The sequence below is a fragment of the Ornithorhynchus anatinus genome, chromosome 4 (assembly GCF_004115215.2).
Source record: "Ornithorhynchus anatinus isolate Pmale09 chromosome 4, mOrnAna1.pri.v4, whole genome shotgun sequence".
Taxonomy (NCBI): domain Eukaryota; kingdom Metazoa; phylum Chordata; class Mammalia; order Monotremata; family Ornithorhynchidae; genus Ornithorhynchus; species Ornithorhynchus anatinus.
The window spans coordinates 121,915,424-121,987,512 of record NC_041731.1 but is presented as its reverse complement, the minus strand read 5'-3'; the positions used below and the strand labels follow the sequence as shown (position 1 = coordinate 121,987,512).

Below are 72,089 nucleotides of genomic sequence, written 5' to 3'. Positions count from 1 at the left end.
AGAGTCGAGGGCGGAGACTCAAGTTTACTGCGTGGAAGGAGGCAGTGGTAAACCACTTCTCGATTTTTACCAAGAAAACTATGGATCCACTACCAGAAAGATTGCAGTTGGAGATTAGGGTGTTCTGGGAGAGATGCGTCCATGACGTTACTATAGGTTGGAGACAACTCGACAGCATAAGACAAGACCCCAGTGCTTAGAACAGTGTCTGACACTAACGAAAACCATAACCGTCCCCTCTAAAAATTGAAAAAATATTAAGAAAAAACCAAACCCTGGTTGATTTGCTGAGATTCCCTTTTCTAATGCCTGTGCTGCTCAAAGTCCTTGGAGTGACCATGGACCATTTTTGTTCAGTACAAAGGAAGGTTTGTTGCCTGAAGGGAGTCTAGGATGTAGTTTCAGTATCTCTGTTAATTAGGGGGAAGGAGAGGGAAAGAAAGGAAAAAGGGGAAGGGAACTCGAAAAGCTTGCAGTAACAGCTCAATAAATTTCAACAAAAGATCAGAAACCTGGATGAGAGGTGGAGTGGGAGGCATAAGAACAGTGCTCCAGAGTTTAGAACAGGGCTTTGCACATAGTAAGCACTTAACGAATGCCATCATTATTATTATAAAGGGCCTATTTGAGGAATAGACTATAAAAGAGCCCTCAGTGTTGCTCCTGGAGAGTTTCCAGTACTCTACCGGTCTTGGTTACGGGAGGGAGAGTCAAGCAGAGGTCTGTCCATTCCATTCCTAGCTTGGCCAGTGGCTAGCAAGTGGCTAGCAAGTCAAAATTCACCCATGCTGGGCAGCAGCAACACTGGAGAGAGTCGAGGGCAGAGCCTCGAGTCGACTGCGCAGAAGGCGGCAATGGTAAACCACTTCTGGATTTTGACCAAGAAAACTGTGGATCCACTACCAGAAGGATTACAGATGGAGAACGGGGCATTCTGGGAGATAGATGTCTGTGGTGTCGCTAAGGGTCGAAAACGACTCGACGGCAAAAGACAGGACAAAAGAGCACTGGTAGCTGAGCATCTAATCCGTCAATCAGTAGTGTTTATTCAATCCATCAATCTTGTTTATAGAGTGCTTATTACCACTGGATAATTATTTTAAGTCCTTGAGAGAGTATAATAAAACAGCATTGGTAGACATGTTCCCTGCCCATAACGAACTTCCAGTCTAGAGGGGAGTGTTCACTTGTCCAGTGCTTTCTATGTTCAGAGTAATAGTACGGTAGAATTAGAGACCGGGTCTTATGTGCCCTCCTGTTTGCCCACCTGGGGCTAATATAATGATTCAGGTTTTGAGACAGAGGAGCCCACCCACTCCGGAGCTGCTGCTGCTTTTATATTTGTTAAGCACTTACTATGTGTCGGACACTATTATAAGTGCTGGGGCAATAGTAATAGGATTTATTAAACACTATTAAGAGCTGTATACTAAGTGCTGGGAGAGAATACACAGAGGGGATTAGATGATCAAACAATCCTATTTATTGAGCACATACTGTGTGCAGAACACTGTGCTAAGAGCTTGGGAGAGTACAATATGGATATGTACTTATTCAATAGTATTTATTGAGCACTTACTATGTGCAGAGCACTGTACTAAGTGCTTGGAATGTACAATTTGGCGATAGATAGAGACAATCCCTGCCCAATGATGGGCTCACAGTCTAATTGGGGGAGACAGATGGCAGAGCAAAACAGAACGAAACAAAAACGAGACAGCATTATCACGATAAATAGAATCGGGGATGTACACGCCATTAACAAAATAAATAGGTTAATAAATAATATATACAAATGAGCACAGTGAGGGAAGGGGAGTGGAGGAGGGGGAAGAGCAGAGGGTGGGGTGGGGAGTGGAGGGGAAGCAGAGGGAAAGGGGGATCAGCTGAGGGGAGGTGAAGGGGGAAAGGGGAGGAGCAGAAGGCGGAGGGAGAGAAGAGGGAAAAGGGGGAGCTCAGTCTGGGAAGGCCTCTTGGAGGAGGTGAGCTCTCAGTAGGGCTTCGAAGAGGGGAAGAGAGTTAGTTTGGTGGAGGTGAGGAGGGAGGGCATTCCCGGACAGTGGTAGGACATGGGCCAGGGGTCGATGGAGGGATAGGCGTGAATGGGGGACAGTGAGGAGGTGAGCGACAGAGGAGTGGAATGTGGGCAGTAGAAAGAGAGAAGGGAGGTGAGGTAGGAGCGGGCAAGGGGATGGAGAGCTCTGAAGCCCAGAGTGAGGAGTTTTTGTTTCTTGTGGAGGTCGATAGGAAACCACTAGAAGTTTTTAAGGAGGTGAGTGACATGCCCAGAGCGTTTCTGTAGGAAGATGATCTGGGCAGCGGAATGAAGAATAGACTGGAGCGGGAAGAGACAGGAGGAAGGGAGATCAGAGAGAAGGCTGACACAGTAATCCAGCCGGGATATTATGAGAGCTTGTACCAGCACAATAGCCGTTTGGATGGAGAGGAAAGGGCAGATCTTGGTGATATTGTAAAGGTGAGACCAACAAGCATTGGTGATGGATTGGAGGTGTGGGGTGAATGAGAGAGCTGAGTCATGGATGACACCAAGGTTGTGGGCTTGAGAGACGGGAAGGATGGTCTTGCTTTCCACAGTGACAGGGAAGTCAGGGAGAGGACAGGGTTTGGGAGGGAAGATAAGGAGCTCAGTTTGGGACATGTTGAGTTTTAAGTGGCGGGCAAACATCCAGGTGGAGACGTCCTGGAGGCAGGAGGAGATACGAGCCTGGAGGGAGGGGGAGAGGACTGGGGAGGAGATGGAGATTTGGGTGTCATCTGCATAGACAGTTGAAGCCATGGGAGCAAATGAGTTCTCCAAGGGAGTGAGTATAGATAGAGAACTATCCGTGAGGAACCCCTACAGTTAGTGCATGGGAGGGGGAGGAGAAGCCTGTGAAGGAGACTGAGAGTGAACCGCCAGAAAAATAAGAGAAGAACCAGGAGGGGACAGAGTCCATGAAGCCAAGGTGAGATAAGGTGTGGAGGAGAAGGGGATGGTCGACAGTTTCAAAGGCAGCTGAGAGGTCGAGGAGGATTAGGATAGTGTAGGAGTCATTGGATTTGGCAAAGAAGGAGGTCATGGGTGACCTTTGAGAGAGCAGTCTTGTTGGAGTGGAGGGGATGGAAGTCAGATTGGAGGGGCTTCAGGAGAGAGTTGGAGTTGAGGAATTCAAGGCAGTGAGTGTAGACGACTCGTTCTAGGAGTTTGGAAAGGAAGGGTAGGAGGGAGATAGGGTGATAACTGGAAGGGGAAGTGGGGTCAAGAGAGGGTTTTTTTTAGTATGGAAGAGACATGAGCATGTTTGAAGGCAGAGGGGAAGAAGCCATTGGAGAGTGAGCGGTTAAAGATAGAAGTTAAGGTGGGGAGGAGGGAAGGGGCGATGGTTTTATAAGGTGAGCGGGAATGGGGTCCGAAGGACAAGTGGAGGGGGTGGCACTTATGAGAAGGAAGGAGACCTCCTCTGAGGATACTGCAGGGAAGGAATGGAAAGTAAGGAGGGGGGAGGGGGGCGGGAAGGAGAAGGGAGAGGTGTCACTTTGGGGAGCTCAGACCTGATTGTGTTCATTTTCGTGATGAAGTAGGTGGCCAGATTGTTGATGAGGGATGAGAGAGCTGGGTGGATGCTGCCCCCCAAATCACATATCTGAAGGCCAATTGGATGGCAATATCTTTTACCCTTTGGGGAGAAAGGACACACAATCTTAGATTATGACGCCCCCCCCCCCCCCGCCCCCCTGGCCAAGGGACAGGGGCCATGTTTCTACAAAAACATTTAGTCCATGTTTCCCATTCCTCAAGAACCTCCGGTGGTTGCCCATCCACCTCCGCATCAAACAGAAACTCCTTATCGCCTGCTTTAAATCAGCATGGCCCAGTTGCAAGAGCCCAGGCTTGGGAGTCAGGGGACGTGGGTTCTAATCCCGGCTCCGCCACTTGTCTTCTGTGTGACTTTGGGCAAGTCACTTCACTTCTCTGTGCCTCAGTTACCTCATCTGGAAAATGGGGATTAAGACTACGAGCCCCACATGGGACATCCTGATTACCTTGTATCTACCCCAGTGCTTAGAACAGTGCCTGGCACCTAGGAAGTGCTTAACAAATACCATAATTACTATATTATTATTTTTAAAGCACTCAATCACCTTGTCCCCTCCTACTTTCCCTCACTGGTTTTCTACTACAACCCACCCCCAACATTTCATTCCTCTAATGCCAACCTACTCAATGTACCTTGATCTCATCTATCTTGCCACTGACCTCTTACCCATGTTCTGCCTTTGACCTGGAATGTCCTCCCTCTTCATATCTGACAGATAACTCTCCCTACCTTCAAAGCCTTATTGAAGGTACATCTCCTCCAAGAAGCCTTCCCAGGCTATGGCCCATTTCCTCTTCTCCTATTCCCTTCTGTGTCACGCTGGCACTGGATTGGCACCCCTGTTTCGCTCCTCCCTCAGCCCCAAAGCACTTACGTACACATCCGTAATTAATTTATTTATATTAGTGTGTGCCTCTAGGCACACTACAGAAGAGGTAACTGAGATACAGAAGAGTGAAATGACTTGACCGAAGTCACCCGGCAGACAAGTGACAAAGGTGGAATTAGAACTCATGACCTTCTGGCTCCCAGGCCTGTGCTCTATCCACTAATTATAATAATGTTGGTATTTAAGCGCTTACTATGTGAAAAGCACTTTTCTAAATGCTGAGGGGATACAAGGTAATCAGGTTGTCCCACATGGGGCTCACAGTCTTCATCTCCATTTTATTCATTCATTCATTCAATAGTATTTATTGAGCGCTTACTATGTGCAGAGCACTGTACTAAGCGCTTGGGATGAACAAGTCGGCAACAGATAGAGACAGTCCCTGCCATTTGACGGGCTTACAGTCTAATCGGGGGAGACGGACAGACGAGAACAATGGCACTAAACAGCGTCAAGGGGAAGAACATCTCGTAAAAACAATGACAACTAAATAGAATCAAGGCGATGTACAATTCATTAACAAAATAAATAGGGTAATGAAAATATATACAGTTGAGTGGACGAGTACACTGCTGTGGGGATGGGAAGGGAGAGGTGGAGGAGCAGAGGGAAAAGGGGAAAAAGGGGGTTTAGCTGTGGAGAGGTAAAGGGGGGGTGGCAGAGGGAGTAGAGGGAGAAGAGGAGCTCAGTCTGGGAAGACCTCTTGGAGGAGGTGAGTTTTAAGTAGGGTTTTGAAGAGGGGAAGAGAATCAGTTTGGTGGAGGTGAGGAGGGAGGGCGTTCCGGGACCGCGGGAGGACGTGGCCCGGGGGTCGACGGCGGGATAGGCGAGACCAAGGGACGGTGAGGCGGTGGGCGGCAGAGGAGCGGAGCATGCGGGGTGGGCGGTAGAAAGAGAGAAGGGAGGAGAGGTAGGAAGGGGCAAGGTGATGGAGAGCCTCGAAGCCTAGAGTGAGGAGTTTTTGTTTGGAGCGGAGGTTGATAGGCAACCACTGGAGTTGTTTAAGAAAGGGGGTGACATGCCCAGATCGTTTCTGCAGGAAGATGAGCCGGGCAGCGGAGTGAAGAATAGACCGGAGCGGGGCGAGAGAGGAGGAAGGGAGGTCAGAGAGAAGGCTGACACAGTAGTCTAGCCGGGATATAATGAGAGCCTGTAACAGTAAGGTAGCCGTTTGGGTGGAGAGGAAAGGGCGGATCTTGGCGATATTGTAGAGGTGAAACCGGCAGGTCTTGTTTTACAGATGAGGTAACTGAGGTACAGAGATGTTAAGTGACTTGCCCGAAGTCACACAGCTGGCAAGCAGCGGATCCGGGATTAGAACCCATGACCTCTGATTCCCAAGACCAGGGTCTTTCCACTGAGTCATGCTGCTTCTCTATAGCCACGCTGCTTCTCTATACCCAATAAATGAGCTCAAGCGCTCAACAAATACGACATAGGATGTGATTAATCGATAATCTTATTAGAAGCAGTAGTGGCAGGTGTCTTGGAGTTGTCCTTCCCTTGCTGCTGATTGGCTGATATAGCGAGTGACATGTTCCCTTGCAAACAATAATAACATTTCTACAACCTTTCTACATCTATGTTCAGGACATCTCACCCACTCCTCAAAAATCTCCAGTGGATGCTCTGCTCTTCATATAAAACAAAAACTTCTCACCAATGGCTTTAAAACACTCCGTCACCTTGCCCCCTCCTACCTCACTTTATAATCTTCTTCTACAACCCAGCCCACACACTTTGCTCCTCTAGTGCTAACCTTCTCATTGTATCCCAATCTCCCTTGTCTCACCGACGAACCCTGGCCCAAGTCCTGCCTCTGGCCTGCAACACCATCCCTCCTAAAATCCGGCATACAATTTCTTTCCCCTTCTTCAAAGCCTTATTGAGGGCACATCTCCTCCAAAACCATTCCCAGACTGAACCCCACTTTTCCTCATCTCCCACTCCCTTCTGCATCACCCTGACTTGCTCCCTTTGCTCTTCTCCCTCCTGCCCACCCCCCCAGACCTCACAATACTTATGTATATATTTGTAATTTTTGAAATTTGTATTGACTGTCTCCCCTCCTCTAGACTGTGAGCTCGTTGTGGGCAGGGAATGTCACTGTTTATTATTGTATTGTAATTTCCCAAGCATTTAGAATGCACTTAATAAATATGATTGAATGAATGAATAATAATAAGGATAATAATAGAGGTATTTGTTAAGGTCTTCCTAGTCAGTTCAATTGCTTTTATTGAGCGCTTATTGTGTGCAGAGCACTGCACTAAATGCTTGCTATTCACTTCAATTAAATTCAATCACATTTATTGAGTGCTTGCTGTATGGGGCGGGGACTGTGTCCACTCCAATGTGCATGTATCAACCCCAGCACTTAGAACAGTGACTGGCACATAGTAAGCACTTAACAAAAACCACAGTCATTATTCTTTGTGTCCCAACCAGGGTTCAGATTCTAAATGGTAGGGAGAAAAGGTATTGAATCCTCATTTTACAGATGAGGAAACTGTGGCACAGAGAAGTTAAGTGACTTGCCCAGGGTCACGCAGCAGACAAGTGGTGGAGCTGGGATTAAAATCCACATCCTCCGACTAACAGGCTCTTGCTTTTTCTATCTTGCCACGTTACTGCTCTTGGGAGACTATGGCCCAAGGGGCTGGAGGAATTAAACTGTAAATATTCAGATGCTTCTCCTTAGGAAGTTTCTGTTCTCCAGAACGACATTTGATCATTTAATAATAGGGAGGCCATTTTGTTAGCAAATGGAAATGACAGCTAACAGTGAAGCAGAGATTTAATGTAGGCAAGGCTGTAAAAATTGTACATAAATTGGTTTTTCCCTCATTTATGACTATCATGCAATGAAAACTCTATCAATCATATCAAAGTGCACAGCAATAAACACAAATCTCTGTTAAAACAGATTGTCCTCAGGCTCATAATGAGGCTTACTTTTGTCTGAGAAAGCTGCATTCACATTTGATGATCCTAATTAACCAAGAAACAGAAAGATAGACTATAACCAAACTCTCACACAAATCCATTTTACACAGAGGCTTCGAGTCACAGATTCATTTCCTTGTGTCCTCTTTAATGTTTTCTTTCTTTTTAAAAAAAGCAAAACATAAAAATAAACTAGAAAAAAAAGACCAAAGTATTTTTCTTATAGTAGCTTCAGAAGACCCTTCTGGTGGAGATCAAAACTAATTCTATATGAGCAAAAAACCTCACAAGCAGGCATAAATCCAGGCTGTGGGGACTTGTCCAGCTATTTGTGAAACTGGGTACATTTCCAGCTGCAAATGAGCCTCACTTAAGTTCTGAGAGAAATAAGCAGAGGGTCTACAACAAATTTAATGATCTGCCTCCTGTCTATAACTTTCTGGTCTAGTTTCACAGCGTGGCTCACTGGAAAAAGCACGGGCTTTGGAGTCAGAGGTCATGGGTTCAAACCCCAGCTCTGCCACTTGCCAGCTGTGTGACTTTGGGCAAGTCACTTAACTTCTCGGTGCCTCAGTTCCCTCATCTGTAAAATGGGGATTAAGACTGTGAGCCCCACGTGGGACAACCTGATTCCCCTGTGTCTACCCCAGCGCTTAGAACAGTGCTCGGCACATAATAAGCGCTTAACAAATACCAACATTATTAGTTTCATGGGAATTTGGGTTTGTCAGGGAACTTTGAGTGTTGCCTTTGAGCAGATGTTTTCATTTGCTTACATTAATGCCCCGGGAGCAAGCTCAGCACAGTAGCACAGGAGGGAGTAGTTGGAAGGTTTAGGTGGAAATTGCATGAGGTCCTGTAGAATTGAAAGCAGCATGCCCTAGCGGATAGAGCAGGGGCCTGGGAGTCAGAAGGACTTGGGTTCTAATTCTGACTCTGCCACTTGTCCGCTGTGTGACCTTGGGCCAGTCATTGATCCGGGCCTCAGTTCCCTCATCTGTAAATGGGGATTAATACTGTGAGTCCAATGTGGGACATGAACTGTGTCCAACCTGATTAGCTTGTTCCTACCCCAGCGCTCAGTACAGTGTTTGACACATATTAAGTGCTTAACAAATACCACTGAAAAATACAGCTAATGGAGGAGAGTCTTGAGTTGGAATGGGCACAGGAGGAAGGGTTTCCTACCCTTTGGAGTAGCCCTGCTGCCCTGGATAAGATGGCATAAGCACTTAGTACGGAGCTCTGCACACAGTAAGTGCTCAATAAATATGATTGGTTGATTGATCAGGAGAAAGACGCTGTGCTATGTAAGAGGCCAATTCAACTACAGAGTCTCAATATTATTATTATTAACATTCTATTACATTTTTAAAGCACTTCCTTTTCTATGTGTCAACCCTCCCTGGGTCACACCTGGAGAGTTTCCAGTCCTCTATCAGTCTCGACTACAAGAGGGAGAGTCAATCAGAGGCCTGTCCATTCCATTACTAGGTTGGTCAGTGGCTAGTGAGTGGAAGGCCATCTGCTACAAGTCAAATCTCACCTGTGCTGGGCAGCAGCGGTATGGGAGAGAGTCGAGGGAGGAGATTCAAGTTGAGTGGAAAGAGGCAATGGTAAACCAATTCTGGATTTTTACCAAGGAAACTCTATGGATAAACTACCAGAATGATTGCAGGAGGAAGTGGGGGGTTCTGGGAGAGATGTGTCCATGGTGTCTTTATGGGTCGGAGATGACTCGGCAGCATAAGACAAGCCTATGTGTCAAGGACTGTTCTAAGTACTGGGGTAGATAGGAGTTAGGTCATAAACAGTCCCTGTGTCACAAGGGGGACCCAGGCTAAGTAGGAGGGGAAACAGGCATTGAATCTCCATTTTGCAGATGAGGAAACTGAGGCCCAGAGAAGTTAAGTGTATTGTTCAAGTTCATACAGCAGGAAAGTGGCAGAGCCAGGATTAGAACCCAGGTGTTCTGACCCCTGAGGCCTGTGTTCTTTCCACTCATTGCTCCTCCATGGGGCTAATGGTGTTTGGGCAAGAGTAAGGGAGTTGTGTTATAAAGTCCTAGGCAGGGACAATTAAGCACTCAATCACATTTATAATAATAATAATAGTATTTGTTAAGCACTTACTATTTAAGCACTGGGGTAGATACAGGTTGTCCCACGTAGGGCTCAGTCTTCATTCTCATTTTCCAGATGAGGTAACTGAGGCACAGAAAAGTTAAATGACTTGCCCAAGTTTACACAGCAGGCAAGTGGTGGAGTGGGGATTAGAACCCACATCCTCTGACTCCCAAGCACCTGCTCTTGCCACTGGGGCTTATAGTACTATGCAGTTGGGAGAGTACAGTACAACAGAGTTGGTAGACACATACCCTGCCCATCATGAGCTCAAAACCTCAAGGACGAACTTAAAGTCCGGAGGACTTCCACCTGAAGGACCTTGGACAGAACAGTCCAAGAGCATGAAAGCAAGCTCTCCCCTCACCCCAGGCTGCAGTCTCTGGTTGGATTGTTTGGCCGTGACCAAATTCACAATCGGAATTTTACCAGCAGAAAAGAGGGCTGACCTTGCCATGCCAATTGTAACAAAGTCCTGATAGGGACTTCGATCCATGCAATCCTGCTCAGCGGTGTTTGCGTTGATTTTATTCCAGCTCCTGAATGTCCAGGGGAAAAAGTCTTCTTCCCAGCCTGTCCCTACACTGCCCCATGTCACTGGAGAAATTTGCTGTAGTTTACACTAGAGGGGTTTTTTGCTCACTCTATGAAGACTAGAAATAGCACAAGTAAATTACTGAATGCCAGTAATATGGACTTTGTTTAGCAATTCTGCAGTTGTTCAACAGCAGCTGTCTCTCTCCAGCGGCTTCACCTCTCTGTCCGTCTCGCTCTGTCTCTCTTTTTCTCTGCTTGATCACCTTATCTGCCCTGACTTTGCTTTGAATCTGTAAGCAGCTTGCATCTCCTTCAGAGCTATATGCATAATGTGTATGCAGATGTACCACTCAACGGCTGCCAAAACCATACTGTGCCCTTCTCATCATCTTGCCCAAACCACCTGCTGCCAGATCTTTCCATCCTCTCTCCATCGCCTGCAGCATGTGCCGTACCCATTCGGCAGCAGCAGAAGTGCTCAGGCTTTTTCAAAGCTTTGGCCAGAGGTAAGGCACCGAACGGACTTCTTCTGGCGATGACTTTAAAAGGCCATTTTGCTGTGAGAGGCATATACATGTTGCTAACTCTGTGTTTTTTCCTCCATCGGTCATCAGCGTGCAGATCATTCTACTAAACGCTTGGGAAAGTACAACACATTCATTCGATCGTATTTAAAAGAGACACATTCCCTGCCTACAGTGAACGTGCAGTCTAGAGGGGGAGATCAACATGAATATAAATAGATAAATTATAGATGCGTGCTTAAGTACTGTAGGGCTGGGGAGAGTGGTGAATAAAGGGAGTGAGTCAGGGTGATGCAGAGGGAGCAAGCATGGAGAGGGATAGGAAATGAGGGCATATTCAGGGAAGGCCTCTTGGAGGAGATGTGTCTTCAGTGAGGCTTTGAAAGTGGAGAGAGTAATTGTCTGTCGGATATGTAAAGAGGGAGCATTCCAGGCCAGAGGTAGGACGTGGGCGAGAGCTTTGTGGTGAGAAAAACATGATGGAGGTACAGTGAGCAGGTTAGCATAAGAGAAACAAAGTGTCTGGGCTGGGTTGTATTAGGAAAATAGCGAGTTGAGGTAGGAAGGGGCAAGGTGATTGAATATTTTAAAGCCAACGGTCTGGAGATTGGTGGGCAACTATGGGAGGTTCTTGGGGGGGGGGGAAGACTGAACGATTTTGTAGAAAAATTGATTGATTAGTAGAATGCCCTGGAGGAATTAGGAGTCTCTGGATTTAATATGATGCAGTATCAAAAGAAATGACTGTGCCCACAGTCAGTGAGTCAGTCGTATTTATTGAACATTTATTGTGTCCCAAACTAAGCGCTCGGGCGAGTACAATATAATGATAAACAGAAACGTTCCCTGACCGCAGTGACCTTGCAGCTTAGAGCCTGGTCTAGGTGTAAGCACTGCAACATGAGTTTTCTGGAACTCAGGGTCAGGGCTACCGTCAAATGAGGTAGCTGCTTCAGGATGCACTATCGGTAATAATAATAGTAATCATTAGAAATAGTTCTACCAATTGTGGTATTCGTTAGTTGCTTACTATGTGCTGGTACTAAGCTCTGGAAGGGATCCAAGCAAATTGTGTTGGACACAGTCCCTGTCACACGGGGGCTCACAGTCTTAATCCCTATTTTACACAGGAGGTAACTGAGTCACGGAGAAGTGAAGTGACTCACCCAAGGTCACACAGAAGACAAATGGTGGAGCCGGAATTAGAACGCATGTCCTTCTGACTCCTAGGTCTGTGCCCTATCCACTAGGCCATGCTGTGTGGAGGGGGTGCTGTGGAGTGGCAGGGGTTGGAAATTAGAAAGTACCCCACCTCCCCCTGCCTGAGTAGAAAGCAGCATTTATGTTAATGGGAACCCAGGAGATCGGGTGCTATGATTCTGGAGCAATGTGGGGGACTGAGATTCCCTCCTGAAGCAACACTCTGTGCTTGAAGATTTAGGTGGGCTTCAGTAAGAAGTCACTGTGTTACACTGCAAGCTCACCCACTGTTGTGTAGCAAAGTCAGACGGAGCAGGAGGAGGAGGAGAATTTTTCCCCACCTTAAGCATGTCCAGTGTCTGATGCCAGCTCTGTGCAAGATTCTTCAGGAACACAACGCTATCACTGCAGAAGAGCTGACTACATGAGTGTATTTTCTTTCCTTAATGAGGTTTGGGGAAGAGGTATGGTTTAAATAGCAAGGTGGATTCTTCCAGCTGAAAGGTGTTGCAAAATCCCTGGTTGTAGAGTTCAGAACTTGCTGTGACCAGCGTGTTTCTGGTGAAATGGAATTCCATGATGGCTTCCCGGAAGATCAGATGATGGTGCCCTTTCCTGAAGACCAGGTTCCGGTCCTCCCCTATAGCTTTGCTTTTCACTGAACCATTATCCACGGCAGTGATAAAGCCCTTTAAGAGATGAAGCCCTCCCTTTCCCTCTGCTCCTCCTCCCCTCCCCATTGCCCCTTGTCCCTCCCTCCCTCTGCTCTACTCCCTTCCCCTCCCCACAGCACTTGCGTATATTTGTACATATTTATTGCTCTATTCATTTTATTAATGATGTACATTCATCTATGGTTCTATTTATCTATTTTGATGGTAGTGATGCTGGTCCACTTGTTTTGTTTTGTTGTCTGTCTCCGCCTTCTAGACTGTGAGCCCGTTGTTGGGTAGCGATTGTCTCTATCTGTTGCCGAACTGTACTTCCCAAGTGCTTAGTACAGGGCTCTGCACACAGTAAGCGCTCAATAAATATGATTGAATGAATGAATGAAGGAGCTAAGGCCCCAGAGTGCACAGATCAGCTCCCTTGAGATGGAAGATACGGAGCTCTGGCGTTGGTGGAGAACTAACGCATGATCTCCTGGAGGCAGAATGATCTAACCAAGGCTTCACTGACACTGTCCTCTACTGGTCCTCCTCCTATCTCTCAGTAATTCTCAATCTCTTTCACGGAATCCTCCTCTGCCTACCATCCCTGACTGTGGGAGTTCAGACCCCCTCCTATTTTATCTTGCTGAATTCCTACCTCAACCCAGCATGCTCAATTCACTCCTCTTACACCAACCTATTCAGTTACCGTGATCTCATCTATCTCACCGCTGACCTCTACCTCATGTCAGTCGATCAATCAGTTAGTGGTATTTTTTGAGCACTTAATATGGGCAGAGCACCGACTATGCACTTGGGAGAGTACAGTGCAACAGAATTAGTGGTTACGTTCCCTCCCTCTAAGGGCTACAGGGAGAGAAAGACATCGATATGAATAAGTAATTTATAAAATATAATATGAAGATATATACGTTATTTAAAGATAATTTCACGGTGTTCTGCCTCTGGCCTGGAACTCCCTCCTTCTTCGTATCTACCAGACCATCACTCTCCCCTCCTTCAAAGGCTTATTAAAATTCCCTCTCTTCCAAGAGGCCTTCCTTGGCTAAGCCCTCTTTTCCCCTCCACCCTCTCCCTTCTCTGTCACTCTTACACTTGGATCTGTACCCTTTAATCACCCCACCCTCAGCCCCACAGAACTTATGTACATACCCAGAATTTATTTTAATATCTGTCTCCCCTTTAGACTGTAAGCTCCTTTGGGCAGGGATTATGTCGACTAATTCTATGATATTGTACTTTCCCAAGTGCTTAATGCAGTGCTCTGCACACAGCAAGTGCTCAGGAAATATGACTGATGGATTTATTAATTTAAAGTGGGAAAGGGGGGCATGCTGATGGTAGCTAGAGGGAGGGAGAATGGGCAGAAATGGCATATGGGTGGTAGACATCTTCCTTCCTGGCAGGCCCCAGAGACTCTTTAATCCAGAAAATTTCCATCTTTCTCAGACCATCAAGCTGAATGGAAGAAAATAATGATCCTAAATAATGATTGTGGTATTTATTAAGTGCTTACCTTTTGACCAGTACTGTACTATAGAAGCAGCGTGGCTAGAGAAGCAGCGTGGCTCAGTGGAAAGAACCCGGGCTTGGAAGCCAGAGGTCATGGGTTCGAATCCCGGCACTGCCACCTGTCAGCTGTGTGACTGTGGGCAAGTCACTTTACTTCTCAATGCCTCAGTTACCTCATCTGTAAAATGGGGATGAAGATGTGCGCCCCATGTGGGACAACCTGATTACCCTGTATCTACCCCAGCGCTTAGAACAGTGCTCTGCACATAGTAAGTGCTTAACAAATACCAACATTATTATTATTATTATTACTAAGCAATGGGGTAAATACAAGTTAATCAGATCATACTTAGCCCTTATTTCACACAGGACTCCCATTTTCAGTAGCAGGGAGAAAGGCACTGAATCCCTATTTTGTAGCTGAGGAAACTGAGGCACAGAATATTTAAGTTAGTTGCCCAATGTCACACAGCTAGGAGTGGTGGACCCCGGAATAGAATCCATGTTTCCTGACTCCCCAGGTCTTCCCACTAGACCATGCTGCTTCTCATTTTCACTGGCTTGAGAAATCTGGAAAACGAGAACAGGCCTCTCTTCTCAGGCTTTCTTGCCTCTCTTACTGGCAATTTGCAGGTCAGACAATCCAGCCCCGCCAAGCCAGCGGAGAAGCCGCAGCCAAGATCTCAGATAAAGCAGATCCCGGAGACACTCATGAGAAAGCTGATTATAACTCCCATTTAGCTCCTCACTCTCCAGGATGATTTATGCGCCCCTGTTCTCTACTCTAACCTCGGTATTGAAACTTTTTGGAAACTCCTTGGCTTGGCCATTGGAAACTTTGTCGCCTCACAGAATAAATATCCCACATTTTAGAAGGGCAATCAATATGTGCATTAGAGCGGGAATGGCATTTCTCTTGTCTGCTTTTAAAGCAGTTGTTTAACTTTGATTTCCCTAAGGAGAAAAGTTGGGCTCTCTAGTACATCTCGTCGGTCCTGGAACGAGCCGGTTTCTGCATGCCCCTACGTAGTTGTAGCAGGAAGGCCATTTTTATGCTTCGCTCTCATGCTGCTCTAATTCGGTTCCCTTATTCAGTGGGTGAAATTGTCTCCAGCAAATTTATGCCTAAAATAACGACCTCTTGTTCTATAGTTTCTAGTACTTGGGAGGATAGCTGTATCGTCGTCCTATCTACCACTGGGATGGCTAATTTCCACTTCATTTCACAGCTCAGTGTATTGAATTTGCTTTCTAGGTGCCATTAGAATATGAAATAGGAATAAGATTAGGGCTAAATATAAAATGACTGGAGCCAAATGTTTTCCAGCCTTCAAAAGAGTTCAGTTCATCATTTTTTTTTCCCATCCACGTGACCAGGAGAAGCTGCATGGCCAAGTGGAAAGAGCACAGACCTGGGAATCAGGAGTCCTGGGTTCTAATTCCACTTTGCCACTTGTCTGCTGAATGACCTTGGGAAAATCACTTAAGGCCTCTGTGCCCCAGTTTCCTCATCTGTAACAAGGAGGTAAGATCAATCTGTCAATCAATGGTATTTACTGAATGCTTACTCTGAACAGAACACTGTATTAAGCACTTAGAAGATCACATTAAGACAGAGTTAGAAGATAACCTGTTCTCCTGCCCCTTTAAGCTGTGAACACCACAAGCAAGCAACAAGGAAGAGCCTCCTCCTACCTCACTATGCTACTGTCCTACAACCCAGTCTGCACAGTTGGCTTCTCTAGTGCTATCCTTTTCAATCTGCCTCGATCTCGCCTATCTCGCCGCCGACCCCTAGACCACGTCCTGCCTCTGGCCTGGGAGCGTCCTCCCTCCTCTAACCCGACAATTACTGTGCTCCTCTTCAAAGCCTTATTGAAGGCACATCTTCTCCAAGAGACCTTCCCAGACAAGGCCCCTGGGCCTTTCCTCCTCTCCCCCTCTTCTGTCATCCTGACTTGCTGTCTTTGCTCTTCTCCCTGCCCAGCCCCACCACACTTCTGTGCATATCTTTAATTAATTTATTTGTACTGATGTCTTTCTCCCCTCTCTAGACTGTAAGCGCTCCGTGGGCATGGTAGGTGTCTGTTTACTGTTTTATTGTACTCTCCCAAGTGCTTAGTACAGGACCCTTCTCACAGTAAACATTCACTAAATACGACTGAATGAATGAATGAACTGTTTGACCTTCTTATCTAGAAATATGCCTGTGTTTGGCTTAGTGTTTGGCACATACAAACTACTTATTAGAGAAGCAGCATGGCTCAGTGGAAAGAGCACGGACTTTGGAGTCAGAGGTCATGGGTTCGAATCCTGGCTCGACCACTTGTCAGCTGTGTGACTTTGGGCAAGTCACTTAACTTCTCGGTGCCTCAGTTACCTCATCTGTAAAATGGGGATTAAGACTGTGAGCCCCACGTGGGACAACCTGATTCACTTATGTCTACCCCAGCGCTTAGAACAGTGCTCGGCACATAGTAAGTGCTTAACAAATACCAACATTATTATTATTATTATGGCTGTAGCTATTTATTACTGGAATAATGGAAGCGGGAGAGCTGGGAGAGAAGCTGATTAAAACAGGGGAAGTGGGTAGGGATGGGACAGAAGAGGAGCCAGAGAGTGGGTGCTAAGCGGTGCTAGGCAAAAGGGTGACAGAGTGGGCCACTCGATGCCCGAGGGAGTGGAAACTGTGATGTCCGCAATGGCTGAGGTGAGGCTGGATGCTGGCAGAATCTATTGTTGGGCCGGGATTGTCTCTATCTGTTGCCAAACTGTGCTTTCCAAGCACTTAGTAGAGTGCTCTGCACACAGTTACGTGCTGAATAAATACGATTGAATGAATGAATGAATCTCCTCTTGGTGGTTCTGCTCCTGGTGGGCTCCCTTGTGGGACCACGGAACATAGAACAGAATTGCATCAGGTGGTGCCTGCCCTTTCTTTAGACTGTAAGTTTGTAATGCGCAGGGAATGTGCCTGTTTATTGCTATATTGTATTCTTCCAAGAGTACAGTGCTCTGCACACAGTAAGCACTCAGTAAATACGATTGACTGACCGAATGACTTCCAACCTCACCGACCTCTCACCCATGTCTTCTCTCTGGCCTGGAATGCTTTCCCGCTTCATATTCAACAGACAGCTACTCTCTTCCCCCTTCAAAGCCTAGTTGAACACTCATCTCCTCAGAAGTCATTCCCTGGATAATCCCTCCTTTCCTGTATTCCCACTACCTCCTGCATCACCTTGACTTGCTCCCTTTATTCATCCCCCCAACTCCCAGCCCCATAGCACTTGAGTCCTTATCTGTAATTCATTTATTTCTATTAATGTCTGTTTCACCCTCTAGACTGTAAGCTCACTGTGGGGAGGAATATGCCTGTTATATTGTTATTTTGTACTCTCTCCAGAGCTTACTTAGTACAGTGCTCTGCACACAGTAAACACTTAATAAATATGACTGTCTGATTGTCCCTGAGGCTGCCTGGATCTCAATCCCTGCCATCCAGACCGTTTTCTGGGTCCTCAAACTCTCAGGTATTCTCTTCTGTACCTCTAAGACCTATGCTCTGTCCACAGTCCCTCCATCACTGCAGGAATTTTTTTTATGTATTTGTTAAGTGCTCACTATGTGCCAGGCATTGTGCTAACCACTGGAATAGATACAAACTAATCAGGTTGGACACAGTCCCTTCCCAAATGAGGCTCACAATATTAATCCCTATTTCACAGATGAGGTAACTGAGGCACAGAGAAGTGAGGTGACTTGCCCCAGGTTACACAGAAGACAAGTGGTGGAGCTGAGATTAGAACCCAGACCCTTCTGACTCCCCGGCCCTTGTTCCTTCTCTGTTATAATCTACTCTTTCAACATTCTTAGTTCATTCTTGCAAAATTCAGTTTGGCTGAAGCTTTAGAAAGAAATGTGAAATAATGTATCAAGTAGTTACCTGAAATGAACCAAACTTGAACCCCAAACCTCTGGGGATTCACCCATCAAACCACATTTCATCTTCCAGCTGGTAAGGTTTTGTTCAGTCAGCTCCAAGCATTGAAGTGATTCACCATATTTTATTTTTCAATCAGGCACAGCACTTTTAAATATTGCTTTGCTGGGCTCAATATCAGTGCAAAGAGTTACATTTACATTTTCCAACAGTTTATCAGCTTGGAGTGCAATGAGTTTCCCTATGTATATGAATGTTAATTAAAGGCTTGGTTTTATTTAAGTTTTACAAAGTCCTAGTTTTCTTATCATGAATAACTTCAGGAGTTTCTTACAAGTTGTCCTTTCCATCTCAGATTCAACCTTCCACCTGCGAACATTGGGAAGCAGCAGCATGGCCTAGTGGAAAGAGTCTGGGCCTGGGAGTCAAAGGACACCGGTCTACTGTGTGACCTTGGGCAAGTCACTTAACTTCTCTGTGCCTCGATTCCCTCATCTGTAAAATGAGGATTATGACTGTGAGCCCTAAGTGGGACAGGGACTGTGTCCAACCCAGTTATCTCCTATCTACCCCAACGCTTAGAACAGTGCCCACCACACAGAAAGAGCTTAACTAATACCATCATCATCATTATTATTATTATTAATTTCTGCCTCTGCCACTTGTCTGCGGTGTGACGACAGGCATGTCACTTAACTTCTCTGAGCCTCAATTTTCTCATCTGTAAAACTGGGATTAAATTCTATTTCATCCTATGTAGACTGTGAGCCCCATGTGAACAGTAATGATAATAATGATAATAATAGTAATAATACTGAACCTTTGGGGGTCTGAGGCCTCTTGTATGAAACAGGAAAGAGGAAATGGAAAACTGGATGGATCAGATGTTTGGATAATAGTGTTTAGACCTTTTCCCATATGGGCCACAGGTTTGATCTGGTCCTAGGTAGATAGAGAATGAATGGTTATTCTCTTGACAGCTCTAGACAGTTAAGGTTGTCAAAGTTCATATTTTTTCATCCCACCACCCACCCACACAACTGTCATTAGTGAAGTTTTCATTGGACACAGGTGAGGCCCCAACATGACTAAATAATGATAATAATATATATGATTTAATAAGAATATATAACAATAGGATAATCCCCCTTTAGACCATTCATTCAATCATATTTATTGAGTGCTTACTGTGTGCAGACTATGAACTCGTTGTAGGCAGGGAACTTGTCTATTAACTCTGTTGTACTCTCTCAAGCACTTACTGCAGTGCTCTAAACATAACATGTTCTCAATAAATACCATTGATTGACACTGGTGGTTTGAGTTAATGTGCCAAACACTGTACTAAGTACTAGGTTAGATACAAGGTAATCAAACACTGTGCCTCTCCTACATGGAGCTCACAGGCTGAGAAGGAAGAACAGGAATTGAATCCGCATTTTACAGGTGAGGAAATTGAGGCACAGAGAAAGACACAGAGCAGGCAAGTGTTGAAACCGGGATTAGGACTGAGATTTTCTGATGCCCAGGATCTTTCCATTAGGCCAAGTTGCTTCCTAAAATGATGTCTCCAAAGAAATATGATCTGGACAAAGAAAGTGTCACAGCTGATTGACTTGCTTGGCCTGAATTGCACTTCAATCATAGGGTGGAGTGTGGTGGGAGAAATTGAATTGTGCCCAGAATCACAGAGTTGGATGGGTCCTCCGGATATCCCTAGAGTTCATTTTAGTAACATAAAATGGGGAGACCCACAGTACAGAAAGAATACAGTGAAATTGGAGCCACAAATGATGTAGCATTCCGGGTGAGGGTTAGGAAGCAAAGGTGGCGAAATGATCCCTCTGGCAATTAAGAAAGGAGCCGTGCTTTTCAATGGGAAGTCCTGAAAGGATCATGAGACCAAAGGACAAAGACAAAAACCACAGCAGGCTTCATCAGCAGAAAGATTGTAAGCTGCTTTAGATCATGAGCTACCAACCCTATTATACTGTAATCTCCCAAGTACTTAGTGCTGTGTTCTGCACACGGTAATAATAATATTAGTAATGGTAATTCTAAAGTGCCTGCTTTCTGCCAGGCACAGTACTGAGAGCTTGGGGTGTATACAAGATAATTGAGTAGGGCACAGTCCCTGTCCTGCATGAGGCTCACAGTCTTAATCCGTATTTTAGAGATGAAGTAAAAGACACAGAGAAGTAAAGTGATTTGTCCAAGGTCACATGGCAGAAAAGTGGAGGTGCTGAGATTAAAACCCATGACCTGGTGGGTCTGAGATTAGAACCCATGACCTTCTGATTCCCAGGTCCGTGCTCTGTCCATTATGCCATGCTGTGGATATTGTCAATTGATTGATTGATGACGGGGAGTTTTTATGTGGATCATCAGTCCTTCACCCCACTTTGCATTCACTTTCACAACTCTAGGTCCACTGTTCCATTGGTGATTCCATTTTGAAACACGAAGGACGATTGGATATGTCATATATGTTTTTATTTTTACCAGCTCCCGGGGGGAATAAAAAAATAACAATCACAATAATAATAATAAGAGTAGTATACTTGTTAAGAACTTACTATGTGCCGAGCACTGGGGTAGATACAAGTTAGTCAGGTTGGACACAGTCCCTGTCCCACATGGGGCTCACACTCTTAATCCCCATTTTACAGATGTGGTAATTGAGGCCCAGAAAATGTAGTGACTTGCCCAAGATCACACAATGGAAATGTGGCAGAACCTAGTCTAGATGTATTCAACTTCATTGTCATCATCATTTTCATTAAGCATATAGGTAATGCACTTCTAAGTGTACAGAACACTCTCTATGGGCTGGGGAAAAGATGTTGGAAAAAGTAGTACCAAAGTCAAATAACTTACAGTTATTAGACTGGAAACAGTATATATAAAAATTGAGAGAGGCATAGAAAAGGGGAGAAAAATATGGAGAAAGCAGTCTAAAGGGCAAACAACAAACCACCCTACCCCAAATCCCCTTCTGGCCTATCAGTGCCAGCTGTCCAGTTTTTCCCAATGTATCAGTCAGTTGTATTTATTGAGTGCTTACTATGTGCAGAGCATTATACTAAGTGTTTGAGAGAGTACAATACAACAGAATGAGCAGCCAAGTTATCTTACAATCTAGATTCATTCATTCATTCAATAGTATTTATTGAGCGCTTACTATGTGTAGAGCACTGTACTAAGTGCTTGGAATTTAGATGGGGCCTGAACTTTGGAAGAGCTTTTTCTTCCTGTCTTCCAGCTTGGGTTGGAGGGGAAAGACTTCTTCCCATCTTGGCAGTGGGAGGGAGGAGGAAGGGAGGGAAGAGAGAGAAAAGGAAGCAAAGTGTCACCTATAAGGTCCTTTCCCACAATTTCTGGGAACTTTCCTGCATACAAGGATTGTGGGTGGGAAGTTGTGGAATGACCTTTAAGGCTATACTTTTCTGTCAGTCTCGCCTAGCACTCATGGATCTAGCTGTTTACTTTCATCAAGGAATAACATTTACTGAGTGCTTACTCTGTGCAGAACCCTGCACTAAGTACACTGAACATTACAGTAACATCAATAGCCATGATCCCTGCCATCAAGGAGCTTCCAGTCTGGCAGAGAAGACAAACACTGACATAAATTGCAATGAGGGCGGTGGTTTAACTTTCTCTGTTTTGTTTATTATTGAACTGCTTTCTTTTGATTTTTATCATTTCTCTCTGTGTTCCCGACCCTTATTCATTCATTTATTCATTCAATTATATTTACTGAGTGCTTACTGTGTGAAGAGCACTGTCCTAAGCACTTGGAAAGTACAAGTCAGCAATAAAGAGACAATCCTGCCACACAGCTTTACAGTCTAGAATGGGAGAGACAGGCATTTAAACAAGTAAATAGACATCAATATAAATAAATGAAATTATACATATATACATGAGTACTGTGGGGAGAGGAGTGGGGGAAAGGGCAAAGGGAGTGCGTTGAGATGATACGAAGGGAGGGGTAGCTGAGGAAAGGGGGCCTTACTATGGGATGGCCTGTTGGAGGACGTGAGCCTTTTCAGTAGGGCTTAGAAGGAGGGAAATGTGATTGGTGTATTCGAGGAGGGAAGGCATTTCAGGCCAGAGGTAGGCTTGGGCCAGGAGTCGAAGATGGGACAGGTGAGATCGAGGCACAGTGAGAAGGTTAGTGCCAGAGGAGTGGAGTGTGAGGGCTGGGATGTCGAAGGAGAGAAGGGGGATGAGATAGGAAGGGGCAAGGTGATGGACAGTTCTGAAGCCAATAGTGAGGAGTTTTTGTTTGATAAGGAGGTTGATAGGCAAACACTGGAGACTTTTGAGGAGGGGGGTGATATACCCTGAATGTTTCTATAGAAAGATAATCCGGGCAGCTGAGTGAAGTTTGGACTGAAGAGGGGAAAGGCAGGAGGTTGGAAGGTCAGAAAGGAGGCTGATGCAGTAATCCAGTGGGACAGGATGAGAGATTGTAAAAAAAGAAAAAATTTGGTATTTGTTAAGCGCTTACTATGTGCAGAGCACTGTTCTAAGCGCTGGGGTATACAAGGTAATCAGATTGTCCCACATGAGGCTCACAGTCTTAATCCCCATTTTACAGATGAGGTAACTGAGGTACAGAGAAGTTAAGTGACTTGCCCACAGTCATACAACTGACAGTGGCAGAGCTGGGATTCGAACCCATGACCTCTGACTCCCAAGCCCGGGCTCTTTCCATTGAGCCACGCTAACTTGGTAACAGTTTGGACGGAGAGGAAGGGCGGATCTTGCGATGTTGTGAAGGTGAGACCTGCGGGTTTGGTGACAGATTAGCTTTGTGGAGTGAGTGAGAGAGCGGAGTCAGTGATGACACCAAGGTCGCGGGCTTGTGAGATGGGAAGATGGTTGTGCTGTCCGCAGTGATGGGAAAGTCAGGGAGAGGCCAGGGTTGGAGAGGGAAGATAAGGAGCTCTGTCTTGGACATGATGAGTTTTTAGATGGTGGGAGGACATTAAGACTGTAAGCCCGTCAATGGGCAGGGACTGTCTCTGTTGCCGATTTGTACATTCCAAGCGCTTAGTACAGTGCCCTGCACATAGTAAGCGCTCAATAAATACTATTGAATGAAGTAGAGATGTTCTGAAGGCAGGAGGAGATGTGAGCCTGGAGAGAGGAAGGAGAACAGGAGAGGAGATATAGATTTGGGTGTCATCTGCATAGAGATGATAGTTGGAACGATGGGAGTGAATGCTGAGTGTAGATGGAGAGTAGAAGGGGACCAAGAAGTGAACCTTGAGGGATACCTATAGTTAGAGGATGGGAGGGAGAGGAGGAGCCATGAGGGAGACTGAGAATGAATGGCCAGAGAGATAGGAGGAGAATTTGAAGATGGAGTCAGCGAAGCAAAGGTTGGATAATGTGTTGAGGAGAAGGGAATGGTCCACAGTGTCAAAGGCAGCTGAGAGGTCGAGAAGGAATAGGATGGAGTAGGAGCCATTGGATTTGGCTGGAAGGAGGTCATTAGTGACCTATGGGAGGGCATTTTCAGTGAAGTGGAGGGGGTGGAAGCCAGATTGGAGGGAGCGAGTTGGAAGAGAGGAATTGGAGACAGCCGAATGTAGACGACTCGCTGGAGGAGTTTGGAAACGAAAGGTAAGAGGGAGATGGAGCAATACCTGGATAGGGCTGTGGGGTCAAGGAGGGGTTTTTTAGAATGAGGGAGACATGGACATTTTCTAAGGCAGTGAGAAAGTGAGCTGTGAAGAAGGTATTTAAGGAGGGAAGGGGTGAGAGTTTTTATAAGGTGTGAAGGAATGGGGACCGATGCGCATGTGCAGGAGTGGCACTTCAATGTAGGCAGGAGATCTCCTCTGAGATACTGCTGGAAAGGATGGGAAAGCTGTAAAGGGGGCCCTGAGAGGAGGGGGATGGAGGAGGGGGAGGGGTGATTTGGGGGAGCTCAGACTTGATGGTATTAATTTTCTTAATGAAGTAGGTGGCCAGATCGCTGGGGGTGAGGGATGAATGGGGAGGCCTGAGGAAGGAGTTAAATGTCCAGAACAGCTGACAGGGGTGATGGGCATGGGTGTCAATGAGGGAAGAGTTTTGCCAAGTAGAGGAGAGGGCAGAGTTAAAGCAAGAGAGGACAAAGTGCACAAGGTTGACTTGTTCAGATTTCTGCCAGCAGCTTTCAGCAGCTCGAGCATAAGAGCCAAGGAGGCAGACAGTGGCGGTGATTCAGGGCTGTGTGTTAATGGTGTGAGAGAGATGAAGGGATAGGGGAGTGAGTTGAGTTGAGTAGAGAGGGTGGAGTTGAGAGCGTCTATTTTGTCATCAAGAGTGGGTAGGATGGGTTTGGAGACTATGAGGGGTGTGATGCGCTAAGAGATAGATGAATAGAGTCGAGAGAGCAGAGGTCTCTGTGGGGAAAAAGTACAGATTTACGGGGAGGAGGAGTGTGGGAAAGGAGGCAAGTGAGAAGGCTGTGGTCAGAGAGAGGGATTCCAGAGTTGGTGAGGGTAGAGATTGTGCAAGTGGTTAGAGATGATAAGATCGAGTGTGTGTCCAAGTGGGTGGGGAGGTGGGGTGGAGCAGAAGGTTGGTGGAGTTGAGGAGTGATAGAGTGATTCTCCTTTTATATATTTGGCAATTTAACTCCCCCATCAGATTGTGCATTCCTAGAAGGCAGGAACTGTGCCTTTCACTGGAACGGTTTGATTCCCCAAGCCCCACACACAGTAGGAGCTCAATCCATGCTGCTGCTGCTGCTGAAGATGAGGGGGATTTATAAGACTATCATTCTGAGTGGTTCCAAAGCAGCCCCACCTGGAAGGAGAGTCATGGCTAGTAAGGACCTTAGTTTTTTTTTTTCACTCCTTCCATTGGTTGATTCACCCTTTCCATTCTGGGAGATCTTTTCCTCTCTAGTTTCCACTAATAGTTTTGTTTTTTTCTGCTTTCTAGGTTGAGTATTTTGGGCAAAGCGTGCTGTGTGAAATGAGCGCAGCTCAGCTCATGTCAGCAAAATTCCTCCATAAAGTAATTTACAACAGAGAGGCATGTGAAGCCTACAGCTGAAACATATTTTATTTTATTTGTTTGTACTGCTGTCTGTCTCTCCCACCCCCAAATGTAAGCTCACTGTGGACAGAGAATGAGACTGTTTATTATTGTATTGTACTCTCCCAAGAAAAAAAACCCCAAGGCTAGAACAGAGATCAGAAAACTTCGGAAGACAGTTTAGAATCAGTGTGGGGTTTTGTTGTCAGTTCATTCAATAGTATTTGAGAGCTTACTAATGTGCAGAGCACTGTACTTCTAAGCGCTTAGTACAGTTCTCTGCACATAAGCGCTCAATAAATACTACTGAATGAATGAATATACAATTCAGCAACAGAGACAATCCCTGCCCAATAACGGGCTCACAGTTTGTTGTTATAATTAGTATTTGTTAAGCGCTTACTGTGTTCTAGGCATTGTACTAATCTCTGGGTTAGATACAAGATAATTAGGTTGTGCATAGTTCATGCCCCATATGGGGTTGACACTATTTATCCCCATTTGACAGATGAGGGGACTTAGTCCCAGAGAAATGAAATGACTTGCCCAAGGTCACACAGCAGACAAGTGGTGGAACTGGGATTGGGACCCAAGTCCTTCTCACTTTCAGGCACGTGCTCTATCCACTAGGCCACGTTGCTTGTGCATTTAAGAGAGTGAAGTAAGTTAGATGATTTAAGACAATCTAGGAATTTGGAGGCAGTCCGTCATATTTATTAAGCACTGAATGTGTGCAGAGCACTGTGCTAAGCACTTGGGAGCGTACAATACAACAGACACGTTCCCTGTCCACAACGAGTTTACTGTCTAGAGGAGCCTCTGCTAAATCCATCTCCAGCCAGGTCAAACTGGCCCATCCTACATCCAGTTAAACTATTTGCAGAATACAATTTTCACGGTTATCTCCAGAATGATGTGACTGCCAAACTATGGCTAGATATTGTTTCCCCAGTAACCACTGGCTCATTAGATCTAATCGTTGGCGAGAATTGAATAAACATGCTGCTGAGATAGACAATGAAGCAAATTGTAATCTTTGTCTGCTCACTGTTTTGAGATTAATGAAGCCCATATTTGATAGATCTTGACCTGAAAAGTTCTAAACCTCAGTGCTCATTGTTCTTTTTGGTCAGTATATAACTGAGATAAACATTGGCTAATTTGTTCTCCCCAAAACAGCCTAATTTGAGACCTAACCATGTTGACTGGACAAATTAGTTGTTGGCATTTGACATAATGTTAATGATAATAACTGTGGTATTTAAGTGCGTACTGTGTGCTAGGGACTGTACTAAGTACTGGTCTAGACACAAGGTAATCGTGTTGGACACAGTCTCTGTCCCACATAGGCTCACAATCTTAATCCCCATTTTACAGATGAGTAACAGAGGCACAGAGAAGTTAAGTAACTTACCTGAGGTCACACAGCCGGTAGGTGGCAGAGCCAGGATTAGAACTCAGGTCCTTCCGACTCCCAGGCCTGTGCTCTATCCACTAGGCCATACTGCTTCCCTAAAGGCAATAATGGGGTCTGTAAACCTCGTACTTGAATGAACTAGGGCTGAGGAAGAAGGACAAGAAATTTAGTAAGAATGTGAATTACATTAACAGGATCAGTCTAGCAACCACCAAGGAGCACCGGAAACACCCATCATGCAAAGGCATAGAGAGGTTTTGGATTGGTGACAGCTTGCACTGATCGATTATTTATTAGTGGGCAGTGTTTGCGGTCCGTCGGTGTAGATGCTGATCTTTACACTTGCTTGGGGAAAATCGTCAATCAATAGTATTTATTACCAATCAGTCAGTGGTATTTATTGAGCACCTACTGTGTGGAGAGAACTGTGCTAAGCCCTTGAAATGGTATAGTTCTACAGAGTTGAAAGAACAATCCCTGCCCATAAGGAGCTTGCCAGTGTACAGGGGGAAGACAGACACTAAAATAAATTATAGATAGGGGAGATGGCAGAGTATAAGGATAGAAAATAGGACCTTTGGGGATTAGGGATGGGGTAAGATCGAGTACTTAAGAGAACAGAACCAAGTTCCACAGGGTTATTCAGGAGGGAGGGCACATAGAGAAAATGAGGCTTTAGTCAGGGAAGGTCTCTTGGGGAGATGTGATTTTAGGAGGCATTGAAGGTGGAGAGAGTGAGGTAAAGGGAGTTCCAAAACTGAGGGAGGATGTGGAAAAGGGATTGAAAACAAGATAGGCGAGATCCGGGAACAGCGAGTAGGTTGGCATGAGAGTATCAGAGTATATGGGTTGAGTGTAGTAGATCAGTGAGGTGCGGTAGGAAGGGAAGAGCTGATCGAATACCTTAAAGCGGAAGGTAAGGAGTCTCTGTTCAATGTGAAGGTGGCATGGACAACTACTGGAGGTTTTTGAGGACGGGGAGATGTGGACTGAATTTCTTTTTGAGCAAAATAATCTGGGCCAACTAAGTGTGAACTGGATTTCTTTTTTGAGGAAAATAATTCTGGGCAACAGAGTAAAGTATGGACTGGAGAGGGGAGAGACTGGAGGCAGGGAGGTCCAGAGATAAGGCTAAAGCAGTAGTGAAGGCAGGATATGATTTATTGAGCCCTTACTCTATTGCAGAGCTTTGTACTTAAGTGATTGGGAGAGCATAGCAGAATTTGGAAAAATGACAAGGAGCTTACAATTTGTCCAGGTTGGACTGACACTAAAATCAATTACAGGCAGAGGAAGCAACAGAGGGGGTGAATACCAAGGTGTTTAGGAGATATCAATTCTGGGCATAGGGCAATGTATTCATTCATTCATTCACTTCAATTGCATTTATTGACCACTTCCACTTGTACTGTTTGCAGAGCACTGTCCTAAGCACTTGGGACAGTTCAACATAAGCATAAACAGACACATTCCCTGCCCCATGAGTTATGGACTAGAAGGATAGCCTGGCCCTACCACGAGGCTCACAGTTTAAGTAGGAGGCAGAGAAGGCATTGAATTCCCTTTTTACAGATGAAGAACTCGAAGTATAGAGAAATTAACTGACTTGGCCAAGGTCACACCGTGGCGAAAGCCGGAATTAGAACTAAAGTCCTCTGTTTACCCATGCCTGTGCTCTTTCCAATAGGCTCTGCTTCTGCTCTGAAAAAGGAATCCCTGGACCCTCCATCTTCCACCCCATCCTGATATCCCACTATCCTTATTAATAATAATACTAATAATTATGGTACTTAAGTGCTTATTATGTGCAAAGCACTGTTCTAAGTGATGGATAGATATAAGTTACTCAGGGTGTACAGAGGCCCCTGTTCCCATATAGCATTCACAGTCTTCATCCCCATTTTACAGATGAGGTCACTGAGGCCCAGAGAAGTTAAGTAAACTTGCCAAGGCCACACAGCAGTTAAGTGGTGGAATTGGGATTAGAACCCATGACCTTCTGACTCTTAAAACCGTGCTCTATCCTCTAAGCCATGCTGTTTCTCTGCTGCTTCTTCTCACGCCTTCTCCGTCCCTGGTATGAGAACTTATCAAAACCTAGGTGGCAGGGAGATGCATAAGTGTCATAGAAGGTGGTGGCTGCCGTTGGTTGGTTTGGGGGAGGGGGAATAAAAGGACTGAAGGAGCACTAATTGGTGGAGGCTGGGGGTGGATGCTTCTGGGACTTGAATATGATCACTCGATGATCAGGAGTTTCAGCTGGCTGAGAAGAGTTGTATAACCACTGGTGGATTTTGAGGCAAGGGGAGTCATGAACAAAACAGTGCAAATTATCGATCAATCTACCATATTTATGAGCATTTACTGTTCAGAGAACTGTACTAAGCACTTGGGAGAGTAGAGTATATAAAGAGTTGGTAGACACATGCCCTGCCCACGGTGAATTTACACTCTAGAGGGGCAGGACAGAAAATAAAAGAATTATGGATATGTGCATAAGTGTGGTGGGTTGCAGGTGGGGTGAATAAAGGGTATAAATCAAGTATAAGGGTGATACATAAGGGAAGGGAGTAGGGGGAAATGAGGGCTTAATGAGGGAAGGGCTTGAAAAGGATAAATGGTATTTATTATTTACTGTGTGCAGAGCACTGTACTAAGCACTAGTGCAAAAGCCTGTGGCAAAGACCACAACAGACCTCCAGGGAACCAAATGAATGCCACTGGGGTAGGTCACCTTACTGGTTGTGTGCAGTGCAGTGTACAAGACTGTGTTGTTCGAGTATCTTTGCCATAAGGCCTTGCTCTGTTTACTGCATTGTTTCTCATGGTGGGTAAACCTGCTGCTGTTTTTTCCTCTTGGTTTCATGATCTTCCCACACCATTTCCTCCAGCACAAACACTCTGGCATCTCCTATTCATCACTGGCCCTTGGTGAGTGAGGAAAGGTTTAGAGCGAAAGCTCGTGGTGCGCAGGGAACGTGTCTACCAACTCTGTTAATAATAATAATAATAATGTTGGTATTTGTTAAGCGCTTACTATGTGCAGAGCACTGTTCTAAGCGCTGGGGTAAACACAGGGGAATCAGGTTGTCCCACGTGGGGCTCACAGTCTTAATCCCCATTTTACAGACGAGGGAACTGAGGCACGAGAAGTTAAGTGACTTGCCCACAGTCACACAGCTGACAAGTGGCAGAGCTGGGATTCGAACTCATGAGCCCTGACTCCAAAGCCCGTGCTCTTTCCACTGCGCCACATCTCCCAAGTGCTTAGTACTTGTCTGCTGTGTGACCTTGAGCAAGTAACTTTACTTCTCTGTGCCTCAGTTCCCTCATCGTGAGAATGGGGATTGAGACTGTGAGTCTCACATGGGGACAGGGATTGTGTCCAACTTGATTTGCTTGTATCCATTCCCGGTGCTTAGTACAGTGCCTGGCACATAGTAAGCGCTTAAGCATTTTGTTTTGTTTTGGAGACTGAGCCCTGTTGTTGGATAGGGATTGTCTCTATCTGTTGACAAATTGTACTTTCCAAGTGCTTGGTACAGTGCTCTGCACACAGTAAGTGCTCAATAAATACAATAGATTGAATGAATAAATGAATGAATACAGTGCTCAGTGAATATTATTGGTGGACTGACTGCTCAGTTATCAAGATTCTGGAAGTTTGGTAGATCCTCCATCTGCAAGGGAGTTGAAACACCATTACAACATTTTTTACTTGGAGGAAAAAAAAAATTCATAGCACCTGAGAGTGTGTCTTGAATGCTCTGTCACATCTAATGGGTTGTGACAGAGGAATTTTAAAGACATTACATGGGGAATTGAAACAGTTTTATTAATCATGAGACAACTTAGTCTGCATTTTAGAACTGGAGTTAGGAGAACGATCTTCCTCTCGATCCAGCACGCCCCTTCCTGAGTGACTTTTGACCTCTTTGTAGCCTGTAAAATGGTTTTAGTTCACTCAGCTCTTCTGTAATGCTTGTTGTTACTTTATGTTCTGGATAGAATACTGCTAAGGGAGATAAGGAATGCCCTTCCAAATATATAACTGGGTAGAATGAGATATGAGGTTGGAAAATACAGTTGTACTTGCACTTAGCACTTGCTTTGCACATAGTAAGTACTCAGTAAATACCATTGAGGATAATGTATAATAACTGTGGTAAGGGCTTACTATGTGACAAGCACTGTACTAAACACTGGAGTGGATGCAAGATAGGAGAAACAGTGTGGCCTTGTGGAAGAGCACAGACCTGGGAGTCAGAGGAACCGAGTCCTCATCCAGGCTCCTCCACTTGTCTGCCGTGTGACTCTGGGCAAGTCACTTAACTTCTTGTCACACAGCGGGCAAGTGGCAGAGCCAGGATGAGAACCAAGGCCTCTGAATCCTAGGCTTGGACTCTTTCCAATAGTCCATGCTGCTTCTCATGGCTTGATTGTGTGGCACAAATCAAGTCATAAGCATGTTACAGGAAAACTGAGTGCATCTCTGGCCTATCTCAGAGGACAGAGACTATTACCTTTCACATAGGCAGAGGACAGAGGCTATTACCTGCCACGGGGGAAGAGGCTGAGACTTTTTTCTTGGAGAGCTTCGTACAACCCAGTGGGCCTGGAAGATCTTCAGTGAATGAAATTTGGCCGTGATAATTGTGAGGATTAATGTGGAAGCACTTTTGCTTTGCATTTCTTGTGGCAAAGGGTGCTTTATAAATTCATTAATTCATTTAATAGTATTTATTGAGCATTTACTATGTGCAGAGCACTGTACTAAGCATTTGGAATGTACAGTTCAAACAAGTGTTTTATTTTTCACAAAGGCGAATGTCCTTTCACGTTCTAAATGAACGTGCACTTTAAACTAGGGAAAGGCAAAGCAACATATTATAGAACGATCAATCTTTTTGTTGTTATCCTGGTTCTTTTTGGCTCAAAACCCATTTATTGAATTTCTTTAGTTTCATCTAAAGGTAAAATAAATTGCCTCTGATATTGAAAGTGAAAATATCTTATTTGGGGTAAGATTAAGATTTTATGATTTAAGAAGGCCTTGCCCTCTGAAAATGCAAGCTTCTAATCATCCAGATGACAAACTGCTAGAGGCAGCCTAGCCTCATGGTAGAGCATGGGTCTGGGAGTCAGAGGCCTGGGTTCTAATCCTCGCTCTGCCACTTGCTTGCCGTGTAACCTCGGAAAGTACTTCACTTCCCTGGGACCTCAGTTTTTTTATAAACCGAGGATTCAATACCAGTTCTTCCCTTTTATACTGAGAGCCCTTTGTAATGACAGGACACATGGAGGCATGTGTCTCATCTGATTATTTTATATGTACCCTAATGAGAGTAATAATAATAATAATATATGTTAAGCACTTAGTGTGTGCCAAGTACTGTTCTAATTGCTGGGATAGATACAAGGTAATCAGGTGGTCCCATATGGGGCTCACTGTCTAAATCCCCATTTTAGAGATGAGGTAACTGAGGCACAGAGAAGTTAAATGACTTGCCCACCATCACACAACAGACAAGTGGCGAGCCAGGATTAGTACCCACATCCTCTGACTCCCACAGCCGGGTGCTTGCCATTAGGCCACGCTGCTTCTCTAATGCATAGCACACAGGAAGTGTACATATGTGTACAGTGCTTAGTAAATAGGAAGTGCTGAAACAGATATAGTTATTATAATTATTATTACTATTATTATTATTAATACAGTTGGCCAGTCAATCATCTTCTGCTTGGCTCCTAGCCGGCAGCAGCACAAACCCTTCCAGGATTGCTACATCAGGCCCTGGAAGAAAGGGGAGGATTGGAATTCAGTTACCCAGAGTGGCAGCAGGTTGGCAATTTGGCTTTACATTCTTGGGATCTCCTCCCAAATTGTACTTTCCATGCGCTTAGTACAGTGGTCTGCACACAGTAAGCCCTCAATAAATTCGATTGGATGAATAAATAATCATCTCTCTTGAGGCAGGCAGTCGTTCCATTGGTGTTCCTTCTCATCACTCCAGTCACCTTAAACCCTCATTTCCTCTTCTCCCATTCCCATCTATGTCACCCTTCCACTTGGATTTGCACCCTCTATTCACCCCTCCCTCAGCCCCACAGCAATTATGTACGTCTAGAACATACAGATTTACATTAATGCCTGTTTCCCCCTCTAGATTGTAAACTCCTTGTGGGCAGGGAAGGTGTCTACCCGCTCTGTTATATCGAACTCTCCCAAGCGAAGTTCTTCACACAGTAAGGGCTCAATAAATACAACAACTGATTGAAGATCCAGGTTTGGGTGGGAGGAGGGAGGCAAAAGGAATAAGGCCCGTGAGTGTGATGAGGGTGACTCTTTCAGAGACTACTGAAATGGAGAGAAGAGGCCAAGGCTCCGGCAGCTGCAACGGCTTCTGCAACCGGGAGGAGGAAGAGGTCAAGACTAGGTAGATGCTTCCGCCACCTCCTCTCTTTCTTTCCTGCCACCTCCATCCCTGCCATGGCTGGGGTAGCCCTTTCCAGGGCTATCTTGGAATTAGCATTCCTGGCTGCCCCCAGAAGTATGTTTCCCAGCAGCCCTGGATTCTCCCATTTTTCACAGCTCCAGTAGCAGCTGGGTAGGCAGAGTCACCAGAAGAACACTGCTTCTAATTTTCAGCAGTGGAAGCAACCTTATACTGCCCTGGATGGGATCACCAACCCACTCTGCCACTTGTCAGCTGTGTGACTTTGGGTAAGTCACTTAACTTCTCTGTGCCTCAGTTACTTCATCTGCAAAATGGGGATTAAGACTGTAAGCCCCATCATCATTATTATTACTTAGACTGTGAGCCATATGTGGAACCGTGTCCGACCTGATTGTCTTATATCTACCCTAGCATTTAGTACCCCGTTAAGCATTTAACAAATAACACAGTTATTATTTTCTTCTCTTTCCTTGCCTCTTTGCCCCTTTTCCCCTCTCCCCTTCATTCTTTTCTCCCTGTTTGTCCTTCTCCCTTTTCCTCTCTCTTTCCCTTTTCTTCCCTTTCCCCCACTCTGTAGGATCACTCCCTGGTGGTCACAAGTTCCAGGTGACCATATTTCTACTCCCCTTAGGTTGGGTCTTTTAAATAAACTTTGTAAATTCATTCATTCAATAGTATTTTATGAGCGCTTACTATGTGCAGAGCACTGTACTAAGAGCTTGAATGAACAAGTCGGCATCAGATAGAGACAGTCCCTGCCGTTGACGGGCTTACGGTCTAATGGCGGGAACGGACAGACGAGAACGATGGCGATAAATAGAGTCGAGGGGAAGAACATCTCGTAAAAAACAATGGCAACTAAACAGAATCGAGGCGATGTACATTTCATTAACAAAAATAAATAGGGTAACGGAAATATATACAGTGGAGCGGACGAGTACAGTGCTGAGGGGATGGGAAGGGGAGAGGGGAGGAGCAGAGGGAAAGGGGAAAAGAGGGTTTAGCTGCGGAGAGGTGAAGGGGGGTGGCAGAGGGAGTAGAGGGAGAAGAGGAGCTCAGTCTGGGAAGGCCTCTTGGGAGGGAGGTGAGTTTTAAGTAGGTTTTGAAGAGGGGAAGAGAATCAGTTTGGCGGAGGTGAGGAGGGAGGGGCGTTCCGGGACCGGGGAGGATGTTGGCCCAGGGGTCGACGGCGGGATAGGCGAGACCGAGGATGGTGAGGAGCGTGGGCGGCAGAGGAGCGGAGCGTGCGGGGTGGGCCGGTAGAAAGAGAGAAGGGAGGAGAGTAGGAAGGGGCAAGGTGACGGACAGCCTCGAAGCCTAGAGTGAGAGTTTTTGTTTGGAGCGGAGGTCGATAGGCAACCCTGGGAGTTGTTTAAGAAGGGGAGTGACATGCCCAGATCGTTTTCTGCAGGAAGATGAGCTGGCAGCCAGAGTGAAGAATAGACCGGAGCGGGGGCGAGAGAGGAGGATGGGAGGTCAGAGAGAAGGCTGACACAGTAGTCTAGCCGGGATATAACGAGAGCCCGTAGCCATCAAGGTAGCCCGTTTGGGTGCGAGAGGAAAGGGCGGATCTTGGCGATATTGTAGAGGTGAAACCGGCAGGTCTTTTTAACGGTTTGTGGGGTGAACGAGAGAGACGAGTCAAGGAGTGCATGGGACTCAAAAAACCTTTCCTTTTTACCTGCATTACAGCATTGCCTAGAGAATTGAATGCGGATATGCTACTGCCTGAAGGTGGCAAGCCTAAATTACTTTATTAAATGCTTTGGGGAATAGGCCTCCTGAAACCTTCTCTCTCCAATTTTTTAATGGTATTTGTTGAGCGCTTACTATATGTCAGGCCCTGTTCTTAGCACTGGGGTAGGTACAAGCTAATCATTTTGAATACAGTTCATGTTCCACATGAGGCTCCCATTTGACAGATGAGGTAGCTGAGGGACAGAGAGGTGAAATGTCTTGCCCAAGTCTCACACCAGATGAGTTGTGGAGCTGGAATTACAACTCACATCCTTATGACTCCTAGGCCCCTGATCTATCCACTAGGCCAAGCTGCTTTTATTCAGAGAGCTGCCATAGGCGGTGATAAGAGATGACAGATCTTGCCTCACTTTCCAAGCAGCATTAACAGGACATTTAGATGCTAATTTTTGTATTACTTTCCCTGCCTGGGAGGGGAAGAGAAGGAGAGTGGGTTGGAAAGTGGAGGGTGACAGGGATGAAGGAAAAATGGGAAAGGTGGTGGAATAAAGACAAGAAAAAACAATGCATGTGTGTATGTGGGGGTGGTTAAAAGGGACAGAGGGAAAAGGAGTGAAAGGAAGACAGAGAGTGAAGGAGGAGTGAAAGTGAGGTCAAACAGGGAAAACAGTAAAAGGGAGAGAAAAATAAAGAGGGCAGAACTTATTTTCTACAAGAGGAAGTAAAAAAAAAGATCCATCTGGAACGAGACCCCCAAAAGTGGCTTGAAATAAATCTTTTGGAGGAAAATAAAGTTGTTCAGACTAAGAGAAAGGGGCCAAGATGTTTAATACAGGTAAAATGATCCTGCCAGTTAGAAGTAGCGGGGGAAGCAGTGTGCTACAGTGGATAGAGCATTGGCCTGGGAGTCAGAAGATCATGGGTTCTAATAATGCCAGTTATCTGCTGTGTGACCTTGGGCAAGTCACTTCATTCATTCAATAGTACTTATTGAGGGCTTACTATGTGCAGAGCACTGTACTATGCGCTTGGAATGTACAAATAGGTAACAGATAGAGACAGTCCCTGCCCTTTGATGGGTTTACATTGGGGGAGAACTTATCTGGGCCTCAGTGACCTCATCTGTAAAATGGGGATTAAGACTGTGAGCCCAGTGTGGGACAGGGACTGCAACCACCAGTTTGTTTTTATCTACTCCAGCCCTTAGTACATGGCACATAGTAAGGACTTAACAAATACCACAGTTATAAGCAGTTGTATCTGCATTACCCAGAGAAGCGGCTACATCAACAGCAAAAGCTCACACTGAGATAGGGCTACAGTGGATGTTTGTAATTTCTCCCCACCACAAGAGCCCCAAGCACTTCATCACCTCATTAAACTGCTAGCCATCCCAGGGAGATAAGCTGCTCAAGGAAGTGATCCCATTGTTCCTGGAATCCCGAAAGCCAGCCAAAGACAGTGTCCCCAAAGAGGTCATTTGTGGCTTTTTTGACTTCATTTCTAATCTGGGTACTCTAAAATCCTTCTTTATGAAGTGTGGAGGAAGTGTTAAGCCTCAACTGGAAGCTCTGGGTGACTGCAGGTATCCAATAGAGAGGTAAGGCCCTGGGGGAAATAACTGGCATTTGTAAGCACTTACTGGTATGCCAAGCTCTATGCTAAATTGTTGTTGTCTTATACTGTCGAGTCGTGTCTGACCATAGCGACGTATTAGACATCTCTCTCAGAATGTCCCACTTCCATCTGCAATCGTTCTGGTAGCATATCCACAGGAGGTAGATAGAACATAATCACATGGGGCTCACATTCTATGTAGGGCGAAGCACAGATATTGAATCAACATTTCCAGAGGAAGGAACTGAGGTATAGAGAAATGAAGTGACTTGCCCACGGTGCACACGCAGGTAAGTGGCAGAGCAGGGATTAGAATCCAGGTCCTCTGACTCCCCAGGCCCGTGCTCTTTCTTCTATTTCTGTGCTGGAGAAATCAGGCCAGAAACTCAATCTCAGAAAAAGAAACAGTGTTTGGGGGGAGATGCTTAACAAGTTTCCTCCCTCAGTGTCCGGGCTGACATTTGGATTATCTGTTGAGCTGACTTTAGTCCTCCTCCACCAGAGGAGAAAAGTAGGAGGCAGTCGAAAGAGAGCAGAAGGAAACAAATATCCCAACTGGGGGCCGGGGGCTAATTTAGCTGCAGTGAAGCAAAGCTTGCCAGTGGTTCGCTTTTGTCCCTGTGTGTTGCTCCTGAGCCTTTCCCCCAGAACATTCTTGCACTTGGGGATTCGTGATGTTTATTCCGCCTAGGTGGCCTACAGAAGGGAACGCTCCCCCAAAATGGAGAAAGAATGCTGCCAAATGAGACTTGCTGATTGCACACAATCTGCTCCCCAGCAGAACATCTGTATGCAGAGGGAAATAAAACTTTGTGGCAAGTGTAAGGGGCGTTTGGTCATCCTTCTTCTATTCTACCTGAGGGCAAAAATAGAAATGGATTGACTAACCGCACTTGCGGAAATTCTTTTTTTTTTCTATTCTTCTTAATTGTATGTCTCACACATAAAAAAAAACACAAAACCCTTCAAAAAAAATAACAAGGTTGAGCTGGGAGATGAGTATTCACATGAAATATGAGTTTCTGTGGAGAAATCCAATTTATTTTTCTAGGATTCTGACATTAGTCACCCGGAGAGTGATGACCTTTGTGGCGGTGGAGAGCAAGGTGAGGGTGGTAGCCCGGGGCGAGGAAGGACTGTGATCTTTCTGCTCTTTCACTGAGGTGAAAGTTACTTTTTAAGGGAGTTTCTCCTAAAGCCCTCTTCTGATATTTAGGCTGGAAGGATATCCCTTTCTCTTCTCTTCCTGCCTCAGTACAAACTTCATCTTGTTGACTCTGAACTGACTAACCCTGTTCCTTCAGCAATTCTAATGTGCAATTGTATGATTGATTTCCCAATAGTTTCTCTCAGAACTGTACAGCTCTTCTTTTATCAGTCAAACCACACCTTTTTCTCTAAACCCCAGGCACATATGTCCCTCTGAGTTGCTGTCAGTCATGATTTGGACAGCAAAAAGGCCAGAGGAAAGAATAGAGGAGCAACTCAGATCTCAAATTGTTATAAACTGTTCAGAACATGGTCTCTTCTTCACATGCTCCTTCAAGCATGGATGTTCACTCCTGATTCCATGGTGTCTTGGGCCATTCCTGGTGTTTTGAATTACCTACTCTTTCTACTAGGCATTCCATTTAAAAAGATTTACTTAAATACCCACCCACTTCTATGAGGCCTACTCCAACTGACTGAAAGAGAGAGGTAAAATTACCACCGGCCATCATACATTCAGCCTGCCACATATCGGCTGACTCCGATGAGGGACAGACCAAGCAGGGAGGTACTGACCTATACTTGTGATCCATGATGGGATGTGGTCAATTTTATCATCATTCTAAAGTAAAAGCTGTGAGTGCTTGGCAGGATCACTGTCAGGATGATGTTATTGGGGGAGCAGTTTTGAGGAATGTAAGGGATAGAAGAGTGGGTGACAAGGATTGGACAGGTTGGGATTGTCTTGCCTTATGCTATGCTGTCAAAAGTCATTTCTGACCCATAGCGACTCCAGGACACATCTCTCCCAGAATGCCCCACCTCCAACTGCCATTGTTCTGGTAGTGCATCCATAGAATTTCTTTGGTGAAAATACAGAAGTGGTTTACCGCTGCCCTGATTCCACGCAGTAAGCCGTGAATCTCTGCACTTGACGGTGGTCTCATGCTGCTGCTACCCAGCACGGGTGAATTTTGACTTGTAGCCAGATTGGCCTGACACTCACTAGCGCCTGCCCAAGCTAGAATGGAATGGGTAGGCCTCTGTTTGACTCTCCCTCTCTAGTCGAAACTGGTAGAGTCTGGAAACTCCAGATATGAACCTGAGAGGAGGTTGGGATTGTAGAAACTGGAATATAACTTACAGTTTCTTACCTAAGGGCATTAAGGGCACTGTTTGAATAAACAAAACCCACTTGACTCCTGTCCTCTAGGAAAATGAAAAAATCTAGGGCTTACAACACCCCACTTGTCTGCTGTGGTGATGTTGGGTAGGTTACTTCATTTTTCTGGGCCTCAGTTGCCTCATCTGTAAATGGGGATTGAGACTGTAAGCCCCATGTGTGACAGGGATGTGATAACCCAATTTTCTGGTATCCCCTCCAGCGCTTAGTACAGTGCCTGGCACACAGTAATACTTAATACCACAATTATCATTATAAACTTACCCATTACTGGTGAATTGGAGAGTCTCAAAAAGAGAGATGGTACTCCATGAAGGAAAAACTCATGTACTGTACTCTCCCAAGCCCCTAGTTTCAGTGCTCTGCACACAGTAAACACACACTCAAGCAATCAATCAATGGTATTCATTGAGTGATTAGTGTGTACCAAGCACATAGCAGCACGGCATAGTGGATAAAGAGTGGATTTAGGAGTCAGATGATCATGGGTTGCAATACCGGTTCTGCCACTTTTCTGCGATGTGACTTGACCTTGGGCAAGTCACTTAACTTCTCTGTGCCTCAGTTACCTCATCTGTAAAATGGGGATTGAGACTGTGGCCCTACAAGGGACAGGGATTGTGTCCAGCTGATTTGCTCATATCCAGCTCTTACTACAGTGCCTGGCACATAGTAAGCCTTTAACAAATACCATAAATTATTATTGATTATTGAGTACTTGGGGAAGAACAATACAATAGAGATGGTAGACACAAATGAGCCCACAAAGAGCTTACAGTTTAGAAAGGAAGGCAGGCATCAAAATAGATAACAGGTGGAGGAAATAATAGAATATGAGGATATTAACGGAAGTGTTGTGAGGCTAGAATGAGTATCCCTGTGCTTAAGGTGCACACAACTAAGTACATAGCCAACAGTGAGGGAATTGTGGATAGAGCAAATGATGGCTTAGTTAGGGAAGAACTCTGGGAGATGTGATTCTTAGGAGAGTTTTAAAGGTCAGCAGAGTGGAGGACAGTCAGTCAGTCAGTCAATCAATCAATGGTATTTGAGTGATTATTAGGTGCAGATCACTGTACTAAGTACTGAGGGAAGCAGCGTGGTGCAGTGGAAAGAGCACGGGCTTTGGAGTCAGGGCTCATGAGTTCGAATCCCAGCTCTGCCACTTGTCGGCTGTGTGACTGTGGGCAAGTCACTTAACTTCTCTGTGCCTCAGTTCCCTCATCTGTAAAATGGGGATTAAGACTGTGAGCCCCACGTGGGACAACCTGATTCCCGTCGTCAGTCAATCATCAATGGTATTTGAGTGATTATTAGGTGCAGATCACTGTACTAAGTACTGAGGAGACTACCAAGCAGCAGAGTTGTGGCTACTGCCAAAAGGAGCTTACAATCTAAAGGAGGACACAGACATCAAATGAATTATAGATACATACACGTAACTTCCATGGGACTGAGTGTAGACTGAATATCAAGTACTTTAAAGGTGCATATTCAAGTGCCTAGACAACACAGAAGGAAGAGGGAGTGGGGAAATGAGGGCTCAGTCTTGGAGGAGATGTGATTTTAATAAGCCTTTGAAGTTGGGGAAAGTGGTGGACTGTCAGATACTGAGGAGAAGAGTGTTCCAGTCTATAGAGCGTGGGCAAGTGGTCGGTGGTGAGATAAATAAGATCGAGGTACACTGAGTAGGTTGGCATTAGAGGAGCCAAGTGTCCAGACTGGGTTGTAGGAGGAAAGCAGAGAGGTAAGGTAGGAGGACAGCTGATTGAGTGCTTTAAAATCAGTGGTAAATAGTGGTGAGGTGTGGAGGTGGGAGGGCAACCACTGGGGGATCTTGAGGAGTGGGGGGAGAGAGACTGAATGGATTTTTAGAAAAGTGATCCATGCAGCAGAGGTAAAGTCATGGACAGGAGAGTGAAAGAGACAGGAGGCAGGGAGGTCAGTGAAGAAGCTGAGGAGGTAGTCAAATTAGGATATGGTAGACTGGGATCTCCATTGGAAATGAGATCAACCATGTGAGGCAACATGGCCTAATGGAAGGAGCATGGGCCAAAGAGTCAGAGGACCTGGTTATAATTCCATCTCTACCCTTTCCTGCTGTATGATCTTGGGAAGTCACTTTACTTTCTGGGCCCCAAGTTTCTCATGTGTAAATGGGGGATTAAAAGTCTATTTTTTCCTCCCTCTTAGACTTTGATGCCCACGCAGACAAGGACCTGTGCTCGATCTGATTGCCTGTGTATCCAGCCCATCATTTAGAACAGTGCTTGGTGCATACTAAACCTTAAATACCACAGTCCATTATTATCTGGAAGATAATTTTAGCCAATTCGCTTTGCCATTCAATCCATTTTATAGCTTAAAGTAATGAACTACCAACACACATATCATTTGGGAATGCCCACATGCAGGAATGGGGGAGAAAGGGCCAGAGAACAGTTAGGATGCAGCAGAATTCAATTCCTAATCCGCCTGCCTTGTTTTAGGGGGAGTATTATATAGGAGAGAATTTGTTCTTAAAAGATGTCACACATTCATCTAAATGGCCTGTGCTTTTTGATCATAAAGCAGAACTCCATTTCAGAAAAAAACTGCGGTTGACATTTACACATCCCAGTTCTAGACAGTGTTCATGCACTGCTATCCTATTTGGACAAACCTCTCTGAGTAGCTGAATAACATAAAAAAAAATTCTTTGTAGCATTGTGCTAGGCTGCCTTATTCAAGGCAGCTCAATTCAACGGGAGATGCCTCTTGTATAATTTTGAGGGTGTGAGGGTCGTATATATTTTGACAGTGAATATTTTTCAAGCAGCTACCCGCAGCCATCAAAATATCTTCTGCCGACTCGCCTCCCAGAATCAGAGTAAGGAAAGTGACAGTCTGATTAGTTATGAGGAAAAGGGGGATGGATGAGGCAGCATGGTCTATTCGGCTAGGCCCAGGGTCTTGGGAGTCAGCAGATCATGGGGTCTAAATATGCCTGCACCACTTGTCTGCTGTTATGACCTTGGGCATGTCCATTTCATTCTCTGTGCCTCAGTTATCTCATCTGTACAAATGGGGATTAAGACAGTGAGCCCCATGCGGAACAGGGGACTATGTCCAACCCCATTTGTGTGTATCCAACCCAGTGCTTAGTTCAGTGCCTGGCACATATTAAGCACTTAATCATTATTATCATCATTATTAAACCTTTGTTGAACTCTCACCTCTTCTTCCTTTCTTTTCCCATCCTATCACTGACTCTATGAGGGGAAAATGACTTGACTTTAAGAGCCATTTTAGGCCTAAAATTCCTGGGGGTGATCTGGCCCTGGCTGATACACTTCCTGTTTTCAGAGACCCCGAAAGGAGCCTGGAACCTGTAGCATCAATCCATCAATCAATGGCATTTACTGAGCACTTGCCATGTGCCGCAGTTGCAGTAGTAATTTGTTAAGCACTTACTATGTGCCAAGCACTGTTCTAAGTGCTGGGAGAGAAAAAGCTAATCAGGTTGTCCGTATGGCTCACAGTCTTCATCCCCATTTTACAGATAGGGGAACTGAGGCACAGAGAAGTGAGATGACTTGCCCAAGGTCACACAGCTAAGTAGTGGAGCCAGGAGTAGAACCATGACCTCTGACTCCCAAGCCTGGGCTCTTTCCACTGAGCCACACTGCTTTCCCTGACTACTAAGAGTAGTCAGTCAAATCAATCAATCATAATTTATTGAAGCACTTACTGTGTGCAGGGAACTGTACTAAGTGCTTGGGAGAATACAGTGCAACAGTTATGTTCCCTGCTCATTCATTCATTCAGGGGTATTTATTAAGCACTTACTGATTTATTAAACACTTACTGAGTGAAGAGCATTGTACTAAGTGTTTGGGAAAGTACAATACAGCAATAAATAGTGATATTTCCTGCCCACGACGAGCTAACGAGCTCACAGTCTAGAGGGGGAGATAGACATTAATATAAATAAATTAGTAGAAATGAATAATATACCAATTAATTAATTCATGTTAACCAATATAAATAAAAATAAGTAGCCGTAATAGCCATAGTGAATGTAGCAGTGGTAAAAGTAGCCATAGAAATATTTATCAAGCATTCAGCGCCGTACATAATTCTAGGCATTTGGGAAATATAGAATATCATAGTGGCACGTTTCAGGTCAACAGGGAGCTTATTTCTAATGGGGGAGACAAACACAAAAATATCTGCAACTAGAGAGGTCCAAATAAATAAAAAACAGAAATAATAATAATGATAATGTTGGTATTTGTTAAGCGCTTACTATGTGCCAAGCACTGTTCTAAGTGCTGGGGTAGATACAAGGTCATCAGGTTGTCCCTCATGGGGCGCTCAGTCTTAATCCCCATTTTACAGATGAGGCAACTGAGGCCCAGAGAAGGGAGTGACTTGCCCAAAGTCACCACAGCTGACGAAGTGGCGGAGCCGGGATTAGAACCTACGACCTCTGACTCCCAAGCCCGTCTCTTTCCACTAAACCAAAATGTATACATGAGAGCTAAATAGGGCATCATTACGTTCATAAATCCTAGTTTGTATATGCCTGTACCCAGGTTCCTAAGATGCCATGAGGCCTGGAGACTCTGATTCACTTTTGCCCTCTTCCCCCCCAATATGGCAACCCAAAGACAGTCAGGGGTCAGCCGCCCTGGTCACCACATCATTATCATTGATGATACACAGTCTCCATTCTCCTGGCTCATTCTCTTCAAAATAGCTGGTGACGGGGAGAGCAAAGCTCACAATTACCCACAGCTATAAATAAATCTCCCCCACCAGGATCTCACCTAGAGAGTTTCCAGTACTCTACCCGTCTCGGCTACAAGAGGGAGATTCAAGCAGATTCATTCTTAGCTTGGGCAGTGGCTAGCGATTGGCAGGCCAATCTGCTACAAGTCAAAACTCAATCGTGCTGGGCAGCAGCAACATGGGAGAGAGTCGAGGGTGGAGACTCAAGCTTACTGCAAGGAAGAAGGCAATGGTAAGCCACTTTGGGATTTTTACCAAGAAAATTCTATGGATACACTCCCAGAATGATTGCAGATGGAGGGTGGGGTGTTCTGAGAGAGATGTGTCCATGGAGTCGCTATGGGTCAGAGACAACTTGACAACATAAGACAAGACAAGACCAGTCTCGGCTATGGGAGGGAGAATCAAGCAGAGGCCTACCCATTCCACTCCTAGTTTGGCCAGTGGCAGGTGAGTGGAAGGCAATCTGCTGCAAGTCAAAACTCAGCTGTGCCGGGCAGCGGCAGCACGGGAGAGAGGTAGGGAGGAGAGTCAGGTTTACTGCGCAGAAAACGGCAATGGCAAACCACATTCATAATTTTACCAAGAAAACTCTATGGATACACTACCAGAATGATTGCAGATGGAGGCGGAGCCTTCTGGGAAAGTGTCATTCTTGGGAGTCAGAGGTCATGGGTTCTAATCCCAGCTCTGCCACCTGTCTGCTTTGTGACTTGAGGCAAGTCACTTGACTTCTCGGTGCCTCAGTTACCTCGTCTGTAAAAGGGGGCTTAAGACTGAGCCTCAAGTGGGACAACCTGATTACCCTGAATCTACCCCAGCGCTTAGAACAGTGCTCTGCACATAGTAAGCGCTTAACAAATACCAACATTATTATTATTACTCAATCCTATTTATTGAGTGCTTACTGTGTGCAGAACACTGTACTAAGCACTCAGAAAGTCCAATTCAGCAATTCAGAGAGAGATGTGTCCATGGAATCGCTCTGGGTCAGAGACAACTCATCAGCATGACAAGGAATATAGGAATCAACAAAACTCCCCATTTAGACATTGTGATATCGTTCCGTAACTGAATTCATGTCCTTATCCTAAAAGACTGCTAACCTGAAGATAACGCTGCCAAAACTGCGACATTTCCCAGTTAACCCCACAAAGCCCTCTTCTTCTTTCTCCGACAAAAATTATTTTGGCCCAAGACTTTCCATGCTTTTTCTTAACCTTCCACTTTTCACTGTAACCTTGTAAAACTACACTGAGAACTTCATACGAAAGAGAAAACTTTCAAGAATATCAAGAGTCGGAAATTTAAAATAGATCTTTTTGAAAAACACATGATGACAAAAAAAAGCACCTTTGAAATGAGAAACCTCTTTCCAAGACTTGATCTAGATAGAGGAAATCAAACTGAAACCTTGGCTGACATTTTAATTACGTTCACTCTAGTTGTTAAAAGGGAAAATTCACTTTATACAAGAAAACCTGATACCATCTTTCAGTAAATTTCATTTCTTTGACCACAAAATAAGCGGGCAGAAATGCTTTATACTCCCTGTACTTGTACTTTATAATTCTGGGGTTGACAGAGATTGGTGACTAATATTTTTGACCAAATTAAACATGGTTCATCCTAGGAATATTAGGTAGACGCGGGGGGGTCCAAGTATCTAATCCATGGCATGGCAAGACTCCTTTTGGCAAGCACTCCGATTGGTCCCCGAGAACAGTTGATTGACAGACAGTGATGAAAGACTGTTTTCGGCCCACCCAAGTTTCAACAGTAGCAATGACATTTATTAAGAGCCTCCTGAATGCTAATCGGTGAACTAGGAACTTGAAAAATATATAAAAGAAGTGAAAGACATGATGCCATCCCCAAGGAATTGGCCATTTAAGGGATCTGAGCCAACAGCAGGGAGAGGAAATAGGAGGGATTAGGTAGCAGAGTCTGAGGCTCCCTTCGATCGGGGTTCTCCAGGGATTCTGGGGGAGCTTGAAGGTAAAACCACTCTATGTGTCTCCTTGCAGGATGGTGAGTCTGCCTGGTTCACCCATAACAAGCACTGGTAATAATTAGGATTGACTTGTTTATGGCTAAAGCAAACTTTTAGATGAGAAGCTTCCCTCGAGACTATAAGCTCGTTGTGGGCAGGGAACGTGTCTAACAACTCTGTTACTGTGTTGTACTGGGAAGCCGCATGGTGTAGTGGATAGACCACACGTCTGGTAGTCAGAAGGTTGTGGCTTCTAATCCGGCTCCACTACTTGTCTGCTGTGTGACCGTGGGCAAGTAACTTCCTTGGGGCTCAGTTACCTCATCTGTGAAATGGGGATTAAGACTGCAAGCTCCATGTGGGACAGGGACTGTCCAACCCAATTTGCTTGTATCCATCCCAGCACTTAGTACAGTGCCAGGCACACAGTAAGCACTTAACAAATATCAGAATTATTATTATTACTCTCTCAAATGCTTAGTATAGTCTTCTGACCACAATAAATATTCAATAAATACCAGTGATTAGAAAAGCTCAAGAAGATGATATTGGCTCATTGTGCACATCAGAGAGCATTCACTAGCAACGAAAGCTTCTCTCATTCAGGAATCTTCTGAAAGCTGTTAGTCGGGGGTTGAATATTGGGAAGCAGACGACCTAGTGGAAAGAGTCATGGGTTGGGATTAAGGAGACCTGGGTTCTAGTCTCAGCACGGCCACCTACCTGCTGTGTGCCCTAGAGCAAGTCACTTTGCTTCTCTGGGGCTCAGTTTATTCATCTGTAAAAAGGGGATAAATCAATCAGTGATATTTACTGAGTACTTACTGTATGCAGGGCGCTGTATTAAAGGTTTGGGAGAATACAGTATAAAACAGTTGGTACTCTGGTCTTCTTCCTCCTTAGACTGTGAAGCACAAGTGGAGCAGAGACTCTTTCTGATCTGACTGTATTCTACCTCAGTGCTTGGCACATAGTATTTAACAAATACCACAGTTATTGTACAAGCCAATTAAATAGCCAAAATCCTTGCCCTTTATAAACTTATAATTTAAGAGAGATTATCTCAGTGCTGGAAGAAATGTAGTGGGATATACAGCCAAAGAAAAATCATACATCAAGCTTTGCAATGAAGCCCCTGCAATAGCTAGACTCAAAATTGAATAAATTGGATATTGGAAGGAGAAGGAAGAATTACAGAATCCTCCCTTCCCTTCCACTTAGGGAAGGCTTTGTAGTGGAAGTGAGATTTTAGAAGGTCTTTGAAGTCGGAGATGAAGGCATATTGCCAAAGCGAGAAGAATACTTCCAACTTCTGAAAAATAGCACATGTGAGAGAATATGGGTTTCTTTAAACAGAACCCATGAAGCAGGTAATGCAAAAAAAAGTCTGGAAGCAATGGTTGTGAAAACACATATATGTTTCTGGGGAATTTGAGAACAATTCAATAATTTATCTTTGTTGCCTCTGAGAGAACATAACAATTATTTAATATTGGAGAACTGACATTAATTTCTACATCTCTCTGGCGGGTCTACTCATTAAAATGAGTGATTGCTAGGTTACATAGCAAACTCCAAAAATAAAGTGTTAATTCATGCAAATTACTATGACAAATACTCATCCAGACCATCAAACTGCAGCTGGGTGTGGTTATAACCATATCTAAGATCTCCCTTGCTGTTTCCAGAAAGTAAGCAGAAATGAGAAATGGCTGACTGGAAATAGCTTAGATTCTGCCCACTGCAAGTAATTACTATTAGCACCTATTATTTTGTATTTCTCCTTGTACAAATTTTGCAACAATTGAGGCGTATATTGCATTATTGCCTGTCCTGGCATCCTCCTAAAATATTACAACTCTGCAGGATTTTATTTTAAGAGACAGCATCCCTGGCACTTCTGGAGTCATTAAGTAGTGTCTTGAGCTCTTGAGAGGTAGATGAAATCCAGTAAACATTGGGGAGTTGTTCTTGAAGCTTCTGTAGTGGTCAATATGAGCCCAGCATAATATTCAGGAAGACCTGAATACCACCAGTTATAAAGATGTGATTAGGCTTCCTGGAGTTTTGAAAAACTGGCACTTTTCAATGACTTTGTTCTGGGCCCGTTTCCAGATTGTGATCAATTAATCAATTAGTCAATTGTATTTATTGAGGGCTATGTACAGAGCACTGTGCTAAGTGCTTAGGAGAGTACAGTACAACAGAATGAGCAGACCCGTTCCCAGCTCATAATTAGCTTATAGTCTAGAGGGGGGATAGACATTAATATGAATAAATAATTTATAATACATAATTTGAACATATGTACCTAAGTGCTGTGGTGTTTGGGGTGGACTGAATATCAAGTTTTCAAAGGTCACAGATTCAAGTGCATAGATGAAGCAGAAGGGAAAGCAAGCAGGGGATAAAAGGGCTTAATCTGGGGAAAGCCTCTTGGAGGAGGTATGCCCTGAATAGTGCTTTGAAGGCGGGGAGTGTGGTGGTCTGGTGTATATGGAGGGGGAGGGACTCCCAGGCTAGGGGAAGGATATGGGATATGGGTTGGCAGTGAGATAGGTGAGATCTGAGCGCAGTGAGTAAGCTGGTGCTAGAGGAGTGGAGTGTGTGGGCTGGCCTGGAATAGGAGATCAGTGACGTGAGATAGGATGGGGAGCTGATGGAGCACTTTAAAGCCAGTGGTAAGGAGTTTCTGTTTGATGTGGAGGTGGAGGGGCAGCCATTGGAGGTTCTTGAGGGGTGGGAGACATAAATTCAATGTTGTTGTTGATAAAGAATTGTGCAGCACAGAGTGAAGTATGAATTAGAGTGGATAGAGACAGGAAAGTGGGAGGTCACTGAGGAGGAAGATGAAGGATGGATGGATCAGCATGATAACAGTTTGGATGGAGAGGAAAGGGTGGATTTTAGCAATGTTGTGAAGGTAAATATCAACATTATTATTATTATTATTATGAGAAGGTGGTGAAAGCATTTTATGTCTGTTCATTAATAATCACATCAAAAAAGAGGGATGCAGGAGAGCAAACCCTAGGCTAGGAAAAGTTAAGCAGAGAATTAAATCATGGTGATCTCATCAACTAATCAATCAATGGTATTTGTTGACTGAATACTGTGTGCAGAGCACTGTGTACTAAGCACTTGGGAGAGTACAGTATAGCAGAGTTTTAGATACATTATCTGCCCACAAGGAGCTCACAGACTAGAGGAGGAGCCAGACATTCTAATAAATTACAGAAATGTGCATCAGTGTTGTGGGCCTGATGGTTGGGTGAATATCAAGTCCTCAAAGGGTCTAGATCCAAGTTATAATAATAATAATGTTGGTATTTGTTAAGCGCTTACTATGTGCAGAGCACTGTTCTAAGCACTGGGGTAGACACAGGGGAATCAGGTTGTCCCACGTGGGGCTCACAGTCTTCATCCCCATTTTACAGATGAGGGAACTGAGGCACAGAAAAGTGAAGTGACTTGCCCAAGGTCACACAGCAGACAAGTGGCAGAGTTGGGATTTGAACTCATGACCTCTGACTCCAAAGTCCGGGCTCTTTCCACCAAGCCACGCTATTTCCCCTCCTCCCGCCCCCTTTTTGAGTGCATAGGCAACTCAAAAAGGGGGAGGGAGGAGGGGAAATAAAGGCTTAGTCGGAGAAGGTAGAAATAGTGCAGAAGAAGAAGATATAGTATGTTAAAAAGAAAATCTCAAATTCCAAAGGCATTTTAAGGGATGGACTTGTGATCTCATCAAAATTGCACACAACTGGGAACCAGGAGCCTAAGCCTCTGGTCTTGGCTTAGTCAACTGCCTGTAATGTGACCTTGGACAGGTCTCATAACCTCTGTGCAAGTTTGCCCTTCCGAAAAATGGGGTTAAAATACTGGTCTCCCTCCCTTTTAGACTGTCAGTCCCAGTCAATCAATCATTTGGGAGTAGGAGAACAGGTGGAACAGATACTTGTTCAGTCTGATTAACTGATATCCACCCCAGTGCTTAGTACAGTGCCAACATATAGAGAAGAAGAAGAAAGAAGAAGAAGAAGAAGAAGAAAGAAGAAAAAGAAGAGAAAGAAGAAGAAAGTGAGAAGAAAGAGAAAGAAGAAGAAGAAAGAAGAAAGAGAAGAAGAAGAAGAAGAAAAGAAGAAAGAAGAAAGGAAGAAGAAGAGAAAGAAAGAAGAAGAAGAGAGAAGAAGAAGAAGAAGAAGGAAGAAAGGAAGAAAGAAGAAGAAGAAAGAAGAAGAAAGAAAGAAGAAAGGAAGAAAAGAAGAAGGAAGAAGCAGAAGAGAAGGAAGAAGAAAGAAGAAGAAAGAAGAAAAAGAGAAGAAGGAAGAAAGAAGAAAGAAAGAAAGGAAGAAGAAAGGAAGAAGAGATGAGAAGAAGAAAGGAAAAGGAAGAAGAAAGGAAGAAGAAGAAGAAGAAGAAGAAGAAGAAGAAGAAAGGAAGAAAGAAAGAAAGAAAGAAGAAGAAAGAAAGAAGAAGAAAGGAAGAAGAAGGAAGAAAGAAGAGGAAGAAATTAAGAAGGAAGGGAAAGAAAGAGGCAAGGAAAGAAGCGAAGGAAGCAGAAGAAGGAAGAAGAAGAAGGAAAAGCAAAGAAAAAAAGAAAAGAAAGTCAGGGAAGAAAGGAAGAAGAAGGAAGAAAGGAAGAAGGAAAAGAAGAAAGGAACGGAAGGAAAAGAAGGAAGAAAAGAAGAGAAGAAGAAAGAAGAAAAGAAGAAAGAAAAGAAAGAAGAAGAGAAAGAAAAGGAAGAAGGAAAAGGAAGAACAGGAAAGAAAGGAAGAAAAGGAAAAGAAGAAGAAAGGAAGAAGAAAGAAGAAGAAGAAGAAGAAGGAAGAGAAGAAGAAAAAGAAGAAGAAGAAAAGAAGAAAAGAAGAAAGAGAAGAAGAAGGAGAAGAGAAGAAAAGAGAAGAAGAGAAGAAAGGAAAGAAGGAAGAAAGAAGAAGAAGAAGAGAAAGGAAGAAGAAAGAAGAAAGAAAAGAAGAAAAGAAGAAAGAAGGAAGAAGGAAGAAGAAGGAAGAGAGAAGGAAGAAGAAGGAAGAGAAGGAAAAGAAGAAGGAAAAGAAGGAAGAGAAGGAAGAAAAGAAGAAGAAGAAGAAGGAAGAAGAAGAAGAAGAAGAAAGAGAGAAAGAGAGAAGAAGAAGAGAAGAAGGAAGAAGAAAGAAGAAGAAAGAGAAGAAAGAAGAAGAAGAAGAAAAGAAAGAAAGAAAGAAGAAAGAAGAAAGAAGAAGAAAGAAGAAGAAGAGAAGAAGAAAAGAGAAGAAAGAAGAAGAAAGAAGAAAAAGAAGAAAGAGAAGAAAAGAAGAAGAAAGAGAAAGAAAGAAGAAGAAAGAAGAAGAAAGAAGAAGGAAGAAGAAGAAGGAAGAAGAAGGAAGAAGGAAGAAGGAAGAAGAAGAAGAAGAAGAATTGTGGCATTTGTTAAGTATTTACTGTGTGCCAGGCACAGTTCTAAGTGCTGTGGTGGAAGCAAGTAACTAGGGTTGGACATAGTCCCTGTCTCACAAGGGGCTCACAATTTCAATCCCCATTTTACAGATGAAGTAACTGAGGCACAGAGAAGTTAAGTGATTGCCCAAGGTCACACAGCAGGCAAGTGGCGGAGCGGGATTAGAACCCGTGACCTTTTAACTCCCAAACCAATGCTCTTTCTACTATGTCATGCTGTTTCTCTAATATATTTTTATTTGTTTTTTTGTTTGTAGTCATTGGTACTGAGGCAGCTTTAGACGATCACATGGCCAGGATTAATTATTTATAATTATAATTAACTATTAATGGACAGACATGGGGGAGATTGAGTCCAGGGATCTGGACCATGGAGCTAGCTACTGTTGACTGACAAGCTCCTGAACCAGGCGAGGCAAGTTCAAGGACAAGCAAACACACAAACAACACAATGCCCTCCTTCTGCTAGCTAAATTCTATACTTCTCATTCCTAAGGTACTGGTTTCATTACAAATGGGTCCCTGAGCTCATTTTAGAGATCAAAATCAGAAGAAAAACGATTAATAAAAGGGCAAATAGTTGCATTTTTGCAGTGGAATTATCCCTTGTCAAACCTTCCTTGGCCGGCACAAGAGCCAAATCAAGTGAGAATCAGGAGGCTTCCTGAAGGAATTTTTTTTAAAATGTGGATTTCCACACGTGTGACAGATGATGCCTATTAATTTGCACAAGATAGTGGAAATGCTGATAAGTTTTAAAAGTCAAACATCAGAAAATTTCCTATTTAATTCAAGATATCAAAGAGAAGAGGATGGGGGAGGAGGAGAATGATTTCAAAGGTGACTCTTCTTACATTTCAAGGGAGACGTATAATCCTGATCTCAGTCTTGCTTCACCTTTCTCCTTCACAAAATAGATAAAGGAGCAGTCCTGTTTCAGAATGACCCTGAAAAAGTTCAAAACCAAAAAGTTTCAAATTCCATTATCGGAAACTTTAAATCCTCATACGAAATGCTGCCGGGTGTTGCTATGGAAACCTTAGGTCACTAAGTAAAAAGAAAAACGTGCATTTAACCGAAGCTGTGTTGATTCACTCCAAGCAGGAACATTGTTTTAATGGCAGTGGCCCCGACTAAGTGATGCCTAATAGAAAGGGCTTGGGCAACGGGGGACCTAGGTTCTAATCCTGCCTCTGCAAATTGCTCTGCCAATGGTTTGCTGTGTGACCTTGGGCAACTTCTTGGGCCAAATGAGAAGCAGCCTGGCTCACTGGAAAGAGCACGGGCTTTGGAGTCAGAGGTCATGGGTTCAAACCCCGGCTCTGCCACTTGCCAGCTGTGTGACTTTGGGCAAGTCACTTAACTTCTCGGTGCCTCAGTTCCCTCATCTGTAAAATGGGGATTAAGACTGTGAGCCCCACGTGGGACAACCTGATTCCCCTGTGTCTACCCCAGCGCTTAGAACAGTGCTCGGCACATAGTAAGCGCTTAACAAATACCAACATTATTATTATTATTATTAACTTCTCTGTGCCTGGGTGCCCCAGCTGTAAAATGGGGATTAAGTACTTGTTCTCCTTCCTACTTAAGCCTCTGAGCCCTAATGCGGGACAGGGAATGTCCCTGTACAGGTAAGCACTTGTACCTACCCTAGTGCTTAAAACAGTGTTTGACACATGATAAGTACTTAAGTCCCATAAAACGAACAAAGAACACCTGACGAAATCCAAACATTTAGCATGGGAGAAGTGCCATGGCTGGCCACCAAGAGTGTTTAAATTACATAGGAAAGACATGTTTATTATTGGAGAGAAAGTTCTCCATGTAAGAAACGATTGGTCACACCTGACATTAATGTCAATCAAGAAAGTATAGTTTGACACCTTTATTTTCCTCCAGCATCTTCTACATTTAAATCATTTTGGTCTGTCCTTCTCCCCCATAGAATATAAGAGCTTTGAGAATAGAGAACATGCATCTTGCTTCAGTTGTAATAGTAGTTCTGTCCTTTACTGAGCACCCACTGAATGTACTGTACTTTTCTAAGTTCTTGGGAAGGCACATCAGAAGCCCAAAACACTTTCCTTGTCCATTCGGGGTTTATACTCTAAAGGGAGAGACACATATAAAACTATTTCCAAATAGTACGGTAGTGTTGTAATCTCCCAAACACTTGTGTTTAATGAATTTGATTAATTGAAAATGAAACTATGCACATATGATGGTGCTCTATAAAATGTAACAGTGAACCTGATTCTCATACTGCCTAAACATTTCCTTAATGCACACTTTGATGCATTAACTCCTTTGAGCCCGTATTTCAAATACTGGCCAAACCTCTAGATTGGAAGCTCCTTGTGGTCATTTATTCATATTTTTTGAGCACTTACTGTGTGCAGAGCCCTGTATTAAGTGCTTGGAAAGTACAATTTAGCAATAAGGAGAGACAATCCCTTCCCACACTGGGTTTACAGTCTAGAAACATTTCTACCAACTCTGTTATATTGTACTTCCCTAAGTGCTTAGTACATTGATCTGTACACAATAAGTGCTCAAAAAATATGATTGATTGATGGGTAATGATCTACAGTATGATGGGTCAGAGAAGATGGGGAAGGACAGGAAAGAATGTGGCAGTGATGGAGATGAAATTCTAGCAATGAAACTGATGAACCAGGGAATATTTTAGTGACTTGGAAGTAAAAACATTTTAAAGATCTTCTGATTCCCAAAAGATTGCATTGCCTTCCAAATTTATTTTAATTGGATCATACTACCCTTTGAAGTACAATCTTAATCTCAAGAGCTTTGTGGAAGAGAAGAATATGGTCAATTATTTAAAACCTGAAAGTAAAAATTCCCCCCAAAACCCACCAAACAAAACATAATATGAGGAAATTTGGGATAAAAATATCCAAGCAGTTAGTCATCTACGTTATAATTCCAGCACAAGGTAAATGAGACATCAAGAATATGCTATATTATACTTTATCTTTTAAAATACCTCATTGGAACCTACAATGGTGGTTAAAATAGAATCTGGTATTTCTGAAAATTAGAAATAAGTTGTTTTTCTAGTCCTTTCAGAGCCCCTACCCCAGTTAATCATTAATCTGTGTTGTTCTTAGGGCCACAAGTACTAATTGCCTGTGGGTCACAGGACTATGTGAGACAGAGGTTGATTTCACAACATTTAAACTTAAATTAATTTTAGTGTTTATCCCTTGGGACTAGTTTATTCTTGATAATTTTTTCCTCATAGATAGCTGAATCTGTGAGTAGAGATCTATTTATATCTCTCTCTGTATATATTATATATGCCTAAATGAATATATCCATAAAGGCAAAATATATCTACATTTCTATCAGATTCCATTTAAAATGTTGTTGTAGATTCCAGTGAGACATTTTAAAAGGTAAAGTTTAATATAGCATATTCCTAATATCTCATTTAGCTTGTGCTGGAATTATAACGTAGACTACTAGCCAACTCCTTGGATATTTTTAGCCCAAATTTCCTCATATTATGCTTTGAGGTTTTTTTAAGGATTTTTCACCTTTATACATCTATCTATATATAGATAGATAGATATAGATATATTTGCCCTTTATATTCAAAAACACCAGTGATCTTGCAATTCACTCATGTTCATGGTTCACTGAAATGTCCTGTATGGGCACAAGTGTGGGAAAAAAAAGAAAAGAAAAAGATGGTATCTTTTTGTGTTGTCACCCTTAATGTTTGCAGGTCCTAGTGCTGTTTTCTCTTTCTCCACTTTGTCTCTACTTCTTCACTGAACTTTGGCTAAAAAAGAGTTGCTCCTTTCTTGATAACAGTGTGCCATGTTGGTCGATAGACTAGAAGTAAGCATTTCCTGTATGGATCTTCTAAAAACTTCTTTAAGTGTTAAATGTTGAGAGTTTGTAAAGCACTTTACTAAGCACTGGGAAGTAAAAGTTATTATAACTTAGACATAGCCGTCATCCTTAAAGGGTTCATAGTCATTGTGGGAGAGAAAGTGAAAATAGATCTAGATGAAAAGATCAATAATTCAGATAGGTTAAAACAGGACACTGCAGGCACAATTGAACAATTTCACATTTTTAAGAACAAAAAGTGTAATGGTAGCTACTGTAATCACTCTGTACAGCTCTCTGGCCTTATTGAAGCCACACCTCCACCAAGAGGCCTTCCCTGACCAAACCCTCCTTTCCTCTTCTCCCACTCCCTTCTGCTCTACCTTGACTTGCTCCCTTTATTCACCCTGGCTCCCAGCCCCACAGCACTTATGCAAATATTTGTAATTTATTTATATATATGTCTGTCTCCTCCTCTAGACTGTAAGCTCGTTGTGGACAGGGTATGTGTCTGTTATATTGTACTCTCCCCAGTGCTTAGTGCTTAGTACGGTGTTCTTCATACAGTAAATTGACCCCAACTTCTGATGTTTGGGAAAATAACTTTTGCTCTTCTGAGGAATCCGACTCCCCCCTGGAGATGATTGAATCGAGGATGACCTAGCAGGCTGCCCTGGGTTTGGGTGGTCCTCTACAGACTTCTGTGGATTCAGGGCTCTACCCAAGTGGTAGGCAGGGTCAGGCTGGTGCTTGAGTGGCCCCTCAAGGACCCCAGAGACCCATGTTACAGGAGTACAGCTAGACTGTAAGGTCCTCACAATTTAACTTGATTGTATTTTCCCAAATGGAACAATGTTTTGCCGAATAAGCACTCAATCATACTGTTTATTAATTGATAATGGTCATTTCTCTGAGCCATAGTCCATCTTGATTGAAGCTTGCCTATTTGAAGTTTATTTATGAGGGATCCATGTCAAGTTAGGGAAAATTGCTATTTATATTTGTTTCACTGAATGCCAGAACACAACCCGTTCCGGTTCAAAGATTCAGTAGTAATCTTGTCCTCTATTCACTTGTATAAACTAATTTGCACTAATGTTACTTTACAAGTCCCCATTCACTGTACAAGTGTTAACTGTTTACTTCCAGTCTTGTTTAACAAGCCCATAACATTAACATGACATGAATTATACATGGCTTATAAAATGATCATTTAGTCAGTGGAAAATTAAATCCATAGCTGTTTTCTAAATGTAAGTTAGGACGTTCATCAGTAGAACTGTTACATTTTTAATCAATTGTATTGTGGTTCCAGTAGCTATTGTCTAAATTGCTCTTTCTCTCTGTCTCTCTCTCTCTCCTTCTCTGTGTCTTTCCTCTTGTCCCTGTAGCAAGTTTAGAATTACCAGTTTTCCAATAATAATTGATTTTTTCCAGCTCACATTTAAGGCGGAAGGATACATCACCAGATATTTCCATGTTACTTGGGTTTCAAGAAAAGCACTTTTCATAGTATTCTTTTTAACCTTCTACTTCAACCTCTTTGAATTTTTGACCTTCACAACTACAGAGACACATACTCACCAACTCTGAAATCCCTCTCTCTGACCATAACCTTCTCACCTGCCTCATCTCTCACACTCCCTCCCCCTGCAAATCTTCGCTACTGCCCCACACAGACCTCCGCTCTCTCGATCCCATCCGTCTTTCCAATAGCATCTCGCCTCACCTTGCCGCCCTGTCCTCTCTTCCCACTCTCGACGAGCGGGTCTCCGCTCTCAACTCCACCCTCTCTACTCATCTCGACTCTCTCGCCCCCCTTTCCCTCCGCCGCTCTCGCTCCACTAACCCACAGCCCCGGATCACCTCCTCCGTCCGCCTCCTACGCTCCTATGCTCGAGCTGCTGAGCGCTGCTGGCGAAAGTCCAAGCACCAAGCCGACCTCACACACTTCAAATTTATTCTTTCCTGCCTTAACTCTGCCCTCTCCTCCGCCAGGCAAAGCTTCTTCTCCTCCCTCATCGACACCCATGCCCGTCACCCCCGCCGATTGTTCCGGACCTTTAACTCTCTCCTTAGGCCCCCTATTCCTCCCCCTCCCCCATCTCTCACCCCCAATGATCTGGCCACCTATTTCCTCACGAAAATCAACACGATCAGGTCTGAGCTCCCCAAAGTCACCCCTCCGCCTCTCCCCTCCCCCCCCCAACAACCCCCTCCCCTACTTTCCCATCCTTCCCTGCAGTATCCTCAGAGGAGATCTCCTCCCTCCTCGCAAGTGCCACCCCCTCCACCTGCGCCTCGGACCCCATTCCCTCTCACCTTCTTAAAACCATCGCCCCTGCCCTCCTCCCTTCCTTAACTTCTATTTTTAACCACTCAATCTCCAAGGGCTCCTTTCCCTCTGCCTTCAAACATTCCCATGTCTCCCCCATCCTAAAAAAACCCGCTCTTGACCCCACTTCCCCCTCCAGTTATCGTCCTATCTCCCTACTACCCTTCCTTTCCAAAATCCTAGAACGAGTCGTCTACAATCGATGCCTAGAATTCCTTAACTCCCATTCTCTCCTAGGCCCCCTCCAATCTGGCTTCCGTCCCCTCCACTCTACCGAGACTGCTCTCTCTAAGGTCACCCGTGACCTCCTTCTTGCCAAATCCAATGGCTCCTACTCCATTCTGATCCTCCTTGACCTCTCTGCTGCCTTTGACACTGTCGACCATCCCCTCCTCCTCCATACCTTATCTCACCTCGGCTTCACGGACTCTGTCCTCTCCTGGTTCTCCTCTTACCTCTCTGGCCGATCATTCTCGGTCTCCTTCGCTGGAGCCTCCTCCCCCTCCCATCCTTTAACTGTTGGAGTTCCTCAAGGGTCAGTTCTTGGCCCTCTTCTGTTCTCCATTTACACTCACTCCCTCGGTGAACTCATCCGCTCTCACGGCTTTGACTACCATCTCTACGCAGATGACACGCAGATCTACATCTCCGCCCCTGTCCTCTCCCCCTCCCTTCAGGCTCGCATCTCCTCTTGCCTCCGGGACGTCTCCACCTGGATGTCGGCCCGCCACCTAAAACTCAACATGAGCAAGACTGAGCTCCTCATCTTCCCTCCCAAACCCGGTCCGCTCCCAGACTTCTCTATCACCGTGGATGGCACGACCATCCTTCCCGTCCCGCAGGCCCGCAATTTCGGTGTCATCCTTGACTCGTCCCTCTCGTTCACCCCACACATCCTATCCGTTACCGAGACCTGCCGGTTTCACCTCTACAATATCGCCAAGATCCGCCCTTTCCTCTCCACCCAAACGGCTACCTTACTATTACAGGCTCTCGTTATATCCCGGCTAGACTACTGTGTCAGCCTTCTCTCTGACCTCCCTTCCTCCTCTCTCGCCCCGCTCCGGTCTATTCTTCACTCCGCTGCCCGGCTCATCTTCCCGCAGAAACGATCTGGGCATGTCACTCCCCTTCTTAAACAACTCCAGTGGTTGCCTATCGACCTCCGCTCCAAACAAAAACTCCTCACTCTAGGCTTCAAGGCTCTCCATCACCTTGCCCCTTCCTACCTCTCCTCCCTTCTCTCTTTCTACCGCCCACCCCGCACGCTCCGCTCCTCTGCCGCCCACCTCCTCGCCGTCCCTCGGTCTCGCCTATCCCGCCGTCGACCCCTGGGTCACGTCCTCCCGCGGTCCCGGAACGCCCTCCCTCCTCACCTCCACCAAACTGATTCTCTTTCCCTCTTCAAAACCTTACTTAAAAATCACCTCCTCCAAGAGGCGTTCCCAGACTGAGCTCCTCTTCCCCCTCTACTCCCTCTGCCATGCCCCCTTTACCTCTCCGCAGCTAAAGCCTCGTTTTCCCCTTTTCCCTCTGCTCCTCCACCTCTCCCTTCCCATCCCCACAGCACTGTACCCGTCCGCTCAACTGTATATATTTTCGTTACCCTATTTATTTTGTTAATGAATTGTACATCGCCTTGATTCTATTTAGTTGCCATTGTTTTTACGAGATGTTCTTCCCCTTGACGCTGTTTAGTGCCATTGTTCTCGTCTGTCCGTCTCCCCCGATTAGACTGTAAGCCCGTCAAACGGCAGGGACTGTCTCTATCTGTTGCCGACTTGTTCATCCCAAGCGCTTAGTACAGTGCTCTGCACATAGTAAGCGCTCAATAAATACTATTGAATGAATACTTAGCAAATTCTTCAGACCCTCAGTGCTTGGCTTTTGAAAAGCATTGATAATTGCAGAGTTCTTCAAATTCACCAGAGAGGTAACTGATGGCAGCAACATGGCTTAGCATATCAATGTTCCCTGCCACACCAATGAGCAGTGACCAAGCAACTGTCCCTTAGAGAATTAGGGATTCTGATAAAACCAATTAGTACCATTGGTCAGAGCACTGAAATAGGCCCCTCCTATGATCAGAGGAGCATTCTTGTGGCAGTGACTTTTTTTAAATAGTATTCATTAAACCCTTACTAGGTGCCAGGCACCGTTCTAAGCACTGGGGCAGATGCAAGCTAATCAGTGTAGTCCATGTCCTACATGAGGCTCACAGTCTTAATCCTCATTTTACAGATGAGGTTACTGAGGTACAGGGATGTTAAGTGATTTGCCCGATGCAGACAAATAGCAGATTTTAGAGAAGCAGTGTGGCTTAGTGGAAAGAGCATGGGCTTGGGAGTCAGAGGTCATGCGTTCTAATTCCAGCTCTGCCACTTACCTGCTGTGTGACCTTGGGTAAGTCTCTTAACTTCTCTATGTCTCAGTTCCCTCATCTGTAAAATGGGGATTAAGATTGTGAGCCCCACCTGGGACAAACCTATTACCTTGTATCTACCCCAGCGCTTAGAACAGTGCTTGGCATATAGTAAGTGCTTCACCAATGCCATCATTATTATTATTAGAATCCAGGTCCTTCAGAACTGGTTATATCATGGTCTTATCTTAACCCACCTCCTTAAAATGTTTATCCAAAATAATTTGGTTTTACCATTTTATTGCCTGTTTCTCCTCTTTAATGACACTTTTGGCAACTCCAGCCTGCCTAGCAGTGTAAAACCAAAGATGCCCTCAAATTAGAATGTGGTTCTGGTCATCATTTTATGCGAGTATTAGTCTAAGTAGTCTAAATAGACCACTTGAGACATTATCGAAGAATGGAAAGTGTAGGACCCAGGAAAGGCGTGTGGAATTCTGTGTCTACCACTGACCAATTGAGTGGTTTTGAGCAAGTCCCTTGCAGCGTGGCCTAGTGGATAGAGCACAGACCTGGGAGTCAGAAAGAGTTGGGTTCTAGTTCCAGCTTGCTACTTGTCTGCTGTGTGACCTTGTGCAAGTCACTCAACTTAATAATAAAAATAATGGCATTTATTAAGCACTCACTATGTGCTCGGCCCTGTACTAAGCACTGGGGTGGATACTATTAAATCGGGGTGAACACAGACCCTCTTCCCACGTGGGGCTCACCATATCAATCTCCATTTTACAGATGAGGTAACTGAAGTCCAGAGAATTGAAGTGACTTGCCCAAGGTCACATAACAGACATGGGGTGGAGCCGGAATTAGAGCCCATGACCTTCTGATTCCCAGGGCTGTGTTCTATCCACTACATTGTGCTGATTCCCTGTGCCTCAGTTATCTCATCCATGAAATGGGGATTAAGACTGTGAGCCCCATGTGGGATAGAGACTGTGTCAAACCTGATTATCTTGTGTATACCCCAGTGCTTAGAACAGTAAGCACTTATCAAATACCATAAAAAAATGAGTAAAATGGGGAAGTGGATTAGGACTGAAACTATTATATAAATACGCAAGTAAGCTATTCATTGTCCAATTTTTGGTTTCTTAATAGATCGCCTAAATCCAACCAACGAATGATCCAGGGTCAACATACCCATTCACAGAAAACTCAATGATTGACAGGACAAGAGTTCTAGAAATTACCGACTGAAAACTCATCCTATAGAATCTGTTTCTTGTTTTATTGTACTCTCCCAAATGCTTAGTGCAGTGATCTGCACACCGTAAGCACTCAATAAATGCGAGTGAATGAATTGACTCCTCTCTAAATTGTGAGCTCATTATGGGCAGGGAATGTGCCTGTTTATTGTTATACTATATTTTCCCAAGCACTTAGTACAGTGCTCTGCACCTGGTAAGTGCTTAATAAATACGATTGAAGGAATAAACCCTACCATCCTGAAATAGCTGATGACAGAGGAAGGGGGCTGAAACACCCACTGGATCACTGGGTGTTTCTTTTGGGAGAGGAGGGGGTCAGTCGAACTTCACTTTTAGATTTGGAACATCTGTCTTTGGTTTTTGGAAAAATAATAATAATGATAATAATAATAACAATAAAGTGTTTACTATTTGCCAAGCACTGTACTAAATTCTGAGGTAGATACAAAATAATCTGGTCCCACGTGGGACTCTCAGTCTAAGTAGGAGGGAGAAGAGATATTGAATCTCCATTTGCAGATGAGACAACTGAGGCAGAGAAGTTCCATAATTTGCCCAAGGTCACACAGCAGATACAAAGAGATCCAGGATTAAAACCCAGACCTTCTGACTTCTAGGCCCATAATCTTGCTTCTAGACTACTAAGTCACCCTGCTTCTCAGCACACAAGAGGATGATTGGTTGTTATGCATGGACTTCTCTGGAGACACGAGAATACTTTCAGCTCTAATAGATGGACTCAAAGTATCCCACTCTTCCCACTCTTGACCCTACAATGGAGCAAGGCAAAGGACTTTGAATTCCTTTGGAAGTCTTCACTTACAGTCTCTTCCTGAAATTTTTCAAAACATAATTTAAGCATATTTATTTAAAGGTCCAGCATATAGTTTAATGCTTTGATTAACAATAACACTAATCAACTAACTCTTCATTAACCCACTCGGTTGCATAAGTACATCTTGATTTAAGACCAGTGGAACACTTTGGTACTGGGACGGTGAAACATAAAAAAACACTTTCCGTACAACGTATATAGGAGGGAAGTGATTATGAGTGCTTCAAACATATGGCCGCAGCTATATTTTCACCTACTGAAGAAACAAATCCAAATATGTAACTTACACACATTCCTCGCCTATAAATACACAGATTGGATGATGTTGTGACATAATTTTCCTAAGTACTAACAGCCAGAAAAAGTAATTCTGAGCATGTTATCAGAAAGACAGATGGTTGGTATTCCTAACTGGTTCGTAGATATTTCGGGAAACCATGTGGTTACTCTAAAATTAAATCACGCTGAGATGCTATGTGAGGTATGCAATCAGCTACATTCTTATGCTTTTACAATAAAGAGCACCAACACAAATATCTTAGAACAGACTGGCAGATTGTCTTCAGTAAAATCATGTTACCCAATCATAGGGTTGGGAGGGATCTCGAATGGTCGATATAAGCTCTACCCTTTAAGCAGAACCATGTTTAAACTATTCCACACTCTTGAGACTCTGTCTTATTTTCAGAGTCACAGTAGTATTATAAAGTTTCAATTGAATACAGTGCACTGTACTAAATGATTGAGAAGGTATAGAAGAAGCGCCAGATATATCCACAGGGAGCTAACCCTAATGGGGAGACTGACGTCTACAATATTTAAAAATAGAGGAAGCACGGGGAATAATAAAGATCAGAAACAGAGTAGAAATATTATGCCGGGATTAACTCTCAGACTGGAATCAATAATTAAATCAACAATCAAATATACATACATATGTAAGTGCTACTGGCCGCTCATGGATTGACATGACTCAAGTTTTGGGAAATTAAAAAGGGCAGACTTACCGGAGGAGCTGGGATTATTAATATTGGTCAGGGGATGGGTAGTGTTCCAGGCCAAAGAGGCAACATGAGTTTGGAATCAGAGGTGGGAAAGTTGAAAGCAAGATGAGCTTAGAAGGTGAGCTCTGTGGGGTGTGGTTGAAGAGAGCCAATACAAAAGACTCTAAGGTCATTGTGGGCAAGGAATGTCTTTGTTTATTGTTAAATTGTCCTATTCCAAGCACTTAGCACAGTGTTCTACACACATTAAGCAAATAAGACTGGCTGGTTGACTGACAAGAAATAGAAAGCTGGTGGATCTATGAAGTTGATAGGAAGGAGCCTTTGTTTGATGTGGATTGAGATCAGCAGCCACTGGAGATTTTCAGGAGTGGAAAGTGACGTTTTGGGAAGATGAACTAGGAAGCAGCATGGAATCTAAGAAGTGGGGAGAGCCTGGAATGCGGAGATCAGTAAGGCGGCTGGTACAGCTGTCTAACCATGGAAAATGAGTACCCGAACCGAGGCGTAACTATTGGATAGAGAAGGTCTTTGCAGGAGAAGATTCCATAACTTTCCTTGGACCCTGGTAACAATACCCATTTCAGGGAGTTCATCATACCTCAACAAATCCCCTCGTGCTGCACTCCAAGCACATTTTCACTATGTAAATAATAATAATAATTATAACATTTGTTAAGTGCTTACTACTTGCAAGGCACTATACTAAGCTCTGAGGTTGATACAAGCAAATTGGGTATGACACAGTCTTTGTCCCACGTGGGGCTCACAGTCTTAAGAAGCAGCGTGGCTCAGTGGAAAGAGCACAGGCTTGGGAGTCAGAGGTCGTGGGCTCTAATCCCGGCTCCGCCACTTGTCAGCTGTGTGACTTTGGGAAAGTCATTTAACTTCTCTGTGCCTCATTTCCCTCATCTGTAAAATGGGGATTAAGACTGTGAGCCCCACCTGGGACAACCTGATCACTTTATATCTCCTTCCCCCCCTCCAGCGCTTAGAACAGTGCTTTGCAAATAGTAAGCACTTAACAAATACCACCATCATTACTATTATTATTTACAAATAAGGTAACCAAGGCACAGAATAGTGAAGTGATTTGTCCAGGGTCACACAGCAGACTAGTGACAGAGCTGGGATTAGAACTCAGGTCCTTCTGACTCCCAGACCCATATTCTTTCCACTAGGCTATGCAGCATTTAAGTGAAAATGGAGAAAAGATAATTAGCATCCCCTTTAATATCCTTAAGCAGAACTGTGTCCTATCTTCTCTTATGATGGCGAGTTGTCTCCGACCCATAGAGACTCCGTGGACACATCTCTCCCAGAGCTCCCCACCTCCATCTGCAATTGTTCTGGTAGTGGATCCAGAGAGTTTTCTTAGTAAAAATACAGAAGTGGTTTACCACTGCCTTCATCAGCACAGTGAACCTGAGTCTCCAACCTCGACTCTCTCCCATGTCGCTACTGCCCAGCACGGGTGAGTTTTGACTTGCAGCAGATTGTCTTCCACCCGCTAACCACTGCCCAAGCTAGGAATGGAATGGGTAGGCCTCTGCTTGACTCTACCTCCCGTAGTTGAGAATGGTAGAGGACTGGAAGTTCTCCAGGTGTGATCCCGAGAGGGGCAGAACTGTGTGCTTTTATCAAACACCAATTGTAAATGTGAACAAGCACTGCGACAAGCACTCGGTTCAAGTTATGGCTAAGATATGACTTCATAGGGCCAGAATGGAGGAGTAGAGTGAGAACAGAGGAGTAGCATGGCCTCATAGATAAAGCATGAGTTCTAGTCCTGCCTCTTGCCTGATGTGTGACCTTAATCAAATAACTTCTCTGTGACTCAGTTTCCTCAACTGTAATAATATGATGATGAGGATGGCATTTGTTAAGCACTATGTGCCAAGCACTGTTCTAAGCGCTGGGATAGATTCAAGGTGATCAGGTAGTCCCACTTGGGGCTCACAGTCTTCATCCCCATTTTACAGATGAGGGAACTGAGGCCTAGAGAAGTGAAGTGACTTGCCCAAAGTCACAAAGCAGACAGGGGGCGGGGCAGGGGTTGGAACCCATGACCTCTGACTCCCAAGCCTGGGCTCTTTCCACTGAACCACACTGCTTCTCTGATAATATAATGATATGGTAAAGTGAATTTAGGCAGTATTTGATAGTATTTTCAGGTGGAGTAACTGTTTTTATAAGGGACTTGAAGCTGTTGAGACCTCTTTTCTCAAGATAAATCCATTTGTTTGATTATAATTATCATTATTATCATGGTATTTGTTAAGCACCCACTATGCGCCAAGCACAGTTCTAAGTGCTGGGGTAGATGCAAAAACTAAGAGAGAGAACAAGTATAGAATCCCCATTTTACAGATGAGGAAACTAAGTTACAAAGACATTTAGTGAATTGTCCAAGGTTGCACAGAAGGAAACTTGCAGAGCTGGGATTAGAACCCAGCTGCTTTGACTCCCAGGCCCATGCTCTTTCCACTGGAACCATATCGTTCATTCTGTTTTCTTTCTTATTTTCTAGACTTTTAACTCATCTTTGTGATTTACCTCTGAACCCATGGACAACAATGTGGCCAAGTGGTAAGGACACGGGGCTGGGAATCAGAGGGCCTCAAATTTAATCTCAGCTCCACCACTTGTCTGCTATATAACCTTGGGTAAATCACTTAACTTCCCCGTGCCTTAGTTACCTTATCTGTAAAATGGAGATTCAAACTGTGAGCTGGACCATGTGAGACAAGAACTGTGTCCAACCTGATTGTCTTGTACCTACCTCAGAGCTTAGTACAGTGCGTAGCACATAGTAGAGAAGCAGCGTGGCTTAGTGGAAAGAGCCTGGGCTTGGGAGGCAGAGCCGTGGCTTCTAACCCCGGCTCCACGACTCGTTAGCTGTGTGACTTTGGGCAAATCATTTAACTTCTCAGTGCCTCAGTTACTTCATCTGCAAAATGGGGATGAAGACTGCGAGCCCCATGTGGGACAATCTGATGACCTCATATCTACCCCAGTGCTTAGAACAGTACTTGGCACATAGTAAGCGCTTAACAAATACCATTATTTTAATTATAGTAAATGCTTAACAAATGCCACTTAAAAATAAAGAAAACCTTTTGAGTTCTCTACATTGCCCCTCTATATAGAGCTCAATATTCTAGAAAGAACTTCCCTTTGCTAATTAACCTCAGGAACCTATGTGCTAGTCTCCTATTCATTTAACTCAGGATTGAGATGGTTTCATTGATACAGGGCTGATTTGATACCCCTGGTACACTTATTCTATCCACTATAACCCAGAAACCCATTTCTGTGATACACAGAGATCTTGCAAAATGAGGACTTTCATTCTATGTTTCGGCGAGAACACTGTGAGGGAATTAGGTGACTTTCATCCAAAAATGCAAGCCTGTGTAAACATGGTGGGAAATGTGTTTGGAAAAACAAAAATGCAAGGCATCAGAAACAGGTGAATATTACAGACTGCCTTCTCCTTAATGGGATGTTTTGCAAGAAAAGAACCTTTGTGCTGTTGGAGAATGGGGTTACCTGTTCCTACCCAGTCATTGCCTGTGGTCACTCAAAATGACAGGTTTTTCTCTGGCTTTAGAGGCTCCAGATTAACATAGATGCAGAAAGCATGTAAGATTCTGGAGGCATTAACAGTCACTGCAAATTCATACAGCAAACCAGTTCTCCCACTTTTTAGACTGGGACAGTCCAATCGAAATATCTTGTATCTACACCAGTGCTTGACACATAATCAGGGCTTAACAAATACACAGTTATTATTGTTATCAGCGATAGGCTCCAAACATAGACAAGAGTGTCCAGCACTTAGAACAGTGCTTGGCACATAGTGTTTAACAAATATCGTTATTTTAACCTAACACTCCAGACATCCGTTTAAGGGGTATTTTTTTGCATTTCCTATGTTCTGTACAACACTAAGCACTGTTATAGCTATGAGATAATCAGGTCAGACACAGTTCCTATCCCATATGGGACTCACATTCTAAGTAGGTGGGAGAACAAGTATTTGATCCCTATTTTACAGATGAGGAAAACAAGGCCCAGAGAAGTTGTGTGACTTGCCTCAGGTCACACAGCAGGAAAGTGACAGAATCTGGATTAGAACACGAGTCTTCTGACTTTCAGGCCCGTGTTCTTTCCACTGGGCTGAAGCCCTCTCTTGAACATGAATTCAGAGGCTCCTCTGCCGCTAATCTCCTCACTATGTCTCGTTCTCGCCTGTCCCGCCGTCGACCCCTGGGCCACGTCCTACCTCTGGCCTGGACTGCCCTCCCTCCTCACATCCGTTACATTAGCTCTCTTCCCCTCTTCAAAGCCCTACTGAGAGCTCACCTTCTCCAGGAGGCCTTCCCAAACTGACCCCCCATTTTCCTCTGCTCCTCTTCCCCTCCCCATAACCCCTACTCCCTCTCTCTGCTCTACCACCTTCCCTGCCCCACAGCACTGGTGTATATTTGTACATATTTATTGTTCTATTTATTTTATTAATGATGTGTATATATGTAAAATTCTATTTATCTATTTTGATGCTACTGATGTCTATCTTCTTGTTTTGTTTTGTTGTCTGTCTTCCACTTCTAGATTGTGAGCCCATTGTCGGGTAGGGATTGTCTCTGTTGCCAAATTGTACCCAATAAATTGCACTCAATAAATATGAATGAACGAACGACCTACTACAGGGTTGAAATAAGAACTGAATTACCAGAAGAAAATCCAGAATCTTACCATTAGGCCTCCTTTTCCAATAGCCCCTTTTCTCTCTCTTGGACGTCTATCAGAGTGACGTAGTTCTCTTGGGGAATTGGCTCTTGTCTTCCACAGAATCCTGGATGTTTGCAGGGGGATTAACCTAGTCGCAGAAATTGGCAGTAAGCCAGAACTCAGGCATGCTTTATCCTTCCTCTTCTCTCCTCCACCCCTTCAAGCTAAGGAACAGGCATATATCGGGAATTCCCATGGCCTGCTGTGGCCAGAGCCGTTACAGCTAGGAGAATGAATACACCTCCTCATACAACCTAACTTTGGGCATCTCTCTCAGAGCCTCCAGCTGGCTTCTTTCTAAAGTGGATGATCATACCCACTCCTGATGAATGAACGCAGGGGTGTTACAAGAGTGAATCAGCTTAACATTTGAAAAGGGTTTTCAGGTGCTTTCTTACAGCTGTGGTTTTCCTCCCATTTCAACCGTGCAGAGTGTTTGTTTTGGACATGGGTCTAATTTTTGGCACTGAAGCAATTGAGACTATTGGAGAGTCCAGATCTTTCACATTAGCAAATTGGGGGCTGCCCCCTTGTCCTTCCTGCCTAGACCGTGAGCCCCTCGTGAGACAGGGATTGTGTCCAAACTACCTCGGGATTATCTCGGGGCTTAGTAGTCAGTACTAGTTAATCATTCAGTTAGTCTTATTTAGCGAGCGCTTTCTATGTGCAGAGCACTGTACTAAGCACTTGGGAGACTACAACACTATAACAGACATATTCTCTGCCCACAACGAGTTTACAGTCCAGAGGGGGAGACAGACAGATAAAGAAAATTCCAGATAGGTTCATAAGTGCTGTGGTGCTGGGAGGGGGGTGAATAAAGGGAGCAAGTCAGGGTGACACAGAACGGAGCGAGAGAAGAGGACTTAGTCAGGGAAGGCCTCTTCAAGAAGATGTGTCTTCAATAAGGCTATGAGGGAGGTAGAGTTGGCATGTAGCGAGGGCTTAACATGTATCACAATTATTCTTATTCTGTCGAAATTATCTTAGGCCTACTCTTTCAATGAGCAAAAGCTAAGGTGCATTCACTTCCCTCCAAACCCTTATCTCCCTCATCCAGAGGGGAAGTCACATTGGAAGATAACTTGGGAAAACAAAAGAATGAGTTTTAATTCATCTATTCTTGAACAGCTTTGACAAGCCTCCAGGGGGGCTGATTTACATGGTAGGGAGGGACTGTCAGCACTTTCGGAATGGTGCTTTGACCCTCTACGAGGCTGTTGAATACTGGTGATGGATATGAAATGGAGTCATGCTTTGACAGTAGTCATCAAATGAGCCATCAAAAATAACTAATTTTCAATATTTACCCTTATGGGTCCAGTGCCTTTGGCCAATACTCTGGAGCTCTCAGCTGCCTGGGAGGGGAATTATTTCAGTGGCTGCTCCTGGAGCCTGGTCTTAGCCCATTAGAGGAGGGGATTGGGGCCAATTTGTCACACTGGTTTCTGAAGGCCTGGTGTCAGCCATAGGGCTGTTTTTAGGTGCCATCCAAGATCAGGGTAAAGGTTATGCAGAAGAGAATATTCTTCCCACTTTGATTTACTCTGAACAGAAAAAAACTCTCATTTACAGCCCCTCAGTTCTTCAGTGACAGGCACTGTATTAATAGATAGGCACAAATGGTGCCATATGTGCAGGGGAATTTTCAGCAAACACATGGTGATTTGGTCCATGCATCAAAGACCCAAAAGGTGTCGAATCTAGTGCATGAAAGCTCAAAAAAAAGTCCTATCATTTCTGGGTTCTCTTTCTATTTTTGCAAAATTAATGTGAGCTACTGCTTTGCTCAAATACTAAAAGGATTTCTATTCTTTAAATTGCCACTTGTATTTCTGCTTGTCATTTTATAATGACAATATATCCCATTCTTTTAAAATGAAATGCTAGCATAGGTTTTCTTTTTCATTTGTTCCAGAATTACATTTATCAGAGGCAGAACAGATATTTCTAACTTTTTTTGAATTTAGAGAAATACATACACTTCTCATTTTTGCATTTTTACAAATAGCTTTAGGGTAGTTATAGAGAACTCCAGTCAGAAAAAAAGCATCACAATTTCAGTAGCTATTTGTATTTTCTGCAAGTGTCCATTTTTACATCTTTTGTCATTTAATATTATTCAGAGATCTGGATTACTCATAATATTTGTTCTGCCTCGCATGGAAAGAAATAACAAAGAACCGAGTATACTCAGAAGTTTCAAATAGTGACAACTTGAAAGTTCCTGATCAATCTCAGCATGAATTTCCATTTTAAAAGATCAAAATAAACCCCGGCCACTAGAAGGAAAAATGGGGATTAAATAGAGAGTTGTGATTGTACAATAATCAGAGCACTTACAACAGGTGGGAAAAAACCCTTGACCTAGTGGAAAGAGCATGGGCTTGCAAGTCAGAGGACCTGGGTTCTAATTCTGACTCTGCCACTTGTCTGCTCTGTAACCTTGCCAATTCACGTAACTTTTCTGTACCTCAGTTACCTCATCTGTAAAATGGGCTACTTAGCTTGAGTCTCAAGTGAAACAGAGAAAGTGTTAAACCTGGTTATCATTGTATCCTACTCCAATGCTTAGCTCAGTGTTTGAAGCATAGTTAGTGCTTATCACCTAACACTTAACAAGTACCATAAAAAAACCCCAAACTGCATGTCAGCTTGAAAAAATGGAACACATCTGATTGGATCCCACCTGTTGCTTGTGTTCTCTGCCTCACCTTCAATTTGGTAAAAAGGGAATGTATTTGCAGGAATTTCAGATTGCATTCAGTTTGATTTGACTGAAGACTACCGAGTGAGAAGCAAGAGAATGCTCAATGATTCCACTTACCCAGTTAGTGGTTTATCTGTTCCTCTTGCTTTCTCCCATTTTTTTTTGTCACCCGCTTCCATTGCACTCCCTGTTAGATCATCACCCCTTAAGGAGAAGAGAGAATGAATTAAATTTGCTTACTGTTTGTGACTCCTATAAAATGCCTGGTATTTAAAACAAATGGCTAAAATTAAAATTGTCATTTACCTATATTTTTCTTTCTCCCATTAGCATGAGTATTTGAAAGTTGTTCTAGGTGTGGGTGTCTTTATATATGTGTGTATATATACACACACACATATATATATGTGTATATATATATATATATACACATATATATATGTATGTATATATCCTGCAACTGGAACCGAATTACTTCACTACCATAATTAATATGTTTGGCCCAACAATGACATATAGCTTAAAGGAGAACAAAAATTTCTATAGAGATCTGCAGAGACAACATATTTACTTCAAAAACTGACAAGCTGATCTCTGTGGGACACATGCCAAAGTGTGGGCAAAATTCTTTAGACTGTATGCAATTAGAAAGCTAAATAGTAGTGGATTGTTTCTGCCAGTAATCGTCAATGCTATCTTCCACTACCCACATTTTTTAAAAAATCACAATGGATACTCCTAAGGTCGAAATAACGGCATCTCATCTGCCAGCAGGATATGAAAGTTGCGTGAGGGTCGAGCCGATCATCACTTCATATATTCCAAACTTGAACTGTCTGTTGATCAATTAATATTTAGTGTTCTCAGTGCCGATGACCTATTAAGCTCTTATAGATATGATTAATATAACCCATGTATTATAAGTTGCCATCTAAACCACCTAGAAAAGTAAATATCAGTTTCTTGTATCTTGTATCTACCCCAGAACATAGTACAGTGCCTGGCATATACTAAGTGCTTAACAAATATCATTATTGTGGTTATTAATAATAATGATTATAATATTAGCATATTGTCCAGTTCCCATGATTGCATGATACTGGATATGGTTAGGATCTTAGTATGGGAATCATTAAAAAGTGGGGTTCTAAGTACTGCAGAGTTGAAGAGTAGTAGCTAGATACCATGGCTACTGCCTCAAAAAATGTTCAGTGCCTTATTCTGGCCTAATGTTTGGGAAGCAACCTGAAATTATGCTGCCTTAAACATAGGTGGATGTAAAAAATACTTGCCAGTCAGGTAGGTTTAGAAATAGAAATTGTATATAACCCCAGTTAATTCTCAAATAATTACATGAAAACAGAGAGTGAGGTGACAAAGGACGTGAAACTAAGTCACATTTCACCCCCCATCTCCTTCCTACCATTCCTTTCCCATCTCCTTAAATAAGCTGTTTATGTCTGCTTCATCCTCTTCCTCTCCTCCTACTTTTTATCCAGCCCCCTGAAATTTGGCTTCTGCTGACTCCACTTCACAGAAACTGACCTCACCAAGGTGACCAAATGACCTCATTCTCGTCAAATCCAACAGCCTCTACTCCATCCTAATCTTCCTTGGCCTCTTTATTGGGCACTGTGGACCACTCCCATTTCCTCGGAAACATTATCCAACCTCATCTACATGGTCACTGCCCTCTATTGGTTCTCCTCCTATCTCTCCACTCAGTCCTTGTAAATATTCTTCACCAGCTCCTCCTCTGACTCCCACCCTCAAACCCCCTCAAGGCTCAGTTCAGGGTCTCCTTCTATTTACAATTCATTCCCTTGGAGAGCTCATTTGCTCCCTTGGCTTCAACTATCATCACTATGTGGATGATTCCCCAAACTGCCTTCCCAATCTTGATCTCTCTCCTCCGCAATCTCATGTTTCCTTCTGCCAATAAACCATCTCTTCTTGAATGGCTCCCTGACACTGCTGCTAGAGAAGCAGCGTGGCTCGGTGGGCTTGGAAGTCAGAGGTCATGGTTTCTGATCCTGGCTCCGCCACTTATCAGCTGGGTGACTTTGGGCAAGTCACTTAACTTCTCTGCGCCTCAGTTACCTCATCTGGAAAATGGGGATTAAGACTGTGAGCACCATGTGGGA

The 72,089-nt window shown here is 44.1% G+C and overlaps 1 long non-coding RNA gene across 1 annotated transcript; it reads right to left on the bottom strand.

The window, feature by feature from the left end:
- Window positions 1–32,084: 32,084 nt before the first annotated feature.
- Window positions 32,085–70,140, bottom strand: LOC120638311. The gene is made up of 3 exons (XR_005659897.1): window positions 70,063–70,140; window positions 67,200–67,323; window positions 32,085–32,202 (listed from the first exon to the last, which is right to left on the bottom strand). It is a non-coding gene; the product is annotated as an uncharacterized LOC120638311 (long non-coding RNA).
- Between the last annotated feature and the right edge of the window lie 1,949 nt (window positions 70,141–72,089).